The 69,321-nt window shown below is 43.1% G+C and overlaps 2 protein-coding genes across 2 annotated transcripts; both read left to right on the top strand.

The window, feature by feature from the left end:
• The first annotated feature begins 3,144 nt into the window (after positions 1-3,144).
• ARID5A (AT-rich interaction domain 5A) lies at positions 3,145-5,067 on the top strand. Its single transcript, XM_083368158.1, has one exon. It carries the CDS (start codon positions 3,538-3,540, stop codon positions 4,798-4,800), a length of 1,263 nt encoding a protein of 420 aa, XP_083224284.1. The 5' UTR covers positions 3,145-3,537; the 3' UTR covers positions 4,801-5,067.
• A 39,565-nt stretch (positions 5,068-44,632) lies between these two features.
• LOC310643641 (small serum protein 2-like) lies at positions 44,633-52,947 on the top strand. The gene is made up of 4 exons (XM_083368126.1): positions 44,633-44,716; positions 46,007-46,100; positions 46,407-46,536; positions 52,789-52,947. Exons 1-4 carry the CDS (start codon positions 44,714-44,716, stop codon positions 52,895-52,897), a joined length of 336 nt encoding a protein of 111 aa, XP_083224252.1. The 5' UTR covers positions 44,633-44,713; the 3' UTR covers positions 52,898-52,947.
• Positions 52,948-69,321: the final 16,374 nt, after the last annotated feature.

The raw sequence follows: 69,321 nt of genomic DNA on the forward strand, positions 1-69,321 counted from the left end.
AAAAAACTATTATAGAATACATAGTTTGAAGCATTTTGTGGTGGTTTACTAATGCCACATTTAACAAAGTGGTGCAAAATTTATAGTTCATACTGAAACTTTTTTCTCTCTAAAGTTTAATTCATCTAACTATTATAGGAATCTCCAGTCAATTTTGTATAAATACCACTGTATTCCCAATGACTTCTGTTGTATATAATGCAATAAGAGATAGGGGAACTGGGTCTTCTGTCGCAAGCTGGAGGCCACCATCTTGAATTTTTTGACATTAGTGGTAGGCAACCTCGGCTCTTTTATGACTCGTAGACTTCAACTCTATGCTGGCTCAGGAATTCTGGGAGTTGAAGTCCACGAGTCATGAAAGAGCCAAGGTTGCCTACCCTTGATCCAGTGGGTGCTGCTGTGATGCAACCTCCAGCTTCACTCCATAAAAATAGAAACTCCCACACATTTTTTTTTCTGTTTTATTTTTATTTCCAAAAATTAAAATAGTCTGTATGTAATACAGTAAGAAGAAATAAAATGAGGCTTTTGCTTTTGCTGCATGGATGGGAGCAAAATGTTGGACTTTTAGAGAATATTTTCTGGGCACCTTAAAAGTCAAAATAAGAGGTTAATATTTATTTCATTTTCACTAAGTAGGACTGAACTCAAAGGCACAAGATGGATGCCATTCTTCTAGATGTTTAACCCCGTCCATTCACTAAGTCCCTGGTGGTGGACGATGGGACCTCTGGGCAGGGCATTCTGGGCAAGAATGTCCATCAAGGGACAGGGAATTCACTGTCTTTTATCCTTTTTGTGGCCCAGCTGACTCAGCCACCCATCAATCCTTCCTCAATGAATGGGTCTAATATTAGCCCTGTTTCTCACCCCCTATTTTTCCCCATTCTCCTGCTTCTGTGTTTATGTGGGGATTCTCAAAGGACGTCAAAGAAGTCAAGATAGTGTCAAAGCCATGCTGTCAAAGTCCTGCCTTTTCTCCGTATGTGTCACAGGTGGAAAACTGGGCTTGCATTGACGCCATCTTTCCTCTCAAGCCTCCGAGTCCTTCTTTACCTCGTCTTCACCACAAGCTTGGTGGAAACTGGAAAGTTGGAACAGGTAGTCCTCGACTTAGGACCACAATTGAGACCCAGACTTTTTGGTGTTAAGTGAATTTTGCCCCATTTTATAACCCTTCTTGTCACAGTTGTTGAATGAATCATTGTTATTAAGTTAGAGGGAAGTCAAGCTATTCTTGACTTCCCTCTAATTTAAGAAGGGGTCAAGCTATTCTCCAAAGCGCCTGAAGGCAGGACAAGAAGCAACGGATGGAAACTAACCAAAGAGAGAAGCAACCTAGAACTAAGGAGAAATTTCCTGACATTGAGAACAATTCATCAGTGGAACCACCTGCCTCCAGAAGCTGTGAATACTCCAACACTGGAAGTTTTTAAGAAGAGACTGGACAGCCATTTGTCTGAAATGGTATAGGGTTTCCTGCCTGAGCAGGGGGTTGGACTAGATGACCTCCAAGGTCCCTTCCAACTTTATTATTATTATTATTGTTAAGTAACACGGTTGTTAAGTGAATTTGGCTTCCCTTTTGATGTTGCTTGCGAGAAGGTCGCAAAAGGGGATCACGTGACCCCCAGGGACGCTGCAACCGTCATAAATACGAGTCAGTTGCCAGGCGGCCGAATTTTGATCACGTGACCAGGGGCATTGCTGCAACAGTTGCGTGAAAAATGGTCATAAGTCACTTTTTTCAATGCTGTTATAATTTTGAATGGTCACTAAATGAACTGCTGTAAGTCGAGGAGTACCAGTACATATTTTTTGCAGAGTCTGTTGACCCAACTGTAGGGAGGATTTGAGATCTGTGCAAGAAAAATAGGATTTTTTCTCTTTCGTGGACTGATTTCCCCCAACCTGGAGCTCTCCAAGCTGTGCTGGGTTTACCTCCGGCTGGAGTCCCAATGTGTCGGGAAAGTATCCATTTGAGAAAACCTGGTTTATGGTTTGCCATCCCAAAACAGACCTTGGATTTGAATATTTCTTGGGACTAGCTGCCCTCTGGGGTGATTCTTGGTGCTGATGTTCCCTTTCCTTCCCTAGACATCTAATCATAATCCTAATTATAATTATTCACAACATACATTTGTTACTTCCATGGACTCTCAATGGCTTGCACAATATAATACTAATCAAAAGAATTTAAAAAGGTAAATGAAATAAAACACGACAGCCTGTTGGCTTCTCTCTTAGGAATCCTTGCAATTAATCTTCTAAAAAAAAAAACCAATTTGCCAGGTCTGGTGCTTGACAGCCAATGAACTCTGTAATTAAAGACAACTCTCAAGTGAAAAAGAGCCAGAGGATTCCCTAGCTGGATCCTCCCAGAAGTGTTCTAAATCAGCATAAAGGTTACTTAAGGGCAGATGTGGGCAGCCCTTCTCACAATGGGGCTCTTTCGATTCAAGGGCAAACTGCTGATTGGCAAGGTTGCCGTCTTCTGCTGAGGTTTTGGCAGGGCTTCCCTTAAAATGGGGGGCATCCAGTCTCTTGATAGGCATAAGGAGGAAAGTCTTCTTCAAGTTGAGTTCATCTCCTGCTACTTCAGAGTCTCAACCACATAATTTCTTTGTAGCAGAATCGAAATCCTTGCCACCTTCTGCTTTTTTAAAAAAAAAATCCCTGTCTAGCCAAACTATGGAGATCTTCTGGTGGTGTTCCATCTAACTACTAACTAGAGCCATCCCAGGTTCTATTCCAAATCCAGGCAAGGTCAGTCAAAGGCTAATCACATGTGCAAGAAATTAGGAACCAAGGTTGTCCAAATGAGTACAAATTTAATCCATGCTAGCTTACTACATGAATCTGAACTACTAACAGTCAAAGCAAATTGATAGTAGGTAAGAGTCAATGGACTTGGAGGGGGGCTGGACTTATATCTCTTTTGGCCACCAAGGGATTCCAAACTGATGGCGTGCTTGACCCTTCCCTTGGTCTCAGTCTGGTCATCTCCTACACTTACCCTATGGTCTGCAAACATTTTAAAACAACAATACCACTTTCCCTTATTTAAAAAAAAGGCCAACAAATTCTGCAGGAGTGAAAAAATATGTTGCGTTGTTGTTACTGAGAACTAACAGTTCTGTCTTGAAAGAGGAGGTAAGACAGAACCCTGTTTATACCTCAGCTGAACCTCGAGCGATGGAAGACTTTTGCTTATTTGCATTTTGCAGATGTGTAGAAGGACCTTCTGGACTCTTTATCTTATCTCCCTTTGTCAATTAAATAATTTTCCTTTAATTGCAGAGTTTGCCGGAGAAAGTGAGGCCGGATGTTGCTTTGGTCCCCAAACCTCCCAACGGTACTGAGCCGAATCAGTCCCAGGAGCAAACCGAGGGGCGCCTCTCCCTTCCAAACAGCCGAGAGATAGCCGAGACTCAGCCCACCGGCAGCTGCCTTGGGAACTGTCGATCCCACGGTTGCTCTGAAGCCTACACCCGTCTCTTCTCCAGCTTCTACTTCAAGGGGAACAATGGCATCATGTCTCCCTTGGCGAAGAAGAAGCTGCTGGCCCAGGTGAGCCAGGACGAATGTTTGTATGCTCACGAGAAGAAACATCTTAGCCATTGTCCTGAATACAAGAAGATCAGGATCCGGGAAATGTCAGGCTTGGACTCTGAGGTTGGTCGTCCCCAGAAAGAGGTCCCAAAGACAGGAGCAGAGGCGAACGGCTCCAGCAGCCCTCCGGGTCCTGCCCAGGTTGGAAAAGCCAATAAAGGTTTGATGAAGGCTCCTCCAGGGTTCAAGGAGGGAGCAGGGTCCTTGAATGCAGAGGAGGAAAGCTCTGGAGCTCACCTGTCTACTGGGCCACCTGCCTTTCATGGCTATTTCCACACCTCCAGCAGCACCATCTTGAAACCCGTCGGCGGCCTTCGAGGACCGGTGGAATATTATCCCAGCTTGAAGGATCTCCCTGTGACTTCTCCAACCTATTCTAAGCCCGGAAAAGAGGCCCTGGTTGCACCTGGGTTTCAGAACAAGCAGGAGAGCTTGGAAGACCAGCCTGAAGATCTCCGCAGCAAGTCCAGTCAACCGTGGAAAGGGGACCATCAGCACTCTTCTGCCTTCCAGGCAAGTAGCCTCAGCAGCAAGGCCGGCTCTCCCCCATTTCAAGCGGTCAAAGCTTCCTGGGCGCCACCTGTGGTCAACCTGGCAAAGGTCAGTCCACAGGTCTCCAAGAACGGAGGGCTGTCCGTGTCTCCAGGCCAGGCGAGCATCACCGTACAGAAGAAAAGAGCCTCAGAGGAGGACTATTTCCTGCATGGCAAAAAGCTGAAGGCCGTGTCTCCCTTCGTCAAGGAGGTGGACCCAAACAGTGGCCTGGATCGGGGAACATCCCCCAGCGGGCAGCCAGGGATAGCAAAGCCTAAGGCAACGGTGGCAGCGTCCGGGTTCCCAGTAGCTCACATGCCTCAGATCCAGGACATGTACAAGGGCACCATGCTGAGGTTGCCCGTTAACTTTAGCAACAGCCCAGGAGAACACCTCAAGGAACAGGCCCCATCGCTGATCCAGTCTCTCTCCATCAACCCGTTTATTATCCCTGCCTTCCCAACCCCACTATTAACTGCGTCCGTCCAAGCGTCGGATCTGGGCCAGCCTCTGGGCACCAGCCTCATCCACTACCCCACGTCCTACGACAGCGCACTACGCCACAGGCTGTACCCGGTGTCGACGTGGCACACCCAGCCAACCTACGCTTCCGCCCATGTCCCGGCCTACCATCGGAACAACAAACTGTAGCACACACACCCCCATGGACCCTCAGAGACTTGCCACGTTTGCGGAGCCGTGCGAGGGATGTGCAAGCCCCACGTCTGCAGCGTTTCGACATTTTGATTCCTCTGCTTTTTTGAGCTCTTATTTAGGACCTTACAAAACAGGACCATGTGACTTTTTTTTTAACTGGTCAAAAGGATGAACTGTCTTTGTATCTGACATGTATGCAAATAACTTGCGCTTAAAAAAAAACCTTAGAGGGAACAAAGTTCTTATAAACAGAGATTTATATCTGTGCATGGCGTGGGCCTAATTTCCTTCTAATTTGCCCATTCTTCATAAGCTGCTTCAAATGCTGCTGGCATATACAAGGGACTAGTCCTCAAGAGAGTCATATGTGCTATGGTGTAGAGGTGGAATAGGGAAATGAGTAAAACCCGGTTTAATGACCAACACATGACATTCTGGATGTGACCTAAGCCTTTGTAATAAGCTCCAGGTGTTGCTTAACCCCATAGGAAAGAACGAACTTCAGTCTGAAGAGTAGGTTACAGGAACAATCAACATTTTTTTTTAAAAAAAAAGTGGGCACATTTGAATTTTGAGAGCACATTATGGGCATTCTCCAGGCAGAGCTGCCAGTTGCAAAAGGTGGATTGCCAAGCTGTTACCTTTAGGTTCAGCAGCTGGGTTGGGTATCCATCTTTGGGTTGATCAGAAACTCAGCCTGATCCATCTTTTTTTTTTAATCTTTATTGGAATTATGCACACATGGTATATATGTTTATTATAAAAAGGAAAGAGAGCTGATTGCCGATATAATCTTGTATTTCAATATGAAAAAACTATAAAATAACATAAGGGAGTTCATTAACAGTAATTATTGCTTTAATGGTTAAAGCATCAGGCTAGAAATCAGGAGACTGGGAGTTCTAGTCTCTCCTAAGGCATGAAAGCCAGCTGGGTGACTTTGAGCCGGCAACCAGGAGACGGTGAGTTCTAGTCCCGCTTTAAGTGTGATGCCAGCTGGGGAATTTGGGTCCATTCACCAAGAGAGGGTGAGTTCTAGTTCCTCTTTAGGCATAAAGAAGCAGTCTGGCTGAGTTTGCATCCGTCACTCTCTCTTAGCCCAATCCACCTCACAAGATTATTGTTGTGGGCAAATGAGGAGGAAAGAATATTAGGTATGTTTGTGCCTTAGGTTATTTATAAAAATAATAAAGGCAGGATAAAAGTAAACAAATAATAATTTACCTGCGGGCATTCAGTAATGACACAATTGTAGGGAGGCTAAATCTGTTTACCAAACTAGCAGTACTTATCTGAGCAGTAGTAGAATTTTAATTACGAATGAGAGTTTTTGACCAGAATAATTGAAGCTAAGCCAGGAACACTGTGTCGCTGCTGAACTGGCATTGGGAAGTACAGTTTATACAAATGTTAAGGATGGCATAGCAGTAAAGTTTTTCAAAGATGCTGAGTTAATGTTTGGGTAAAAAATGTCACTTCATCCCTGAATGAACACCTAGGGACAAGGATGAACTTCCAGATGTTGACTTCATGCTTGATCTATTACACGGATGGAACAAATCATGTTGTGTGATTGACATGAGTTTCGTAATTTGCACAATAGCATGTGATGTGTGTGATGTCACTTGCCCCCCACTTTTCACCCCCATCAACATTCCAATTCACATGTTGCCTGTAAGAGCAAAAATGATTAGGTGCAACAAGAAGCAAAAAAACCCCATCAAATCACATCTAAGGAAGATTTAACTATGGTACCCTCTGTATTCACTTTAGCGAATTATCTAGCAGGGCCTAGAAGCTTTTCTGGGAAGGAAGGAAGGAAGGAAGGAGGGAGGGAGGGAAGGAAGGAAGGAAGGAAGGAAGGAAGGAAGGAAGGAAGGAAGGAAGGAAGGAAGGAAGGAAGGAAGGAAGGAAAAAAAGACTTTGAAGCAGGAAACAAAATTATGGGCTATATGAAATGTTATAGAGATATCTGTAGGAAGCAAGATGGCTACATGGATTGAACACAATAATGGAGGCCTCCAAGAAATTCTTAAGTCAACATCACTTGGAGAAATTCTGGATGCTGCAGTGCCAACCCTGGGGAGAACGGTGGGAAGTGTAGCTCCTCTGATCCTCGTGCAGGAACATCCAAAAAGTCAACTTGCAATCCTTGCTGTTTTTTTAACATGGCACGCAAAAACAGAAATGGGGCTTTGATCACACACTTGTAGCTGCCGTCTTGCACCCTTTTGGCTAGCCTTCCCCCCCGCCAATTAATGTCACAATTTATGTGGATCTTCAAATCACAATCTTTTTCATAGCTACTTTCTTCTTCTTTTTCCTTTTCTCTAAATGTGATTTATTTGGTTCTTATGCCTCTTTTATACTCATTGGCACGTTCAGTGTGGCTGACCTTCAGTAAAACAGGAAAAATACTAAGAACATTTAAGAGGATGAATGAAAGCTGTTGCAAACATTACTTAGTGATTGAAATCCTGGGAAAATGGTGCATTTTGACTTCTCTTTTGACAGAACCTGTCAAACAAGCTTCCTTTCCATGATCTAGGCCGGGGTAGGCAACCTCGGCTCTTTTATGACTCATGGACTTCAACTCCCAGAATTCCTGAGCCAGAGGTTGCCTACCCCTGATCTAGACTCTAGCATGAACCTTAGGTAATATTTGCCCCAAAGGTAGAAGGAATAAGAGAAGAAACTAATTGGAGGAACTTTTATTTCCTAAACATCCAAAAGGAATATTCTCCAAAATTACTGTACGGATTGCACATTTTCTCCTCAACTGTTTTACCTTTGGAGTGAATGCAAAGGATGACAAGGGTTGAATGAGAAGACATGTCCACCTCCATAACTTTTAAGTTTAAATACAGGTAATTTTAATCAATGAGAAAATAATCCTTGAAATCAGCTTTTATCTGTATTAACCTTTCCATAGACAAACAGTCCTCAACATATGACGACAATTGCGCCCAACAGTTCCATTGCTAAGCGAGACGTTTGTTAAGTGAGTTTTCCCCCATTTTGCGACCTTTCTTGCCACAGTTGCTAAGCGAATCATTGCGGTTGTAAAGTTAGTAACACACTTGCAAAGTGAATCTGGCTTCCCCATTGAGTTTGCTTGTCAGAAGGTGGCAAAATGTGATCACGGGACCCTGAGGCAATGTGACTGTCATAATGACATTTGACGTCAGTTGCCAAGCAACTGAATTGTTATCACATGGGGATACTGCAAGGGTTGTAATGTGAAAATCAGTCATAAGTTTTTTTGTGTGTGTGTAGTAATTTCGAACGGCAACAAAATGAACTGTTGTAGGTCAAGGACTACCTGTAATCGCTTTTATTCACCACACATTTTGCCAAGACTGGGTAAATGCCCAAAAACCATTGTGAAAAAAATTCATTCATTGCCTCTTTAATCAAGTCCTGACCATCCTTTACAACTTTTCATTAGAGTCCAACCAAGTTATTCCTTGAAATTTGAGAAAAGGTGGAAATCCCAGAATGCCAAGTCTTGGGTTGCATGGTGGATGAGGTAAGAGGGTAAGATCCAACTTTACATTCGCTTTCTGGATGGCTGGTGAGATGCGAGACCTAGCATTGTCCAGTTGCAGCAGAATGTTCTTCCAAACTCTGCTTAATCATTAATCATCCTTGAAAGAGTGCAGAGAAGAGCAACAATGACAAATGGTTTGGAGGCTAAGCCTTCAGATGAACAATTGAGGGAACTAGCTGTCTCTAGTCCAGGGGTAGGCAACCTTGGCTCTTTTATGACTCGTGGACTTCAATTCCCAGAATTCCTGAGCCAGCATGGCTCAGGAATTCTGGGAATTGAAGTCCACAAGTCATAAAAGAGCCAAGGTTGCCTACCCCTGGTCTAGTCTAATGAAGAGAAGGACTAAGGGGGACACGATGGCTGTCTTCCAGTACTTGAGGGGCTCTCGTGGAGGTGTGGAGGTTGCCTTATTCTTCAAAGCACCGGAGGGCAGGACAAGGAGTAACGGGTGGAAGATCATTAAAGGGACATCCAACCTTGAAATAAGGAGGAACTTCCGGACAGTGAGAAGAATTAATCAGTAGAACAGCTTGCCTCTAGAAATTGTGGGTTCTTCCCGGGAGGTAAGAAGAGATTGGACAGCATTTGTCTGGAATGGTCTAGGGCAGGGGTCGGCAACCTCCGCTCTTTTATGACTCGTTGGACTTCAACTCCCAGAATTCCTGAGCCAGCATAGCTGGCTCAGGAATTCTGTGAATTGAAGTCCACGAGTCGTAAAAGAGCCGAGGTTGCCGACCCCTGGTCTAGGGTCTCCTGCCTGAGCAGGGGGTTGGACTAGAAGACTTCCAAGGTCCTTTTCAACCCCATTATTCTATGTTCTATTGTTTCAAAGTTTTGACCGTTGCAGTGTACTCATGCCAGGTGCAAGGAAATCCATGGGAATAACACACTCTGCATCCACCTAAATTATAACTTTGAACTTTCCTGCTGGAGCCTCTGTGTTTTGAATGTTTTTATCTCCGTAGCAAAGCTCTATGGTGACATTCCTTGGAATAACGCTTCATTTCTGGATCATAACGAGCCATATTTCATCAGCTATCATGGTACAGGGGAGAAATTTTTCACCTCCATTTTGGTCGTGTGAGAACAATTTCATGACAAATTCAACTCCTTTTATTATGCATAGAAAACAATTTTGAAGAACATCAATAACGCAACCACACGTTCCTGTTCCTGTAAAATACCAAGGCTGACAATAATGTCTTTTTGAACAATTGCCGATTACCATTAATCAGCTCATCAACTCTTCTCATATGAAACTTTCAGTTGTTGTCATCTCCTTTGACCTTGATCAAGCAAACCAGCTTTTCCCGGTTCTCATTCTTTACATTTTTGGGCCCAGCAATGCACAGTAGTCATCTAAACAGCCTGTACTCAGTGGTGAGTTTCAATGGAGAGATTCATTCAGCAGTCAAAACTTCAATCACAGCACATTGCTTAAAGCACAAAGAAAATGAAAGAAGAAAAAAAAGCTCAGTACTGCCATCTAGTGGCAGATTATGACACTGGGGGCCATTACTTTTCATTCAGCTTTCATATTTGTCTTATCTCCTCACACACACACCATCCCCACCTTAGAATAATTTTAGACCTTTGCATAGCTTCACATTACAACCATAAGGTAAGGTAAGGTAAAGGTTCCCCCGCACATGCGTGCTAGTCGTTTCCGACTCTAGGGGCCGGTGCTCATCTCCGTTTCAAAGCCGAAGAGCCAGCGCTTGTCCGAGGACGTCTCCGTGGTCATGTGGCCGGCATGACTAGATGCCAAAGGCGCACGGAACACTGTTACCTTCCCACCGTAGTGGTCCCTATTTTTCTACTTGCATTTTTACGTGCTTTCGAACTGCTAGGTTGGCAGAAGCTGGGACGAGTTACAGGCACTCACTCTGCTACGCGGCACTCGTGATTCGACCCGCCAAACTGCCGACCTTCCGATCAACAGGCTCAGCGTCCTAACCCACTGAGCCACAACCATACAACCATACATCCCAGTAAAGGATGTGTCGGATTCTACAAGGAGTAGACAATGTAGGTATTGCTATCAAAACAGAATACTCAATGGAGCACCTGCTGCAAGTCCATCCTGTTGCAGAGTGAGCTAAGACCGATAGTTGATTGTTAAGAGTCCAGCCCCTAAGATGCTAAGGAGTAAGAAGTTTTCCTTGACTCTTGATAGTGCCACATGTCACTGTCTTCTAGGGAGTTTTGTTTGATTTCCCAGATAAGCCTATAGGCCGGTGTGTTGTGCAATGAACTCACATGGTGTAATAAGATGGAGGGTTTGTGTCACTGTGAGTTGAGGGGTGGGGGCATGAAGGGAGGCTCAGCCAATCTCAATTTATACACGGTTGTACTTTGACAATAAAGGTTCATTCATAGTTGTAAGTCCCCAGGGTGCAACTTTCCTTGAAAACATCTATGGAGAATCTTAGTCATCCAGGTCATGGTTGTTTTTTTTCCCTAAAGGCAACTGGACCATGTTTTTTTTTTCCTTGAGAAAGAAGACATTTCACTTCTCATCCAAGAAGCTTCATCAGTTCTAAAGAACTGAACTCAAGAACTGAAGAAGCTTCTTTTTTTTTTTATTGAAAAGTTTTACAATACAATTTTCCATTAAAAACCCCCATCCCCCTCCACCCTCCCCTCCCTGAAGAAGCTTCTTAGATGAGAAGTGAAATGTTTTCGAGGAAAAAAACAACAACAACCAAGAAAGACCAGTTGCTTTTTGGAAAAGCACCTTTGGGACAAACCATGACCTGGAGGATGGAGAATCTCCGTAGACTATAGAGATTTCCTGGTGAGCTTCCATCCAAGCAGGGCCAGATTACAGCCAACTGATGCCCTAAACCAGTGTTTCCCAACCTTAGGAACTTGAAGATGCGTGGACTTCAACTCCCAGAATTCCCCAGCCAGCATAGCTGGCTGGGGAATTCTGGGAGTTGAAGTCCACGCATCTTCAAGTTCCTAAGGTTGGGAAACGCTGCCCTAAACACAGCCCAGCTACTTCTTCCATTGCTTCACTGACGAGGCACCCATAAAAGCCAGAAATGAAAGTCGAATGTGGTATTAAAAGAGTTAAAGGCATGATAGCTAAGGGGGAAACATGCTGTGATTGCCCCCCTTTCCTTGGGGCCTTTGCTTAATGATTAATCTGGGGCCGCATCTAAATACCCAGAAGACTGAGCTGCGCTAAGATTTTCTGTGATCAGCTAAGGACAACCAAGTGCTGCTTCTAAATTGCACTGGAATTACATCACACTGAAGTCCTTCCTGGATTGTCACCCCCACTCACTGTAGAAAAGATAGCAATTGAAATGATTGATAAGTTAATGAACTCTGGACCTGTTGGATAGTCTTTGATAGGTGAGAATCAGTGAAGGTTTGTAGCCCTGTTACAAGTAAAAAACACACAAAACCATCTGCAGGCAAACAGCCAAGATCAGAGAGCACCAAGGACGCCACATTAGGAGACCTCGGTTTAAACGTCCAGCTGTAGTAGCGAACTCACATTCCCTTGACTTGGATACTGAATTATGGGTAGATCTCGACTTATAACCACAACCGTATCCCACGTTTTTGTTGCTAAGGGAGGCAGTTGTTAAGTGAGTTTTGCCTCATTTTATAACCTTTTGCCACAGTTGTTAAGTGAACCATACGATCCTTCAGCAAATCTGCCTTCCCGCATTGACTTTGCTTGCTGGAAGCCAGCTGGGATGGTTACAAATGGCGACCACACGACCCCGGGACAGTGCAACTGTCATAAATGCATGCCAGTTGCCAAGTGTTCAGATTTTGATCAAGTGACCATGGGGATTTGGCAGCGGTCGTTACGTGTGAAAACCAGTCATGAGTCATTTTCATTGTGGAAACTTCAAACAGTCACTAAGTGAGTGGTTGTACGTTGAGGAATACCTGTAACCCACTTTCTACATCAGCATAGCTGAACAGTAAAATATCCCAATAAACTGGATTCCCTAGTACATTGGATCCTTACCCTAGCACAGATATCCACACATGCACATGCACAAACTCCAAAGTGTGAAAGGAACTGATGGGCTTTTCCCATCTACCTGGCTGAGCCAATCGTGTGAACTCTCATTGGCATTACACTCATCTAGCAAGATTTACCGGCCATCCACCAATACAGAGACCGCGGAAGTTGTCCGGCCATGCCAAACTGGGGAGGTGAAGGTGCAAAAGGGATGAAATGCAGGAAGCAGACTGGCATTTAAAGAGTAAGCCAGTGATTCAAAGATCTCCTATGCAGCGTTTGCAAAGTCCAACACAATCGTTGTCTTTTGTGTAAAGGTCACACTCCCTCCCACTTGGATGCCTTTCGGCCCCCTCACCCCCATCACAGATTTGTCAGCTCAGCTCTTTTGGCACAATGCTCCAGGCACTGCGTCACAGAAAGTGAATTTACTGCTAGGAGAGGACATTATTCTACATCTGTGAAGTCAAGCCCATTTGGCAACTACTACTTCGAATAGAATAGAGCTGAAAGGGACCTTGGAGGTCTTCTAGTCCAGTCCCCACTCAAGTAGGAGAACCTATACTATCTCATCTCCTCCTCCTCCTCATTGGTCTTTTTGTGGACATGCATATGGATCTGTTGACTTATCCGTTGCTCTTTCTAGATGTTCTGAGACAATTTCCAGAGTTCCTCAAAGGTGAAATTGGTTAAGAATGCTGGGTATTTCAAATACTTTTGGAAAGCACCAGAAGTCTGAACTATCCAAACTCTCATCCAGTTAAGACTAGATTTCTCTTCCTCCTGCAGGTTCTGCTATCACCACAAGATGGCAATATTTCCACATACAATTTCCCATTTCTCAGCAGCAGTTTTAGAACATTGCTGCAATTAAACCAGGAAAAAAAAATCTTCTAGGACTACTATATCTGGCCTACAAAAGTCTGGCTGAGCAAGGATAGCAATAAACTGTTATAATGTTCAGTCTCATTCTTCTGCCATCCGGTATTTGTCAGGATCTTTGCAGCCAAGATATGACCGTCTTCTTCTTGAGATGGTGGGGCAGAAAAAAGAAAATAACGTGGGAAGAAAGTTTGTTGAACTTTGCGCTGAGAGTTCAGAGAGGTCAGGCATCAACGTGGATCCATAAGCATCACAGTTACCACATCTGGGCTCCCAAAATCCAAATAACTCCTGGATGGTAGACAACGAATTCTATTGAATGGAAGATTTGGGTCCCCTGTGTCTTTTTAAACTCTTCTTCTCCAGCGGCTTTCCTCTTGTGCTAGGTCTTAACTGATTCTATACAAGCCAGTCTGGGAAGGCTTTAAGGCAGGGAAAGGAAAGGATCAATGTTAATTAAAGCTCAGCTGTGCGCATGTACTGTGTTTCCCCGAAAATAAGACCCGGTCTTAGTGTTTTGTTGGCCTCCAAAAGAGGCACTGGATCTTATTTTCGGTGTGTGTCTTTCCACTCACCTCACAGTGGCGGCACCGACAGCCCTGCCCAGCCAGCTCCCTTCTTTTGCGGCCGAAGGAGCAGCTTCATTCTGCAGCTGAGAATGGAGCTCCGGCCTGCATTTTGCAGCCAGAGGCCTTTCCGGATTCAATCCATAGTGCAGTTCTTGGCTGCAGAAGCCTTCCAGAAAGGCCTCTGATTGTGAAATGGAGGCCGGAGGACGCTGCAGAAGAAGAGCTGGGCTGGCGAGGAGAGGCCTGGATGCCAGGTAAGTGGGTGCAGGGCGTGTGGGGCAGGTCCACCCCCCACCCTAGTTTGATTTTTAGGCATGTGCCTCGCCCCAAAACTAGGGCTTATTTTTAGGGTAGGGCTTATATTAGGCCCATCCCCCCAAACAAGCTAGGGCTTATTTTCGGGTAGGCCTTACTTTCGGGGAAACACGTTTTATATATAAATGTATACTTATAAAATACACGGGACGCGGTGGCTCAGTGGGTTAGAGCACTGAGCTTGTCAATCAGAAGGTCGGCAATTTGGCGGGTCGAATCCCGAGTGCCGCGTAACAGAGTGAGCGCCTGTTACTCGTCCCAGCTTCTGCCAACCTAGCAGTTCGAAAGCACGTAAAAAATGCAAGTAGAAAAATAGGGACCGCTACGGTGGGAAGGTAACAGCGTTCCGTGCACCTTTGACGTCTAGTCATGCCGGCCACATAACCACGGAGACGTCCTCGGACAAGCGCTGGCTCTTCGGCTTTGAAACGGAGATGAGCACCGTCCCCTAGAGTTGGAAACGACTAGCACGCATGTGCGGGGGAACCTTTACCTTTATACTTATACATATAAGTATATGTATTTATTTAAGTATATATTTAAGATAGGATAGGATAGGACAGAACAGAAGCTCGAAGGGACCTTGGAGGTCTTCTAGTCCAGCCTCCGCTCAAGCAGGAGAACCTATACCATCTCAGACAAGTGAGATATATACTTAGACATACATAAGACATACATAAAACACAAAACAAAGGAAACAGAAAAACATATATCCAACAGTAACAAAAACAACAAAAAATGTGTACAAAAATAACCCAAACATTAAACAAATCTAACGTTGAAGATACAAAAAAATCCATCCCTGCTGAATGCTGGAAAGAAAAAATAACAACAAATTCTCCTCCCCTTATATAATGGGTCTACAAATAATTATAATGATAATTATAAATGCATTGTGCGTGAGGAAAATTCTTCCTCAGGTTTCTTGGACTTTCTAAGAAAGCTTGAATTCCATCTTTCTTGTGGTGCAGATAAAACACATGTGTAACCACTCTAATATGCACGTTTTGGCCATCTCCTCTAGCCATTGTTTTCTAATTAGACATTATTACTATTCTGAACTTGGGAGGAAGTTAAAGTTTAGAGACATCTTATAATCAACTCTTGGCAACTCCTAATAAAAGCTATAATGAAACATAGTCACTGTTTATTGTATGTTTATATTGAATTTTCACTGTACAGGTATCTTTGAACAGAATCCCTATTTTTGTTATTGGTTTCTTTCTATGTTTTCCTCTTTTTTTTCTATATTGCTTATTTTATTGCGTTTTTGTTGTGTTCAGCATACAGTTCAGTGTACTGTGCAAATCCAGAAAACGGATTAACTCACAAACCCGGCTAAGCATGTTGTGTGAATGTAGAATAGTAAACCTATTCTATAACTCTCTTCTATGGCAAGGCTGGCTGATGATGTGCCGTTAAGTTAGAATGGGACAACTCGCCATGGCCAACTCACCGTGGGTCAACTCTCTGTAGCCAACTCATCACAGGACAACTGGCTGTGGGACAATTCAACAATACAATTTAAGTATTTAAAATAATTAAAACATTATTTTAATTCCTGTCATTCACATTCTGTCATTCCTTAATGATTCGATTCCACCGTTTCTTTGATATTAAAATAATTCTTGTCCTGCAGTTAGTTGTCCAGCGAGTTGGCCACACTGAGTTAGCCACACCGAGTTGGCTTTGCTGAGTTCTCCTAGACCTCCATTAAGTTGGTGTCAACATTTAGCACCCATATAGGCAGACACTAACATCCCAGAGAAGATCTATCCTCAGTTTAGTCCTGTGGGATTTACAATGATGCACCGGTAGCCGCTGGGGTGTTCTGAATTCAAGAGTGTGGGGTGCCTTATCTTAATGAGGTTCTCCTGAGAATTGGATGGACATACCTGTATTTCAGAGAGCCTTGAAGACTTGGATCTTCACCTGGGCCTTTGGGGAGAGTGATCAAAGTCACTTTCTAGGCCATACTTTGGATTTGCTTTGGTTATTGACTCGTTTTGTGCCATCTTCCATTTTTGTTCTTTGTTTTTATCAATGTCATTTTTATGGTTCACACCTTGTGTTTGCAAACTGGGACTGGGTGATGCAAAAAACCCCTCCACCAAAAACTAATAAAAGTGATTGTTTGAAACCCCCTGGCTTAGCTGCCATCCTGCTTTCTTGTGGTACTTGTACTTCTGCAGACCATAGCCAGGTGTATGGAGGGGTGTGCGTGTATCAAAAAAGTCAAGATGATGATCACAATCATGCAACACAAGCCCTGCCCATTTTTATGTGGGTTACAAACCCCCTCTCTGCAGACCCCTTGTCCTGTTAATTACCACTTTGCTGGAGAATTTAGGAACGATTCATGTCTATTAAGGCAGCCTTTACATGAATTGTGAAGCTTCTGACAGCAGCCCCTCCCCTTCATAAGTTCTCTCGCATCCATGCTGAGTTGGGAAAAAGGATTTTCCTTTCAATGAGAGGAGAATCAAGATAGAAGCATATTCTGAGGAGAAGTGATGGATGGGTCCCTGGATGAATGACCTGCAACATGGATGACTCTGATTGCTCAAAACGTGATTGAATCCTTTGGGATCCAGACCAGCTGGGGTAAAGTCTATCTAAGAATAGTTGCATTCACCCAACATTCTTCCTCCGGTTGCTGAGTTAACCCTTTTTACAGGTTCAGGAAGTACATTGTACCATGAGCAAGCCAAAGAGACTGAGTTTGCAGAACTTACTAAAACATAGAGAACTTACTAAAACATAGAGAAACAGACACACAGAAACAAGCCTAGCAACTAAGGCATCTAACAGCAAGAGCTTTGCAGCTAACTTGCTTATGTGTGTTATGTGAACAGAGCTTAGGAATTTCCTGTCTGATTTAAGTGGGTGTGAGAGCAAGAAGCAAACAGAGTGAATAAATATTTCAATTTTGGAACAAATGCAGGTGAGAATTGGCAAGGTTTGTTTGCTTTTCATAGGAAAATTGACACAAGACAAACTGTTGGATTCCATTCTACGCTGGAGGGGAAAAAAACACCTGTTAGGTTCCAGGTAGCTTAGCATATCATCAGACATAAAGCTTAATTGCAGGTAGAGAGAGAATAACTAATTACAGTTTGAAACATGTGTGCTGGTGGTGCATACCTATTTGAGTGCAGGAGTCTCTTTTTTATACACCTCCCTACTCCAGACCCAGAGACTCCAGGGTGGTTGCATCTTGTAGCCATAGGGGCGCTTTGCACAAGCATGACTTAATAGCTGGAAGGCACATGCTATGGGAAGGTTGCGCACTGGGCCAGGAGGGAACTGCCACTGTATCACGTAAGAGGAACTTTCGCATAACTCATGGTTCTTAGGCTCAGTTCTCTTCAATATCTTCATAAATGACCTAGATGAGGGGATCTGAAGAGAAACTCATCAGATCTGCAGATGATACCAAGCAGGGGGAAATTGCTAACACTGTGAAAGATAGACTCAAGATTCAGAAGGATCTTGGTAGACTTGAGCATTAGGCCCTATTCCACAAGATGCAGTTCAGTGATGAGAAAAGTAAGGTCCTGCATTTAGGTGAAAAACCAAAAGCACAGGTAAATAGGTAGCACCGGACTCAACAGCAGTGACCATGAGAGAGATCTAGATGTCCTGGTAGACGACCACTTAATTATGAGCCAACAATGTGCTGCAGCTGCCAAAGAAGAAAAACCAACAGAGGGATAGCATCAAGATCACAAGAAGCGATAGTATCACTCTAATACAGCACTGGTGAGACCACACTTGGAATACTGCATCCAATTCTGGTGACCACATTACGAAAAAAAAAGTTGAAAGCCAAGAAACAGTGGAGAGAAGAACAACAAAAGATGACAAGGGGTGTGGAGGCCAAACCGTATGATAAATGGCTCCTTTAGCTCTTTGCCCTCACTCCCAGGCCTCTTGGAATTCACACCTTACTTCTGGGAAAATTAATGTTTGTATTTACATTCACTGGAGAGGAAAGATTACAAGGGAGTAAGCAAGCACACTGGTGAACATTGAAAAGAATGCATTTATGCTGGCTATTTGGTTAATGGGCTCCTGAAGTGATCAAAATAACTTGACTTTCTTTTAACCACACCCAGTGGACATGCCTGATTTAAGTGTTTAAGATTTCATAGTGGGTCTGTGTGACAACAGAGATATTGATAAGGCCAGGGTTTTTTTTCCTCATAGAATGCTCAGAACGGCGTTCCTCCACCTTTTTTTTTTGCAAAAAAAAAAAAAGCTTCCTCTATTGGCTTTAGGAGTAGGCAATCTTGGCTCTTTTTTATGACTTGTGGACTTCAACTCCCAGAAATCCTGAGCCAGACACACTGAGGGGAAAGAGAGAGGTTTCCGAGCTGAGCCATGCTGGCTTAGGAATTCTGGGAGTTGAAGTCCTTGAGTCATAAAAGAGCCGAGGTTGCCTACCCTGCACTAGAAGAGGACATTAAAATTATTTACAAGGTTACTTCTTTAGGAACTAAACTTTTAGAATCTAAAACAGCTAATTCACAAAAGCCAACAGGAAAGAACCTCACATTTTTCATCTCCTTCTGTCTTTTGGAAGGTAAAATTAGATAACAAAAGAATCTATTTCCTATGTTAACATCTCTGCAATGAAATCAATAAAGGTAACAGGAAAGAAATGAGAAACGTTTTTCTCAATGTAATATGTCTAATTTAGCTGATGCTAGAAAAAATAGTATATTTTGTACACTCTTGAAAACTATTTTGAATCTATAACCATCTATTACAACTAAACCATTTTAAATTAAACAATTCTTAAGAATGAAATATTCTTAATTTGGACTTTACTTTTACTATTTGGACTGTTGTGTGTTTTGGAAAATAGATTATTTAGAATCTAGTTATGTTGCACTTCAGTCTTTAAATAATTAACCTAGTATATACGTAACAATATATGATGCTTTCCATGGTGAGCTTAACATCAATAACAACATTTATTAAAAAGGCTAAAATAATTTCTGGTGGTATTATCTGTACATTAAAATTTTGTTTAGTCACAATCTTTCACTTTTCACATTCTGGACAAGCAGTGGTCATGTATCCTAGCAAAAGATGTTACATGTGTGCATAAGTGTAGTCAGCAGCATATGCATTTTTAAAAATATCAAACATGCAAATAAACAAAAAATAAGTCCAAAATATCTGTATTACATCCAGAAATGCCAACTTAACAACCAATATTTCTCATCCATAACTATGGCACCCTAAGGATACCTGCATACACGCAAATGCTTCTCTGGGATCAGTAACGCAGCAGGGATTGCTTTTTCCTTCCAGTAACAGATTGCTGGGAAATAGCAAACATGGCCTTAAGAATTCCAATGTTTGTTACAAATTTTTCTGGATGTGGTTGGAAAGAGGCTGTTTGGCGCCGGAGACCACTGCCACAAGGAACACAGCTCTGGGTCGGGGTTCAGAGCAGCTCCGGGTGTGAGGCTCAGCATGGGCCGCGGCATGGCAACTGCGGGGAGGGGAATCCCCATGGCGGCTGTGGGGAGGGGAATCCCCGTGGCATGTGGCTCCGAGCCGCAGGGGCGGGGTTGCAAAGGACAGGCGGCAACTCCGTAGCAAGACACCGGCATCACTCCCAATGACAGCACCTCTGAGTTCCGGCACCTGTTTTGAAAAAAAGCACTGGATAAGGCACCAGCATGTCAAAAGTGGGCAAGAAAAAATGAATTGTCCTAAACCAACAGGGTTATTGAAACTACATGAGATGTGGTGTCTTCGCACTGAGGCCTTCAGTGGAGGATGAAAAATAAGAAGGAAATTGGCTTGTCAAATTTCCTACCCTCCATTAAAGGTACTCACAGTTTACTCCAACCTTCTTTAATTTATTTAGCTATTTCTGACACTTTTATCTCACCTTCATTACAAACAATTACCCACCCAGTTTTTGGTTCTGATACTCCCAGTTTAGTGACTGGCAATGTGAAGGAGCTGCAATCTCAGGCCACATTCAGGGAATGCCTGATGTCGTGTGTCTATCATCATGGCCACCATTTTGACTTTTTTTGACTTTACCCTGCAGATACTGCTGAAAGAAGATAAACTGGAGGGAAAAATTGTATATAAATACCAACATTCCTCTAAGTCAGACATGTCAAACTTGTGATGTCACGCAACATATCGGGACAGTTTTGCCATTGGGGTGGGCGTGGCTTCTGCATGACGCATCCAGCCCGTGGGCCGGCAGTTTGACACCCCTACTCTGCCATTTTGCACATCATATTTCAATGTATAGCAATCACAGAACAAAACCTTCTTGGGATTTAAATATGGTAATAAAATAGTTGGCCTTGCTTGAAATAAACTGAGCATAACTAAAGAGAAAGTAGACTAATGAACAAGTATAAACAGGAGAAAAATTTCATATAATACCAATTGGTATCAATATAAAATTCATTCATTCATTCAACCTTGCTCTTATTATTAAATCTAGACCACATAGAATAATCCTGACTTCCCTTCTCACTTTTAAATGCTGTCCCTGCCCTGAAAGAAGTCTAGAAAATTATCCAAGAAGATTCAGAAGCAAATAGAACTAAACAGTTCATTATGGGCTACAACTGCTCCTCATGTTGTCTCTGTTTTGAGTAGCTGGTTGAGATCTTCAGGATAGAAGAGTGCCTTATATTTACAGATTTACTGAAAGTTGATTTGCATGTGGAAAACATCAAAATAGGACATCTACAATTTCACCACAAATCTTTAATATGTGATAAACTAAAAGCAAGAAATAATTTTCTAAACAGAGAGAGGTCTTTGAACAAAGAAGCCATGCTAAATGTTGACACTATATATGAATGCAGGAGATTTTCAGGGCATGAAATGATTTACTGAGATCCAGGAACTAGATTTGAATATTTATCAAAGTCACAGAATGAGCCAAACCCTTATCACAAAGATCAAATCAGATCCTGGATTTAATCCTTGAGCAGCTTTTCCTCGTTGCATACATTCTGTCAATCCTTGGACCTTGAAAGCAATTTGCATAAATCCAGTTTATGAAAATGTCCACAATTCTGCCCACAGGGAAAATACCCTGCCTTCCCACACGGGTGAGTTGGGTAAATGTAACATATCAGTATCCAGGAAAGGCCGTAGCTGACACACAACACACAACTGGCCACAGCCACCATCTGCACCTTGAGCAGATGTTGCCACTCCAGGAGAGCCCCCAGTTCATCCAAGACCAAAGACCAAAGACCAGTACTAGTCCATCTTGAGAATTTCAGCCTACCTAGACTTACGTTATCGCACAAGATATGGCTTTTAGTGCTGGTATTCACTCTCAATGTTGATAACATCAGTAAGGATGTTAAAGCATAGTGAAAGGTAGCAGGAGGGTCAATCTGATACCTTATCAAAGCATTCCAGAGGAAAAGGCTCTACTGTAGGTCATTGCTTCACCCTTTTTATCTTTCTGTTATCTATCTGCTTCCTATGCAATTGTCAATGTGGAGAGTAGGCTTGCTTGGGACTCTTCTGGCAGGGAGCCAGTGACTCGCTTTTACTATAATAGAAAATACTTGCAGCTTGAACTGGTGTTGTTTATTATCAATGTGGTTTGAGATCAAGGATTTTTGGTCATGCGGTTTAACTGCTAGTTGATGTTCATCAACCCGTTTTCAATTGCCTTCCTGTTTGTCCCACATAGAATAAGCTACAATTTTTGTAATTAATTTTGTATACTGTGTTGCTGTTGTCTTCCTTCTGTATTTAGTCTTTGACTTTAGATAGCTCTTTTTTGAGTGTAAATGTGGGTTTGTGAGCTATCAAACCACATTGATAATAAAAACACCAGTTCAATTGGGAAGGAACAAAAATCATTGGGCATGCCAACACCTGCCAAAAACATGAATTTATTGCAGCCTGGTATTTTACCAAAGGATCAATTAACAAGCATACTGATCTAGATCAGGGATGTCAAACTCTCAATGTCACATGATGTGTTGTGACGTACCGCGACTTTTTTGGCGTTGCTGGCAATTGGGTGGGCACGGTTTTGATATGATGCATTTGGCCCGTGGGCTGGCAGTTTGACACCCCTGATCTAGATCCGGCATATGAATATGTAAGAAACCAGGCCATTCAAACTACCAATCAACCAGAGAACCAATCACCTGCTTAGAATTTAAATATAGCTCCAAAGAAACAACCACTCACACAATCAACTGACCGCATTGGCACACAAGATATTTATAAGCTAAGAAAAATAAGACAAGGAAATCCTGCTAATGATACTTAGTCGTTACCAAGTCCGGTAACGAAACATACAGAAATTAAATTGAAACAAGCTTGGAGAGTAAACCAGTGCCCAAATCACTTTTAGTATTGTAGAAAGATTTTCTGTGGTTCAGGTTTCCAGCTGGGATGCAGACTTTCAGTTCCGACAGAAGAAATGACACGAAATGAAGCAAGCTGCCAGAAAGTAGGTTTATTACAGGAACCGGACAGAGTAATGGTACAGCGATGGTTTCTGGACTAGCTAGTAGTTTCCCAAGCTGAGGGGTCCTGTTCTTATACCCCTCAGGCTATTGAAATTATGATTTGGCTTTTGTAAAGATTTATTGTTCATTTAATTTCATCTTAGTTTGTGTCTGTTTGGACCAGTAGCGACTAATATTGTCCTCAAGAAATAGTTCTTTGTTCATGGAAATGTGTTTCTCTGTCTTGTTTAGTGTTACAATGTTCTTCCTAGTGAGGTTGATGGGTCGAATCCAGGGGTAGGCAACCTTGGCTCTTTTATGGCTCGTGGACTTCAATTCCCAGAATTCCTGAGCCAGCCACGCTGAGGGAAAAGGGAGGGGTTTCTAAGCTGAGCCATGCTGGCTCAGGAATTCTGGGAGTTGAAGTCCACGAGTCATAAAAGAGCCAAGGTTGCCTACCCCTGGTCTAATCGTTTGTCTGAGACACGTGTCTGCAGTTTCAGAATGTTTCTTTTGACTTGGCAGTTTGCCCAGAATTGTTCAAGTGGGGAGAGGAGAAATGAGACACAGAAAAAAAAACTTTTTCTTTGGTCTTTTAAATTTGGTTTGGCTCCTCTCTTAAATAGTGCTTTTTCTGAGGGTGTAAAGTCGCGTGCTTCACAGAGAGACGGACACAGAGCTGGGTAACGTTGCGTTTATTCAGGAACAGAACCAATCTGGGCAAAAGGGGATACCTGGCGTCTATTTGTACCTGCCCAGGTGAATCACATCCAATCAATTCAAACCTGGGCTTCCCGCCAGTGCAGGTGGCCAATAGGTTTGAACCCTGGCTTCCCGCCAGGGCTGACCATGCCTGGGGCTGTCAACAGCTTGAGCCATTCAGGCTTTTCCCGCGTAAACGGTTATAGCCCGGAGCTGTCCAGCCTCCTGCTGTGCTGTTCATTGTGTATGCTGAGTGGCATACACTGCAGAGGGGTTCCCCCATCCTTCCTGTGATGGCAAGTTTATGGGTCTGGGTTTCCTCTGTAATATTTTCTCTTTGAAAATATTTAATTGTAAGATTTCTTTTTCCAAAGGAAATGGCCCACTTGTTTTGAGGTTTGGGATAATTCTGATGTGTCAAGTGTAAAGTGTTTCCCTTGGATGCTAATGGCTAGTCATCTCTCAGTATTTCCAACAAAGTATATTTGTGGTTTCTGTCTCCAAATCCTTTGCTTTCTCGTTAGGTGAGTGTTTTCCTCACAACTGGCAGTTATACTAGCAAGATCCAGAGGAGACATGGAGACTTCTGAAGTTTTCCAGAACATTCTGTTTCCAGAAAACGAGGTTTTGTATATACAATAAAAGTAATATTGTCAGGGAATTGGTCTGTAGGTGTCCAAATGAAGTCAGAGACACTGACAGTGACTTGTAGTTTTATATAAATTATATATTTACAGGTCACACAAAAGAAAAAAGGCGGGAAAATAGGGAAACTCCCCTTCCACACCCATAGCAACCAATCACAGCGCAGGAGCCACCACTCTCCAACCAATCAAAGCACAACCGTGTGTTCTGGCTAATTGCACAACCCCACTGCCCCAGCTACCAAATTTAAATATCAGTATTAACAGTATTACTCACAGTTATGCCTATTTTGCACTCTTTTCCTCATGAAGTAATTTGAAATTCTTAGAAAAAGAATTTAATTTAATAATTTAATAATTTAATTTGTATACCGCCCTTCTCCCGAAGGACTGAGGGCGGTGAACAGGGCAATACACAATAAAAATAGAATACAAAAATTAAAAAGCCATTAAACATTATGCCCATAATGATGATGGGAGAACTTTATTTGGCAGGGTGACGCTTTGCTAGGAAGTGTGATCAGTTTCCCTGAAGAACAACAAGAACATGGTAACTGTGGAAGACAAGCAGGTGCAAGGAAATCTGAGAAATTGTGTTTTTTAAAATTAAGTATTTAATATCTGCTGCGTGGAAGTGCAGAATCTGAGGTCTTTGTTGCATGTGGGATTGTGGCAAGGGGCACCTGCTTCCCAAGGGTCTTTGGTGGCTGAGGAGGCACAGGCACAGGAATTAACGAGCGTTTCTGCCAAGGCTGTGACTGTGGCTTGGTCAGACAATGGGATAAAGGTTTGGACGGAGGGTGTGAAGGTAGTTCTGACACAGAGGATGCTGGTGGCCTGTACTGGGGATGCAGCTGAGAGGCAGGTAGGAAGCGCAATGGTGGCTTCGGTGCAGTGATCAGAGGTTGGGAAGATGGAATAGCTGATGATTTGGGCAAAAGCTTTGCCTTTGGGATAAGATTGTCTGGAACAGGCTTTTGAGGTAGAACGGAATGGACTTTCTTGCTTGGCAGAGATGGAACGTTCTGCTGCCCCAGTGGGTGAAACACTTGCACAGACTCCATCAGTTTACAATCCAGGTTGGTCTTTGGGACTGGCTTTGGGGCTCCTTCCGCTTCTCTTCTGGGGTAGCACTTTCTGCTTTTTGCCCCACACAGGCTCACATTTTTCCTTGCTTCCTGTTTATTTTGGCTTTTAGGCTGATTCTTCTCCAAGCCTGAAGAGGTGTGGACCGTCTGAGAACCTTTGGAAGCAGAAGAGTCACACTGTTCCCCTGGCTGCTGTGGAAGAAACACAACCTTTGGGTCGTCGTGTATAGTCAGAAGTTCAGCAGGCATCTTACCCTGGAGCTGATTTTGTGGGGCTTGCAGAACAGGAGGGAATATTTTTGTTTTAGGAGCATCCGTTGCCACCTTTACAGAGATATTTTTGCAAAGTTTCTTTCTCTGCTGCCTTTTTGCCCTGGTCTTAGATGGCATTGGATGCTGAGTTTTCTCCTCCCCCTTGGATTTTTTTCACTGGAGGCTCTTCTTCAGTCCAAGGGATTTTTCTTTTCCCTTTGCCTTTTGATGAAGTATGGAATTGAGTATCTGGAAGGAATATAAGGAAAAAACTGTTCAGTGTCAGTCCGGAGTCCCTGCTATACATTGAACACATCCTTTAGGCCTGACAAATGAGGTCCTTCATGTTCTTTCCAAGAAGGTAATGATGCATTGCCCTACTCCCGCCCAGTATGAACCCAGCAGAAAGAAAGAAAGAAAGAAAGAAAGAAAGAAAGAAAGAAAGAAAGAAAGAAAGAAAGAAAGAAAGAAAGAAAGAAAGAAAGAAACTATGTTTGGAGGATACTAACCAGGTTGCTCAAACAAAAGTTGTGCTACTTTTAGGCTCCCAGCCTTCTCCAACCTCTGATTTGCGCCAGCTCTGCTATGAGGAAAGGAAAAAAGGACTGTCTTCAACCTGTGCACAACATTCCCAAAGGAACAACTTCATTCCTGGTTCACAGTATTAGAATAGGAAGTCTAAAATCTATAAGCCTGGGAATTTTCAGCAAAATTGGTTCAGCTGAAGAACACCAGGCCAGTAAGGCTCTGGATTGCCGTCTATTATTGTTTGGGGATAATTCTGAATGCATTGTCTTCTCTAAAGCCCAGAGCAACATTTCACACACCTTGAAAGAGCATGATGGCATCTGATGGGTGGCCTCCTGGAGCTTGGCCCACTGAAAGAAAGAAGTCAAGAGGTGACTCTTCAAGCAAACATGCTCTACCGTCTTTCTTCCAGCTATGGCTTCCCTTCTTAAATCTTCACCATCCTTGAAGTCCAGGATGTCATCCAAAGGATAAGAAAGGTCAGTACCTGCAGGTAATACCTGGTATAAAGTATGGTTAGCACTCGCCTTCCAACCAAGGAAGGAGATGAGGAATGTCCTCCAAATCATAGTGTAAAGATGAAGAAGGAGCTGAAGGTGAGCCCACAAACTAATGATGGCTGCTTCTTGGCTGATCCAGGGAGCCTGGAAGATGGAAGGTCTGGGCCTTCTGTGATTCCTCATCTGGGGCCCTGACCTCTGAAAGTCAACAAGAGAAACTGAGCGGACTCTGTACTATCAAAGCTGATCCTGCCTTGGTGGCTCAATCTGCCTGTGACTCCTATCAAGTTGTCCTTCAGAGCTCTATGGAAGTGGATGAAGATGCAGAAGAGGATGGAGATAGCTCTGCATTGAGTCCTGTGCATACCAGGAAGCTGGTCCTGTTTCATAAATTAATTCAAGAAACCTATGTTAAAGCATCTTGATCTTCAAGAAACATCTCTTACCCTAGCTCTAACCTATCTTAAAGACCTCCAGGAGTGGTAGCACAGGTGTCGTACATCTGTGGCTAGGTCTAATCTATGGCATTCTGGGGATGAGAGATCAAGTTCCAAGGTTGCACAAGTAGCCCTCACCTCCTGGAGGTACAACAGTTTGGAGGCTGGTGTTTCCTGGGATCAGCCGAACAGGCAGATGGGGAAGAGGAGGCTGGATCCACAGGTTGCTCAGAACTGGTGTTGCCATTCCAGAGAGGTTAGGAAGATTGCTTCCTAGAGCAGATACAGCTATGAGTATTGGGCAACTGTGAGTCGGAAGGTTCAGATTTTCCGGGGTCTCTGTGTTATGCAGCTGATCTGTAAAACACATATAAAAAGAAGAACAGAAGTCAGAAACCATATTTTCTGTTTCTATCAGAGAACATCTGTGATTCTTTTGGGGATCTAGGTCCTGATCACAAAATGTTAGGGAGGGGCTAAATACCTATTGCTGCCCCAGGCACAAAGCCATTGCCCCAGCACATGTGACCCAGAATGAAAGGGAAAGAAAAATGAGTGGCCAAGAAGGGATCCTTCTTCCTTTTACAATGTCCTTGAGGCAGATAAGGCATCTGAGGGCATCATGGAGTTTAGCCCTCAGTCACACCCTAAGCGGTTTGAGAGATGCACCCCTGCCTACATCCCGCTGACCTTAAGCTCCTTCCAAAGAAAAATAGCTGGGGACACAAAAGTAGGCACCCCCAAGGAGTAGATAGTATTCCCGGTAATGCTTCAAAGAGTACCAAACTGCCTTCTTGGCCATATACAAATAAAGCAAGGCAGTTCAGAAATAGAATTAAATATTTGTTTCTATCAAAAACTAAATTGAAAGGTATTTATTGGAAGTGGATATGAAACTCCGCTGAATATAGTGCAAAATATATGACCTCTCGGCAGCTTTCGATACCATCGACCATGGTATCTTGCTGCGACGCCTCAGGGGACTGGGAGTGGGAGGCACGGTTCTGCGTTGGTTCTCCTCCTTTCTCCAGGGTCGCTCACAGTCGGTGTTGGCAGGGGGACAGAGGTCGACCCCGAGGCCTCTCGCTTGCGGAGTCCCTCAAGGGTCGGTCCTCTCGCCTCTCCTGTTCAACATCTACATGAAACCGCTGGGCGAGATCATTCGCAGCTTTGGAGTAGGGTACCATCAGTATGCTGATGACACCCAGCTTTTCATCTCAACTCCAAACAACATCAGTGATGCCCTCGACGGGATGTCTCGCTGCCTGAAAGCGGTCCGGGAATGGATGGGGAGGAACAGGCTTCAACTGAACCCGGACAAGACTGAATGGCTGTACGTACCGGCAAGCCAGGATACTCAGAACATCCCATCCCTTAACATCGGGGACAAGTTACTACCCCCTGTTGATAGGGCCCGCAACCTGGGTGTCCTCCTTGACTCGCAGCTCTCCCTGGAAGATCACATAGGAGCTGTGACCAAGGGGACCTTCTCCCGGGTTCGACTAGTTTGCCAATTACGGCCTTATCTGGACCTGGATGCCTTACGTACAGTCACCCATGCTCTTGTGACCTCTCGCCTAGACTACTGTAACACTCTCTACTTGGGGCTGCCCTTGAGATCCACTCGGAAGCTTCAACTGGTGCAAAGTGCAGCGGCACGGACACTCTTGGGAGCCTCCCGATACTCCCATATCACACCTCTCCTCCGTGCACTGCACTGGCTTCCAGTTGCCTTCCGTGTGAAGTTCAAGGTGCTAACAATGACTTACAAAGCCCTACATGGCATGGGTCCGGACTACCTACGGGAGCACCTTCTGCCAATGTCAGCACCCCACCGTCCTGTGCGCTCCCACAGAGAGGGCCTCCTCAGGGTGCCACCACTCAAGGAATGTCGGCTGGTGGCCCCCAGGGGGAGGGCATTCTCAGTGGGTGCGCCAGCCCTCTGGAACAGCTTACCAACCGAAATCCGGATGGCCCCCGACCTCCGCACCTTCCGGCGCGAATTAAAAACTTATCTGTTCCAGCAGTCCGGCCTGGCCTGATAGCTCTAATCTGGGGTCCCAGTTTGTATTTTACTATTGTTTGTTTTCACTATTGTTCATTCTGTATGCCTACCTTATTCTGTACACCGCCCCGAGTCCCTCGGGAGAAGGGCGGTTTATAAAAACAAACAAATAAATAAATAAATAAATAAATAAATAAATAAATAAATAAATAAAAAGTCAAGACTTTCCCAAAATTGGATTTAGAGCTGGCGCTCCCTATTGGCTTTCTTCTGACTTACTTTCTTATCATGGTTTCCATTTCCTTCTCTTGTACAGCCCATTCCCAAACCTCCTCCTTTCCCCAGCGCTGCCTCCGTTATGCAATGATTTCCCTCTAACTGGATCTTCTGGGGAAAGGAGAGATTCCTTCAAAGAGCAAGATGGCCCAATTCCTACCTGCCACGATGGGGAGAATACTGTATTTCGAATGATGACAGATACAGATGCTGCCTGCTAACCACTCAGCGTCCGGTAAAAAATGGTCAATAAGGCTGGAATCATTTAAAAGGGTTTACTCCTGTCTCTACGGTAACCCTGGACATTCTGAGATGCCAAGAGAATTTCCAGAGTGGAAGCTGATGATGAAACGTGATTGTCACTGCAGAAGACAAGGAGCGCATCAGTCATGGCTATCAAGAGTTGAGCTTGGGGGAAAGAAATCATCCAGCCCTTCTTCTCACCACTCACCTTCCCTGGTAGACAATCTTCACTTTCCAAGAGGTGGGAAATAGCTTTCATTTGGGCAGCAGATGACTTCTTTATGCCTTCAGCTAACCTGAGGGAGTGAAGGGGCTAAATCCTCAGCCAACCTGCCTTGATCGTTTGGTGCTTGTCACACCGCCCTACATCTCAGGACCATCGCAAGAAAACATGGGTCACAGGGCCACCCCGTGTGCTGTAGATCTTTGGATGTTGGCAGTATCCAAAGCCTTGCGAGATGGCCTTTTATACAGCTGTGCCCAAGAGAGGGACATTGTGTGACTTTTAGACTTATCATTGGACTTTCCAAAAGCAGTGGAGTGACCTCAATCTTTGAGCATGTTCTTTTTTTGTCATTTGCCAGATATTTGGCTGTCTACCTTCTGTCTACACCTGGAATTTGGGTGGAATGTAAGTGGGATTTTCTTTTTGCATCCTGAGGTTTCACTTTCTGGATTGCCCAGAGTCATTGCTGGGAGATGGGCAGCCATACAATTAAGATGGATGGATGGACAGAGAGAGATTGAGAGAAAGAGAATCTACGCTATGTTGCGGCAATGGAGCGGAGAAGATTCCAGGTGCTGGTTATGACCTACAAAGCCCTACATGGCATGGGTCCGGATTACCTACGGCAGCACCTGCTGCCGGCATCAACTTCCCTCCGTCCAGTGCGCTCCCACAGAGTAGGCCTCCTCAGGGTGCCTCCGATCAGAGAATGTCGACTGGCGGCCCCCAGGGGGAGGGCGTTCTCTGTGGAACCGCTTGCCGGTTGAGCTCCGGATGGCCCCCGACCTTCGCTCCTTCCGGCACGATTTAAAAACTTATTTATTTGAACAATCTGGCTTGGTCTGATGGGTTTGGGGTTGGATTTAGTTTTAACACACTTTTATTATTGTATTATATTGGGCATAATTATTTAATTCCTTTTAACTCTTTTTTAACTTTTGTATTTACATTTTGATATTTATTGCCCTGTACACCGCCCTGAGTCCTTCGGGAGAAGGGCGGTATAAAAATTTAATAAATAATAATATGTCTAAAATTAAAATGTGAGAACTTTATTACTTGCGTACAATGAAGCATTACAGTTTAAAGTTTGGGGATCAAAAGATATTGGTGGGTATTCTTTCTCATTTCTGCAGCATAAAATATAAGCTGAATTCCTGGTGCCTGACTAATTGGGAACATCCATGTTGTTTTTTTGGCAAGAGTATAGATGTTCTTCTCTACTGCCCTATTTTGCTTTCTATTTTATTTTCCATCCATCTCAAGAGCATCAAGATGGGAGGGGGTTGGGTTTTTATTACTTTTAAATGTGTTTTAATCTATTTAAGAGTTCTGGGCACTTGTTTAATCTTTTTTAATTTTTGTATTCTGTCTTTTTAACATGTATTGCCCTGTTCACCGCCCTGAGTCCTTCGGGAGAAGGGCGGTATACAAATAAAATTAATAATAATAATAATAATAATAATAATAATAATAATAATAATAATAATAATAATAATAATAATAATAATAATAACAACAACAACAACAACAACAACAACAATAATAATAATAATAATAATAATAATAATAATAATAATAATATCTGCTGTGGATTCTTTGCTGCTCTGAGCTTGGTTGTTTTCTTGCAGACTTTTCATTTCCAGACTAGGTAACACAAACAGTATTATCCATACAGGTATACCCTGAGCTAGAAATACAGGTACGAACATTTATTTAGTGAATTTTCACGAAAACTAATTTATCCAGAAAGGGTACTTACGTTAGAAATTCAAAACTGCGGCCTGTGGAGCATGCAACTTGAATTCAGCGTCTGCTGCTGTGGCGGCCATGTTTAATTCTGTGACTTGCATGGACTGTTTGGCTTATGAAGCAGGCGGCCCTTTTGTCCCTCGTCACATGGGCAAATAGGCACCGACCTTCGTTCATTTCGCCGGGACCTAAAAACCTGGCTCTTTGAGCTATCTGGTCTGGACTGAGGGGTTTAATGTTTTTAAATTGTGAATTAATTTTTGCGGCTAGACCAGGGGTGGGCAACCTTGGCTCTTTTATGACTCGCGGACTTCAACTCCCAGAATTCCTGAGCCAGCATAGCTGGCTCAGGAATTCTGGGAGTTGAAGTCCGCGAGTCATAAAAGAGCCAAGGTTGCCGACCCCTGGGCTAGACTTAATTTAATTTAATTTTAATTTTATATTGGATTGTTTTTAAATTTTGCCTTGTAAACCGCCCTGAGTCCTTTGGGAATAGGGCGGTATATAAACCAAATAAATAAATAAATAAAATAAATAAATTTGGGGGGGGGGGGTTTGGTGCTGGTAGAAATCTGCTGCTTCCTGGGCTTCAGGACTAGAATTGCTTCTCTAAGTATTTTATTATTATTATTATTATCAGATTATTACTCTATAGTGCTTGCAAATTGTTTGCATGCACTTTGAAAACTGCTCTTCTTTTTATGTACTCCCTAAGCATTCTGTAACGTTGTGTTTCCTTGCTTTTATTTTGGAGATTAGCATATATTAATGTAGTTTGTAGGTTTTAAATTTAAATTGCCTCCAGTAGTTGCTGGTGCCTCATTACTGAAAGCTTTTAAGAAAAGACTGGATAGGCATTTATCAGAAATACTCTCTTTATGACAGCAGTGGGATAGACTAAATGATCTCAAGGTGCCTTCCATCTCTGTTACTGTTGCGAGCCGAGAGTTCTGTAAACCCCTCACACATCTCCTTCTGAGTGCCTGGCTGGAGACTCTTAAACTAATTAGTGGCCATTGCAAAAATTTTTTGCAAAAGGGAGAGTTAGGCAGCCTGCTTGCACGCCTGAGCAGAAGGAAACAGCTGATGGGTGGCAGACAATAGGGAAGGCCTCTCAGTTCAGGCAGATATCAATTAATAAAGCGGAGGAAATATTAACTCAGGTCTTTGTTAATGTAACGATCAATTTGATTTAATTAATGAATTTCATTTTAAAAATTTGTAAAATTGAGTCTGATTCATTTGCTGATTTTTTTTTACTTATGAACCTAATGGGCAGGCTCCATTAGGTTTGTACCTCGAGGACTACCTGTATTTCTCTTTTTATCAGATATCTGGTGACACTGAGTAGCAATCAGCCTCCTCCAAACGTGAAGTTTTGTTCAAGTATTCGATCAGGGAATGAGTCTGAGTAAGTGTGGTTCTTGCTCACACTCGCCACCTTCCTTGCCACCCTCCCCTTTGTTTCAGCCTCCTCTGTACTTCCAGGTGAGGCTAACAGTGATTTACTCTTAATGTGGGAATGGAAAAGGGAGGGAGAGAAGAAGGTGTCGTGAGAAGAGAATAGCAAACTCCCCTAGTGACATCTCAATGAGGCTTCTTTGAAAGCAGAGGCCCATCTTCTCTTCTGACTGAATCTTCTGAACTGAAGGGGCGAAGGAGATGGGGGCAGGGTATTGGGCTTCTCCCCAACCTCCATGGAGCCCTTCTGCAAGCTCTACTCTTGAGTAAGGCTACAATAGGAACATGAGGAGGAAGCAGAGTGAATGGCCTAAGATACTTATCACAGCTGGGCAAGCTGAGCGGCCAGGTCCTCTCCCGCTCATCAGATTACCGTCTTTGAGGAGCTCAGAGGTCCCTCCAACTGAGACCTTACTCATAGGTTGCTCTCTTTCACCTCCAGGGGTGTTTCCTCTGTGGAGGCAATGCTGTATGCCTCGTGGAGGGAGAGGAGGGACTGCCTTCAGCTCATCCCAGGGTCAGTTCACTTCTGGGGTCTCCTCTGGCTGAGGGGGGTACCACAGCAGCACATCTAATTAAAAATTCTAGAATAAGATAATGACAAATGACAAATAAAATCTATTTTTGAAATCATAATTTGGTATATACCTTCCTATCAATTGCACATAAACAAGAGCACAGCCTAAGCTATAATGTCATATTCATCCTTAAATTGTGAAAGCTTATAGTTATTAGCTTCTAAAATGCAACAGGGTGATAACTGCATAAGATTTTGTGCATTTATTTTATAACATGTTTATAATGGATTATTCATCATCTTCCAGTGAATTCTAGTGTGGCTGTACAGGATCTAGCTACCTGCACTGTGACTGTGGTCCGCACATCTTTAAGCAACCACTGAAGATAAATAGTATGAGAACAGCCAGGATACTTACTAATTATCGGGAAAATACATTTTGTTCGAATGCCTCTGTGAAAAGAACAGTGGAGAAGGGCGTGTCCAGAGGTTTCCACCTCTCGAGAATCACAGGGACAGAGTCTTTCAGCCAGTGGGATCCCTTTACATCTGTCAACTGTCCAGTTGGCAGATCCAGAAAAAGATACTCCTGGGACATTATTTTACCAAGAGTATAAACTTTACTGAATAAAGCATATTGGCACAGACGAAGCAAAACCAGCTCTGGGTTTCCCGCGCAAAAGCTAGCAGAGTTGATTCCCCCCTTTCCCTGTGGGCCACCCACAATCCATTACATCACTTCTGTTCATTTCGTTACGGGAAACCCGTGAGCCACGCTAGTCCACCTGCCCGATGTGTCCTTGAGTTGGGCACTCTCTCAAGGGAACAGACGATGCTCAGATGCAACTGCCTCCCCACCCTTGCTGTTGTGATTCAGGGTCAGCCTGTGGGTTCGGCAGTTGGGTCGGACGACTCAGAGGAGGAGGAGGGGGGTGTTGAAGAGCTTGCTGAGGGGATTGGACAGCTCTATGAGAGCCCCCAGCCAGGCCCCTCTCATCTGGTCACAATGCAGACCCAGCTGTGTGAGCCTGACAGCGTGGATGAAGATGACCCACAGCTGGCCCTGTTCAATGACGCCCGACGCAGGAGGCAGTCAGTCAGGAGTTTAGTTTTAGTTTTTTAGTTTTATTAAATTTAGTTTTTATTAAATTTAGTTTTATTAAATTTTTATACCGCCCTTCTCCCTAGGGACTCAGGGCGGTGAAACAGAGTAAACAGAGGAAGGCAATGGGGCACCTCGGAAGGAGGCAGAGTGAGGCCACGCCCTGAACTGTATTTAAGGGGAATGCGTGGGAGGGCTGGTTTGCTGAAGGCAACCGTTTGGATAGTTCCTGCTTCTTAGCTCGTGTTTTATGGTTGGTGTCTTGTCTTGCTCTGTTTTATGTGAATAAATTTGGCAGGCTTTATTCCAGCCTCTTGCCGTTTGTAAAGGGGTTGTCCCTGCTTTTGCTGCAGGGCCGGTAGCGGGCTGGTACAGAACACTTGCTTTCCATCCCCCCTCCCCGCTTTCCTTTGTCAGGCTGTGAGCAAAGCAGAATATAGGTGAACATGCGAATCAGTCTCGACAGCATCCAGAACAGCTGAAAGGAGCATGTGAGATTTGTGTGTCCTGTTTGGTAAGGAGTTTCACCTGGAGGGACCCTGGATAAAGGCTTTTTCTTCTCCCCCCCTCCCTGTGGAATATCTTCCCTTCCTTGACAAGAGACTGGCTCCATCCTTGATGTCCTTTTGAAAGTCCCTCAAAGACCTGGTTGTTTCGACAGACTCAGGTGTCTGACAGAAATGGGGATTTCATGAGATGGCTACACTTCCTTGCAAGGACAGAATGAAAGACGGAAACTCTGTGTCGCACAAGGTTCATCTTAAATGGCAAAGAGCCTTTTAAAAAAGCGAACTCACACAATTCCTGCCATGATAGGAGGGTTGGACTAGAAGGCATCCAAGGCCCCTTCCTGCTCTGTGATTCTATCTTTTCTGGAGCGAGGACTTGGCCATTAGAAAAAATGTACTTGTTTCTATATCTTTAGAGAATTCTGCACCATTCTGATTACCAAGCACAAAGCAAGCAACACCTGTAGAAATATAAGGGTTTAGGAAATGAATCCTATGGCTAAAGGTGTGAAAAGGGATATTTTTGTCCTCTACTCATATTGGGGGGGAAATTTCAGCATTTGTTATATCTTGACAGCAGACTGAGAAAGACTATTTTGGTCATTGCGTTCCATTCCCTGCCTGGAGGAGGAAAGGAACCCTCCCGTTTCCTATCTATAATTTCTATAAAAAAATTATGCATGGAAGTACAAACTAGTGTACATTTTAGCATGTGTCTGTGCTTTGACTTCAGTGCTGCTGGTTCAAATGTATTGAAAAGTCCAACCCAGACTGAATCCTGTAACATTATCCTGGGACACATATATTTGCCTTCATTCAGTTTCATAGTAATCGTGTTCCACTGATTACCGTAAATGTTGCTTTTAGTGTAAACTCTGGGCAGAGTAGGAGATCTTGCTGGGCTGCCTGCTTCTTTTCCTAGAACCTGTGCATCATGAGTGTCTCTGTGTGTCTCTCTCTCTGTGTGTCTGTCTGTCTGCCTCTGTGTATTTGTGTGTGTATCTATGGGGCCAAAGTCTGCAGCATATTTGTAACCTTGCACCCATCACTTTGGGACTCCCAGGATGTACATGTCAAGATGGCGATGACTGATTAAACTGCTGGCTGTCTTATCATAATTTTCGTAATTGTGCTATTCTGTTCATCAACTTTATTTGGTTGATCATAGTCGGTGACCATAGAGTTGTTTTCAGCACAATTAACTTGTATTCTCTTCTGTACATGAAATGAATATTGGAGGCTTCTTATCACCCACCCACTCCCTCGTTTTCCATGCAAAGATATATTTCATAATTTGAACAAATTAATGGACCAAACTTTCTGGTCCTCAAGTATATCTGTTGTTCCAATCTACAGATGCATTTTATGTTGTTCCATATGAATAAATATGGGTTGAAGAACGTTGTTGTGTCATCTCCACTTCCACCATTTCCATGACATTAAAAACCAATATCAGGTTGTTAATCAAGGAGAGACAAGAAAAAGAACTAAGATGCTTATTTGAAAGATTTATTCAGTCCTTCATATGTAAGAGATTTAATCAGGTTCCCCTGTGTGAGCAGATCAGAACAGATGCCCAGAAAGACAGCACATTGATGACGGCAGATGTACCATTATCTCGCATCTTAGAGGTGCATCTGAACCTCTACCGAATCTTAAAGAAATAGAAAAGAAGAAGAAGAAAACGCTAAGGTCAGTCCTTGGCATGGGAAAATCTCAAAGCTGAGACATCCAGGAAAATTCACTTTGGATGCCGCTGTGTCTGATTGCAACAAGCATTGTGAGTTTCTCGGAGACCTGCAACCAAGCCCAGCAGGAGAGACGAAAGGAGAGCCCAGTTGTCCCCCAGTCCTGAGCGCCCAGGAGGAAGGAAGGAAAGAGAGAAGTCCTGCTCTTTGCCAGCCTCAGTTTCTCCATTCCTTTTTGCACCTAACAATCCTGCCTCTTCATGACGTATAATACTGCTTGCTCAACCTTGGAAAGGTAAACAAGAGGCGGAACTTCTCAATGGCCTGGAAATTTAATATCATTAGCCGGGGAGAAATAGATCACATGTTGCCCTAGATTAGCTATGGTGGATTATCATGAAATACAGTTCCCATTACGTAGGCAGGAGGTTTCTGGGTATGCATATTGTGCACATGAATATCTGCTATCTCGAGCCACCGAGGGTCACTCGCCAGTGAAATGGCTGACATATAAATTTAATAAACAAATCTCACTAAACATTTCTGGCTTAATGTAAGAGAAATCCTGTGCAAAGTCTTATATCCAACAACTGCCTCCACATAATAGTGCTTGCTCAACATTGGAAAGGTAAACAAGGGCTGAACTTCTCAATAGCCTGGAACTTTAATATCATTAGCCAGAGAGGAACAGATGACATATTGCCCTAGAGTAGCTATGGGGGATTATAACGAGACAGGGTTCCCGTTCACTAAAATACTTAGGCCGACGTTTTCGGTATATGTACATGTGTGCTGTTAAAGATTCTGAGCTTATCAGCTGGAAAGCTGACAGACTGGGTTCAAGACCCAAACGCCACAGGACAGGTGAGCTCATGTTACCTGCCCCAGCTCCTGCCCACCTAGCGGTTCAAAAGCAAGCTAATGCGAGTAAATACATAGGTACCACTTCAGTGTTCCATGCACCTCGGCGTATAGTCCTGATGGCCACATGACCACAGAAGAGTCTTTGGAAAATGTGGACTCCCTCAGCTAAGAAATGGACATGACTGGACATGGGATACCTTTTGTTATGTACTGGGCTTTTTGAGGGAATACCACGTGGGTTGCTGGAGCAGCTAACGGCTCTTCAGCAACCCAGATTACCAGTCACCTGTGCTGCAATTGGCTATCCCCAGGCGGCAATGGTTGATTCAAACCTGTTGGCTGCCACCTAGGGGCTAGACTATATATTGCGGCTGGTTGCATCCATTTCCCTCAGTACAGTCACAGAGTTACCTGTACTCTGCTCGCGTCTTCATTCCTGCGTCAAAGAACCCACTATTTAGCACCTTTATTTTAAACTTCATACGTGTGCATGAATATCTGCTGTCTCAAGCTACCCAAAGTCGCTCGACAATAAATTTAATAAATATAAAAAATATCTCATTGAACATTTCTGGCTTAAACTGAACAGAAATCATGTACAAAGTCATATATTCAACTGCTGCCCGGAAGAGTTTCCTACCTCTGGTAGCAATGCATCCCATCAAGCATCTTTTCCATACAATAAATTATACTTCGTGGCTTGGATTTTCTCTTCAATAGGACCCTCTGGTTTATGTAAGGAAAAAGACACCAATTAAACCTGTGGATTGGGCAACCATTTGTCTGAAATGGTGTAGCGGGGTAGGCAACCATGGCTCTTTTATGACTGGTGGACTTCAGCTCCCAGAAATCCTGAGCCCGCATGGCTCAGCTTGGAAACCTCTCCCTTTCCCCTCAGCATGGCTGGCTCAGGAATTCTGGGAGTTGAAGTCCACCAGTCGTAAAAGAGCCAAGGTTGCCTACCCCTGGTATAGGGTCTGCTGCTTGAGCAGGCGGTTGGACTGGAAGATCCCCGAGGTCCCACCCAACTCTGTTATTGAGAAGACTTTCAAGGCTGCTACAGTGAAGAGAGCTTTGCTTTACTCTCCACAGGACTTGAGGGCAGCCTGAGAAGCAGCAGGTGGAAGCTAGTCGGAGAGAAATCCAGGAGGATTGAAAACACTCCCGAGTGTGTTTCCAGCCATCCGTTCGTGGCATGAGGAGGAAAGGAAGGCTACAGAGGAATATTTTCTGGTATCCTTGACACGTAGCCAGCATGAAAAAGAAGACAATCAAGATGAGGAAAACTCTCTAAGAAAGCAGCAGAAGAAAAAATACAGTAAGTGACCAGAGAAAGCACGTCCAGTCACAAAATTCATTTGCTCAAAGGCTATTTCCTCTGCTTTCTTCCTTTTCTCTCTCTTTTACCCTGTTTCTTTAACTTCTACGTAGCAACTACTCCATGTGGAAAGCAAAATTTCAAACAACAACATGGAAATAATTAAAGCAATTGAGTCTTTTCTCCTGAATGCTCTAGTGGGAAATTTGTGAAGCCGTATATAATACAAATAATTTTAATCCTTCCTTCCTTCCTTCCTTCCTTCCTTCCTTCCTTCCTTCCTTCCTTCCTTCCTTCCTTCCTTCCTTCCTTCCTTCCCTCCCTCCCTCCCTCCCTCCCTCCCTCCCTCCCTCCAAAATAGGACAATAGAACAAAAATGATGTTTGTCCATTTGTGTATCTATTGTTAATTCTGCTAAATATCTAGCAAATAAAATCTGTTTGAGTCCTTGCCCAAAAATTACGTCAGCAATGCCTGGATTTTACACTCATCCCAAATACCCCAAAATGTGATTAATTAGTTTTGCAAATCATTCTTTTTCTACTCTCTCTCTCTTTTGAGGTTCCAAAGGAGCATCAGATGGTATTTGATCCTCCATTAATATTTCTTCATGTATTTATCTTTCCGGCTTTATTTCATCCACACTATGTCCAGAAAGCCACCTCCTATTATTGTTCTTGTTCCTCCAGACATTCTCTTCTTAAGACAGATCAAGCTCTTCCTGCAAAGGAGAGGAAAACAATTTTGCTTACCATCTTGGATTTGGGGAAAAATCAAGGAAACTCTCAGTAGGAGGAATGACAAGGAGTAACAGTTGTCTCTGAGGTCAGCAAGGAATTTGCTCCTCAGATTTATACAGACGTACAAAAAAGCAAAGTAAAAAAGGTACTCCCATGCACTTATTAACCATATTCTGCGTATGTGCTGAAATAGTCCCTGCCAAGCGGAAGAAGACATGCTTCATACTTCATGGTCCCTGTTTTATAGATACAATCAAGGGGAAATATTTCATCAGCTTCAGAACAACATGACAAGGAAAAGACCAAATCATGGAGCGATTGAAAGCCTCCAGCAGAATGTGAGAAGCAAAAATAGTTAGATGTGCATCCTCCTCCCAAGATAGCCCCTGCCATTTTAAGGATTGCAGACCACCTGGCAGTTGGCTGTCCTCCTCAAAGATGTGGGACTTACTCTCCTTCTTTTCAGGAATTCCCAAACTAGAACCAGACATTTTACAGCTTTAAGAATGTCCTTAGGTCCTCTCTTTATACTGTGTTTCACACATGCTTTTTTTGTCTGTCCATTCAAATCTTCAGTAAGGAATTTGACAGAGTAGGCTTTTTTCCCCTGTAGGCTTTTTCTCTCACATGTTCACATGTTTTTGTCCTGCACTAGTCTTTCCCACTTGCTGTCTGGCTCTGCTCAAGAAGAACTGCATATTCTCCCATGGATCTTCTGCAGGAGACCTTTCTGTTGAAGGTTCAAAGAGTGCTTTGCTCCAACTCTTTGATGAGACATGATTCCCACTTTCCAGGAATATCAGTACACCAATGGCAATACCAATAGCAGAGAGATTTATATAGCACTCCATAGTGCTTTACAGCATTCTCTGAGCAGTTTACAATGTCAGCATATGGCCCCCAACAGTTTGGGTCGTTATTTTATCAGCCTCAGAAGTATGAAAGGCTGAGTCAACCTTCAGCCAGGATTGAACTCCTGGCAGTGGACAGAGTGAGCCTGCAATATTGCATTCTAACCACTGCGCCACCAGTGCACCAAGATAGTTGATGGCCCAGAGCAGAAAGAAGCTTCCATAATTCTCTGCTTCCTTCTCATGCAGTTCTTTGTATTGACCACAAATGTTGCTGTAAATTACTTGTAGAATATAAGACAGTTGTTTATTCTCAAGAAATGTGCATCCGATCTCTGTTGCTTGTAAACAGTAGGAATACTAGATGCATGGCTAGATGCATGGCTTTATTCCTGAAGCCTTTGGCTAAAGTCTCCAATCCTATGGCAGGTTCTTTTGTGTCATAAGCTTAAATAGCCTGTTTGTCTGTCTTCTCCAGCTTTTCCCCCTGGTTCTCTGCACAATGTGCAGAGTCCTTTTTTTTTCTGGAGAGTCTTCCATGAGTAACTCTGCATTTGAATCACATAACAATGATGGTTTTCAATCTTTACTTCACACCCTTCCTATACCTAAAGCAACCTGGATTGCAAATCTGAAACATTCAATGCATCCTTAAGAGTTAAGTTGATTTCCTGTGCTTTATCTCAAACACAAGAGAACTTTACCAGTAAAATAATGTTTGGAGCTCTTCTCTGTTTTGTTACGTTACGATTTGCACTTCCTTTCCCCCAATATTGGAATGGCTCATTCTGTCCTAAATGTTGTTCAAACTGGCATTTCCAGTAAATTCACTCTTCAATGTTGTACGGGCTGGCGTTTCAGGTTTTGTTTCCTTATGAGAGTAGGCATGCAATTGACCCATCCTTTAAAATAAGGTTACAGCTTCTCTCTCCATTTGGTTAATTAAAGTCTTGTAAATGGTTTATTACAAAACCGAGATCCTTCGTGTGTCTTATTTTCAGTGAGCAAACTGTAGTCTGATAGCTTTTTATTGGAGTGTAGAAGCAAAGTAAATAACATCGACCCCAGGTGGGTCATGGAGAGTTTGTGCAATAAAGCTGCTCTGCTCAAACTCTTAGTCTTTACTGAGACATTTCCAGGAAGACCAAGATGGTTTCTTCTGAGGTGGTTATTGGCCCAGAGCAGTTAACAGAGTAACAGAGTTGGAAGGGGCTTTGTAGACCATCAACCACCGCCCAATCAGGAGTCCCTACACCATTTCTGACCGATGGCCATCCAGTGTTTTAGCCTCTAGTCCCCTGATCATCTTTGTTGCTCTTCTCCAGACTATTTTGAGTATCTCAACCTCTTTTTTATAGTGTAGTGATCAAAACTGGTTGCAATATTCTAGCTGTGGTCTTACTAAGGCTTTACAGAGCTGTGTTAGTACCTCAGGTGATCTTGATTGCAATGCAATACAAGCATTCCTTGAAACAGTGAAAAGAAACCCGATTGACTGGATAAGAAAGTTATCCGCTTCCAGAACACAGAGAGAAATTCTGACTCAGCAGAGAAACAGAAAGAGGAAAAAAATGTCTTTAAAGGTATTTCCCCCTGAAGTCTGAAGGGACAGCTTGAAAAAGAAAATAATCCACAGATGGAGATCAAGATAGATCTAAGGTCCTGGGAGGCTGCAGTGACGGAGGCTCTGGTATTATCTGTCTGAAACGAAGACTTTTTATAGAGTCTCAATATCTTTTTTATAGTGTGGTGACCAAAGCTGGTTGCAGTATTCTACCTGGGGTCTTACTAAGGCCTTGATGTAGGCTACATGAGAGCCAGATTGATATGGTGGTCAAGGTATCAAGCTAAAAACCAGGAGAGTGTGACCTTTCTAGCCCTGCCTTAGGCACAAAGCTGGAAGTAGCATCTTGCCAAGATAACCGCGTGGATCTCTCCAGGGAGTCACCAGGAGTCAACACTGACTCGAAGTACAAAAACTAAAAACAAGCTCATAGATGGAGAAGTGAATTCACCTCAGGTCCTCAATGCAGGTTTTCAGTCATCCAGGTAGAGTTGTCTGAAAATTGAATCATGGCAACCAGACTTCTTTTTTTCTTTTCTCTTTAAAACAGTTTGTTGCTTATCCCCAAGTAGTTAAAAGATAGAAATAAGCAGATAGAAACTATTTGGATAAGCAGTGAAATGTTTCAAACTGAAAAGACAAGAAGTCTTCATTTCAGACAGATAATTCCAGAGGTTGAGATGTTAGCTTGAACAACATTTCAGAGAGAATGCATCATTCCAACATCTAGGGCAGGGGTAGGCAACCTTGGCTCTTTTATGACTCGTGGACTTCAGCTCCCAGAATTCCTGAGCCAGCTATGGAATTCTGGGAGTTGAAGTCCACGAGTCATAAAAGAGCCAAGGTTGCCTACCCCTGAATTCTAGGGAAAGGATCTATAAATCATACTGTCATGGTTCCGATAGAATAGATGAAACCCATCAAAAGAACTTCAGGGCAAAAATTCTTCCTTAAAGAACATTTTATTCAGGAAACCAAGTATCGGCACCACATAGTTGAACCCGAAACTAGATTCCCTTCTCCCAGATACAGAGTGCAATTCCCACCCCCATGAAGCAGTCATTAATCACCTTCTCCAATTAGCCTGAAACCCAGGCTTTCTCCCCAGCTCCTCAGCCGCCAAAACGTTATCCATTTGTGTCCTTGGCTAGCTGAGCTCAAGCATTCACCCCCAACCCCCAACCCCCTTCTACACCTGATTTCTAAACAGAAGAAAAAAGCATGTTAAAAGCAAAGTGAAAATGGCTGCAATTTCCTTCAATTGTCAGAGCGGGAACATCCAATCTTACAACGTTGACACATACTGTAAATAAAAGTAACAAAGAACGTTCCCAAGCCTTACCTTACAGTAAAGCTCTCTTGGGTTTGAAGTAAAGAAGGAAACAGATAATTATGGGTTGGTTTTTTTTTACTGCTCTGGACTGTTGGTACTCCTGGAAAGTGGAAATCTTGTTTCAAGAAGGACGAAGAGTTGGAGCAAAGCAGCTCTGTGCACCTTCACCAGAAAGATCTCCTGCAGGAGATCCATGGGAGAGTACAATGCTCCCCTTGAGCAAAGCCAGAGAGCGAGTGGGCAGGACCAAAAACACCCAAGATTGTAACCCACGAAGAGCCTGCACCCACGAAAGCCATATAAAGGGAGGACATTCCTAACAATCTAAAAGGCCTGATTCTGGCTTGGGAGTCCCTGGGAAAGAGTGAGAGTAAGTTCCACTCTCCAGAGTGGGATAGTCAATAACCGGGTGGGTTACAATCCTGTATACAGATCGTTCTAGACCAGGGGTAGGCAACCTTGGCTCTTTTATGACTTGTGGACTTCAACTCCCAGAATTCCTGAGCCAGCCATGCTGAGGGGAAAGGGAGAGGTTTCCAAGCTGAGCCATGCTGGCTCAGGAATTCTGGGAGTTGAAGTCCACGAGTCATAAAAGAGCCAAGGTTGCCTGCCCCTTGCTTAGGCCTAGGCCGCTTTATGAATCATGGACTTCAGCTCCTAGAATTCCTGAGCCAGCCACACTGAGGGGAAAGGGAGAGGTTTCCAAGCTGAGCCATGCTGGCTCAGGAATTCTGGGAGTTGAAGTCCATGGTTCATAAAAGAGCCGAGGTTGCCTACCCCTGATCTAGACTTACAACAGTTCATTTAATGACCGTTGAAAATTACAATGACACTGAAAAAAGTGACATGACACTTTTTCATACTTATGACCATTACAACTCCTCGTGATCATAATCTGGACGTTTGGCAACTGGCTCATGACGGTTGCCATGTCCCAGGGTCAGGGGATCCCCTTTTGTGACAAGCAAAGTCAAGGGAGAAGCCAGATTCAATTAACAACCGTGTAACTAACTTGACAAATGCAGTGATTCACTTAACAACTGTGGTAAATGTCGTAAAATGGGACAAAACTCACTTAAGCAAAGTCTCACTTAGCAACAGAAATTTTGGGCTCGATAGTGGTCGTAAGTCAAGGACTACCTGTACTCGACAAGGGCAGGGGGTGTCTTAGAGGAAGCTGAGGAGGAAGCTGCAAATCCGGCTACTTGAAATTTACACATCCTGCTGGCCATCATTTCATTTCATTTTTTTTTACCATGTTGTTCTAAAGCTGACAAAATACTTTCCTTTTATCACATCTACAAAACAAACGCAAACCAGTCATAAAATAAATATTTTCCCTCTGGCAGTGACTACTCTGACAAAACTTTCAGTCAGAATTTCTTTTAAAAAAAATTGCACAAGGGGTGGTCTTGGTTTTCGTATAAATTGGAGGAGCAGATTCCTTGGTGACTTCAGAGAGAGCTGCTGCTTCTTGGCCTTCCTCCCTTCCAAGAGTTTCCTGGGTCTTCCCCAAAGCTGAGATGGTAAGTAAAATGGTTTTTCTTTATTCACATCCAGAGCTAAGATGACACAAGAAGAGAAGGGCTGGAGGAATGAGGCGGCCCCTTTGGGACAGTCACTCTCCTGCAGCTGAACCCAGAGTCGTAGCTGTGGTTATAATAAGGGGAGAAATGTAGATTACTTAGATACGATCAAGACAGAAATACAGAAAGAAATGAAGGTCAAATGCTATAGTGTGCTTCTTTCAAAGCCCAGAAGGGATACAGGACAAAAAGAACTATTCATTAATTGGAAGGAGTGTAAAATCCAGATGTTGCTAGTGTAATTTTTGGGCAGAGTTTATTTCATAGCTGTTTAGTTGGATTAATGATAGATACACAGAGGCAGAAACAAATGCTTTGGTACGGAGGACAGAGCAACTCAGTAATACAGATCCAGCGTTGTCCCTTTCTCCTCCCCCTCCCCCCCCAAAGCATTCCAGGTGGGAGAAAGCATGAAAAAGGAGCAGAAACTGATGTGGGGGGCAAGGCATGTCTCCTTCCATTGCAGTGGGGTCAGTTCCAACAATATCAATGGAGAGTTTTGCCTCTGGAGGGGGAAAGGATTGAAAGACATTCCACGCTGAGAACTTCTAGGGCAATGATGGTGAAACTTTTAGAGACCGAGTGCAGCCCAAAACCCATTTATGTATCGTCAGGTGCCGGGTGGGCATAGCCCATTGGGTGGGTGTGGCCCATTGGGTGGGCGTGGCCCATTGGGTGGGCGTGGCTGCGGTAGTAACGGCAGACTGGGAGGGACTAAAAAGTTCAATCAATCAATTCCAACTTTGCGAGATCTTTTTTTTCCCCACGAGAAGTTGAAATTGATTGATTGATTGAACCTTTTTTTTTGCACACAGCAGTGGAGGCCTAAAGCGAAAAGGTTTTATAAAACCCAGCTGAAGGCCTAGGACTGGGGCAATGGTGCGCGTGCCCACAGAGAGGGCTCTGCGTGCCACCTGTGGCATGCGCGCCATAGGTTCGCCACCACGGTTCTAGGGAGATGAACAAATGTCCGAGATATTCGGGTTCTCTGCATTGTATACAGCTGGCAGAAAGCGGGGAGGGAGATCTTCCAGGTTGATCCTATTGTTCAACAGAGATCCGAATGCACACTTGCATAAGATTGGAAACTTAACCTAGAGGGTTTTCCCCAAAATTCATGAACAAGATTATATTATTGAAGAGGACATTAGAAAGATTTTGAACAGCTAGTTTCTGAAGCAACTGCTAAGTTCTCTGGTGACTTACTTTTTTCTTTTCTTCCTTTCACAGAGAGTCTTCTTCAGCCTGATCATCTTCTCTTTCATGCTGGCTACATGCCAAGGAGCATGCTCTTATGATCTCTTTAAACCTCAGCTTATAGATGGTAACCGAGCTCTTTAGAGATCTGAACATATCATGACTGTACTGCTTGCAAACACCTAGCAATGCCAGGAGAAATGTTGCTGGTTTAATCTCTAAAACCCAGATTTCCGTCTCCTAATTAGACCGGAAAACCCCAACCGTATTAATGCAGAAGTTGTTTGCTCATCAGGGGTCCCTACAGATCTGATCAACAAGTAAAATAAAATGTTTTGTAGCTAATGCAGAGAATCTATAGATTAGTCATATTTGTGTAATAGTAGATTTGAGCACAGCTTCAGGTTCAACAGGACTCTTTTTTTTTCCTTAGGTAAAGAGGTGTGGCCAACCAAATGCGTGGATCCACATGATGGGGAAAAGCATCCCATTGGGTCCAAATGGAATACAGCCGATTGTGTGGAATGCGAGTGCCTCAAAACAGGAATGTCATGCTGCCACAGGTAAGAAATCATGCTACCTTTTGGACCAGCTCATGGGGTTGTGAGTAGGAGACTCTGTCTTGCTGTACTTCTCTGTATGTCATGGACAGTTCCGGTCGGTATTGGTGGGGCAGGAGAGGTCAAACCTTTTCAATGTGGGGTGCCACAGAGCTCAAGTCCTTCACGTCTTCTTTTCACCATCTACATGAAACCTCTGTGGAAGTTCATCCATTTGTATGTGGGGCAGTATCAGTATGCTGATGATATCTAGCTATATACAACCACCCTTAGTTTGACAGGTGATGCTGTGGCTGTGCTGGCCAAGTGCCTGGAGGCCACGAGGAATGGGGAGGAATCAGCTTTGACTCAACCCTGATAAGACAGAGTGGGTTTGGGTTTTTGATTCCCCCACCCACCCAAAGGCCCAGGTAATGTGTCATCTTTGACTCTGGACAGGGTGCAACTTCCCCAGACTGATAGACAATTTGGGGGTCCTTGTAAACTCACAACTTGCTCAATAGCTATTGCACAATTTTGAGTAGTGTGCCAGTTGTGCCCCCCTGGAGGCTTTGTCCATGGCCACTCATGCCTTGGCCACTTCATGTTTCAATTACTGCAATGTACTCTACATGGGGCTGCCCTTGAAGATCACCTGGAAGCTACAAGTGGTCCAGAGTGTGGTGGTGTGTGCCGAGATGAGTACCCCTAGGTTTACCCATATTATTCCTGGGTTACATGAGTTGCACCTGGTCCCAGTTTTTTTTGCAGATGTAATTTAAGGTGCTGCTTATTATTTTCCAAGGCTACATGACACAGAGCCAGATCATCTGTGGGTCTGTCTTTCTCCAAAGACTTCAACTCCCAAGCAGATTAGAGAGCCTGGGCACGCTCCTATTTATTTATTTTGTATGGTATAACAGAATACGGCATCGATGCATAAAAACTCACAAAAGCAGCATATAAAACATCAGAGTAGTGAACCCCTTTGAAAACATACAGTGTGAGTGATGAATAAAATTAAATTATATATGAGCAGTTACTGGGATGGCTAAATTTATGGCCAGACATTTAGGTCATTTAGCCATTGGGCAGCAGCGCCCTCAAGAGGATCTATTTCATGCAGGGATCCAGAGAACCTTCTCCAGATATTCCATCACTATGTGGTCTAGATAAGGGGTCCCCAACCCCTGGGACGTGGATTGATACCGGTCTGTAGCCTGTTAAGAACTGGGCCACACAAGCGAGCAAAGCTTCCTCTGTGCATGCATGAAAGCTAGGAAATATGTTAAATCATCCTCCCCGCCTGGTCCATGGAAAAATTGTCTTCCACAAAACCAGTCCCTGGTGCCAAAAAGGTTGGGGATTGCTGGTGTGGAATTTGCAGGACATTCCCACAGTCACAGTTAAGATTATCAACCAGCCCCCATTTATATGTCCAATATTGGCACTGGTCACAGTTGGTTTGAATCCAGTTGAGCATTCTCTAGATTTTCCTTGGGAGATCAAAGCCAAAGGGGCATTACAGTGGATCAGACACTAAATTAAACAGATCTGGGTTAGACATTACCCACTCCTGATGCCGTGCTTATCTCAGTGTCAAAGCCTTCTCTGATTAATTGTTGTCCAAATTTCCACAGCAGGTTCTGAGATTTGAGTCATAATATTTGGTTGTGACATTCCTTGTGTATGGATAATAATCCGATTGCCTCACATTTCTGCCTTTAAATTTAAAGTTGATTGTCTTCTAAGATGTGAAGTTGGTATGTTAGATAATACTGGTAGCTTTTTTTTTACAGTTCATTACAGTGCCAGATTTTTACTATTTGTGGTTTATTTAAGGTACACATTAATGCTTTGTTAACTGATGGTTTGGAGCCACCCAGAGTTCAGTATAAGATGGGTGGCTATGCACTTATTTTAAATAAGTATTTCAAGTGAATGGGAACTGTATTTCATGATAATCACCCATTGTTACTCTAGGTCACCATGTGATCTGTTCTTTGGCTAATGATATTAAATTCTGAGGCCACTGAGAAGTTCAGTCACTTGTTTATCTTTCCAATGTTGAGCAAGCAGTATTAGGTGGAGATTCAGGATTTTTTTTTATTAAAAAGTTTTACAATACATTTTATCTTTTAACAAACCAAAAAAAGAAAAAAAAAACCTCCCAACCCCCTCCCCTCCCACCCTCTTCCCCCTCCCCAACCCTCCCCAACCCCTCCCTCCTTTTCCCCTCCCCCCCCCCCGGCTTCCCAGAGCAAAATACAGGGTATAAAAATACAAACAATCATAATCTAACTTACACAAACAATCCTAAACTATTTAAACTACCGAACTTTAACTCATATAAAAAAACTCCAAACATATATATATATATATATATATATATATATATATATATATATATATATATATATATATATATATATATATATATATATATATATATATATATATATCATATCAATAATTATACAAATACAAAATAATACTTTCCAATCTAATACCAAAACACAGGGTATAAAAATACAAACAATCATGATCTAACTTACACAAACAATCCTAAACTATTCAAACTATCAAACTTTAACTCATATAGGTAAATTCCAAACATACATATATATATCATATACAAATACAAAATAATACCTTCCAATCTGATACCCAATAAAAACAATCCCAAATAAACCAATTTATATCAATTGTCTAAAACTATTTCTCATTCCAACTAACCTTTAAATTCACATTATCCTAATGTGTTATACAACTTAAAATACCATAGATTACTTTCCAAACTTAAAATTTTTTTATATAATCACATCATTCTTATATTCTTATATTCTATTACCTATTCCAATATTACCCATAAAAATATTACAAGTTAGCTTCAATCACAAAGAAAACAGTTAATATCATTTTTATAAAACTATTCTTCTATCCAACTAAAAGCTTAAAATTTTTCATCCAAATAACAAATCATAACCTACAGAATATCAATAAACACTACTACAAATCTTCCCAGTTAACTTTTCATAATCATCTTAAAACTAAAACAACACAAAATATTACATAATTATTTTATAAGGGTAAAAAATATATCCCCAAATATTTAGTCCTTCTAGCAATTCCAATTCCCATAATCCTTATTACATTATAGTCTCTTACAGTTATGTGACTAAATCTTCAGGCTTGATTCATTCGTCCAGAAGTAACACGCCTCTTCCCATTTCTGGCCTTCTCCAGTGATAATGAAATTTGACCCACTCCTGTATCTTTCACATCTGTCTGCGTTAACCCTTCAGCAACTTGCGGGTTCTCTCTGGAACGTTGAGACTCTCTCTCACCTTTTTTCTTTGTAGATTCCAAAGATGGTATGGGGACTGCTTTTAAAACATTACTGTAGAAATCACGTGCCTGAATCTCCGTGGTAAAACAATACCTCGTACCTTCATAGGTCACCACCATACCCACTGGTATTTGCCATCTAAACTTAATGTCACGTCGTCTCAATTCTTATGTCAAAAAAGCAAATTCCTTCCTTTTCCTTAAAATCTTTGCAGGGATCTCTTTTAAAATCAGAACTTTTTGCTCAGCAATTACAAAATCAATATTGTAGGAGGCCTGGACAACTTCATTTCTAATCTTTGTAAAATAAACCACCACATCTCTGGGTAGTTTCCTTTGTCTTGCGATCCACAAATTAACACGGAAGATTTTATCTATATCTTGCATTATTTCATCTGCTGGTCGCTTCAACACCCCTTCCAAAGCCTCAGAAACCATTTTCTTCAAATTTTCCTTAGGATTTTCTTTCAGACCTCTAATCCTTAAAGCAAATTCCATCTGATAATACTGTGTCGAAATCAAATCATAATCCATTTTCTCTATCACATTTTCAGTTTCTGTCATTTTGGCTTCCAGTCTAATATCATTTTGAGCAAGATCTCCCACTCTTTCATCCAAAATCTCAATGCCTTTAGCCATGCTTAACATTGCAGATGTGATGTCTGCTCTCATTTCTGTTAATTTCTCTGTAAACTTCTCCTCCAACTTTTTCTCCATTATCTCAACAAATTGCTGCATTTGCTTTTCCATAGTCTCTTACAACAGATTCTGCAAATCTTTTGCTGTAAAAGCTGATACAGATTCAGATGCAGAGGACAATGAAGTTTTCACTGCTGCCTCAGGGCAGGAACTTTAGAAGATATAGCTGCCATTTTCACCCTCTATTGTTAACTACGCACTTTCACTTACAGATTCAGCAAAGTCCACTGAGTTAAAGATCAACACATCATCTTCACCAAAATCTCCTGCATCGCTCTGCCTGTGTCCTCGTTCTCAAAAGCTCTTCCTTGCTAGCAGGGATGGTTGCGAACGCCCTGTTGTGCTCCAAAAAACCCGGAGCAGAGGCGCCTTGCAGTCCGGAGCATGCCCAGGCTTCAGGGGGGCTCAATGCTTCCGCCACCAAAACTCTAAGTTCTGGTGGCCCCGGAGAGCTCTACCCCTACCTGGATGCTCACCCCCTCCTCTTCTCCCGAGGTGGGGGCTTCCGAGCTGCCGAACAGCTGATTGACGCTGTTTTCGGCAGCTCTACGGAGCCACGAGGCTGACAGCCAAGAAATGGCTGCCTCCAGCGTTGCCTTGCCATCTGGAAGCCGGTGGAGATTCAGGATTGTTGGGTGCAAAAGGGAGTAGAGAAACTGAGGCTGGCAAGGAGCAGGATTTCTCCTTGTTTCTTTTCCTTTCTCCTGGCCTCCCAGGATTGGCGGACAGATGGACTGTCATTTTGTCCATCCTGTTGGCCCTGTTTGCAGATTTTCAGGAAGCTCATTATCCTTACTGCAATCAACAGGGGCATCCAAAATGAATTTAGTAGGTATGTATTTATTAATTAATATGGACGCGGTGGCTCAGTGGGTTAAGACGCTGAGCTTGTCGATCAGAAGGTCGGCAGTTTGGCGGATCGACTCCCGAGTGCCACGTAACAGAGTGAGCGCCTGTTACTCATCCCAGCTTCTGCCAACCTAGCAGTTCGAAAGCACGTAAAAATGCAAGTAGAAAAATAGGCACCACTACAGTGGGAAGGTAACAGCGTACCATGCCCCTTTGGCGTCTAGTCATGCCAGCCACATGACCACGGAGACGTCCTCGGACAAGCGCTGGCTCTTCGGCTTTGAAACGGAGATGAGCACTGGCCCCTAGAGTCGGAAACGACTAGCACGCATGTGCGGGGGAACCTTTACCTTTTTATTTATTAATTGTGAAGAGCTCGATGGCTCAGCGGTTAAAAACACATACCTGTCAGCTAGGAAGCTGACAACCTGGGTTTGAGACCTGAGTACCACAAGATGGGGTGAGCTCCCGTTATCTGCCCCAGCTCCTACCCACCTAGCAGTTTTAAAGCATGCAAATGCAAGCAGATAAATAGGTACCACTTGGGTGGGAAGTTAACAGTGTTCTGTGCGCCTTGGTGGAAAGTCATGCTGGCCACATGAGCTTGGAAGTGTTTTCAGAAAACTCTGGCTTCCTCGGCTAAGAAAGAGAGATGAGCACCGCTCTCTAGAGACGGACCTGACTGGACAGGGGAAACCTTTACTTTTTACCTTTATTAATTGTACAATGATACTGTTTTAATTGTTGCCTGGGAGCCATCTGTAGTTCAGTATAAGTGAGGCAGTTATATCAATGCTATAAAGAAATAGATATTTCAATAAATGATAACTGTTTCATGATAATCCCTCATAGCTAATCTTGGTCAATATGTGATCTGTTCTTCTCTGGCTAACAATATTAAATTTCTAGACCACTGAGAAGTTCAGTCACTTGTTTACCTTTCCAATGGTGAGCAAGCAGTATTAGGTGGAGATTCAGGATTGTTGGGGGCAGAAGGAAGTAGAGAAACTGAGGCTGGCAAGGAGGAGGATTGCTTCTTGCTTCCTTTCCCTTCTCCTGGCCTCTCAGGCCTGGGGAACAGTTGGATTGTCCTTTTGTCCACCCTGTTGGCCCTGGTTGCAGGTCTCCAATGCTTTTTGCAACAAAACTTCAGGGCATCCAAAATCAATTCTGAGATTTCTCCATGCGAAGGAGGATTTCCAAAGAATTGGGTTTGTAAAATCAAATAAAGCCTTGGCTGCATCAACATTTCTCCCAGGAAGTTTCTCAAGTTTTGTGCAAGGTCTAAGGTGTAAGATGATCCTAGATGACCTTCTCAATTAAAGTCAACTTTGACTGATCATAACCTTCTTCTTCCTTTTCCTTTCCCCCCCTTTGAAGGTATGGTGGTATTGCTGTAAAGGAAGGATGCAAAACGGTGGTAAATCCAGTAACATGTAAGCATGAATTCTATAGGCTTGATGACCCATCAAAGCTCTGTGATGTCTGATCTCTTCACTTGGACAACCTGGAATAAATCTCTTATGTATCAATGAAACTGAATAAATCTCTCACATAAGGATCTTAAAGTTTTTTCTTTCCTCTACTTTTTATTAAATAACTATCATGTTAAACATGAGGTGGGACTGTGATATAAGGCACGCATAGCTGGGGGATATTGCCTGCATCAGTTTGGCACTGTGTAGCAAACAAACACTGCTTGAGCATTAATGTTGCTTGTCAAAAAACCCATAAAGAGCAGGAAAGAACTGAAAGCATTAGAAGTGAGAATTCATTGCCAGTTTTTCGCCTTGACCTTTTTTGAAGTCTGTTCTCTGGTGCTAAGCAGGCTAAGCCTGAATAAGTTTTAGTTTGAGTCTTAGGTAGGAATCTCATGTTCTCTGACCTATTGTGGTCTTCACTCTTGCCATTCTGGCTTCATTGAATTGGTTTGTATTGGAGATGCAGTGGTGAACTTAGAAGATTAATAATTGGGACTAAACAACTCCACTGGTGCAAACTTAAGAGAATGTTGGCGCTGCCACAACTTAAACCTCTAAATAGCAACAATCCTTTGATCCATTTGTTGAGAAAGGTATAGTTTATTAGAGATCACGTGTATTGCAGTAGTGCAAAGCCAGAACTGAAAATCGCAGGCCCAAAACTCAAAGTTCTATTCTTCCCTCCCTCAACTGTATCTCACTACTCCCCTCCGCCCCGGTCTAACCAATCCAATTCAGGCAAGATGTGTTCCTACCGGTCAGTTCAGGCGCAAAGATCAGAGATGTTACAGAGAGGTATATTCAAATGATCAAATCAACTGATTATTACCCTTTCTCTTCTCTCGTGTTGGGATGAACAGCACGACAACAACAACAACAACAAAAGCCTGGAAAAAATATTAAGGGACTATGAGGAGCTAAAAAGGGACGCGGTGGCTCAGTGGATTAGGACGCTGAGCTTGTCGATCAGAAGGTCGGCAATTTGGCGGGTCGAATCCTGAGTGCCGCGTAACAGAGTGAGCGCCTGTTACTTATCCCAGCTTCTGCCAACCTAGCAGTTCGAAAGCACATAAAAATGCAAGTAGAAAAATAGGGACCACTACGGTGGGAAGGTAACAGCGTTCCGTGCGCCTTTGGCATCAAGTCATGCCAGCCACATGACCACGGAGTTGTCCTTGGACAAGTGCTGGCTCTTCGGCTTTGAAATGGAGATGAGCATCAGCCCCTAGAGTTGGAAACGACTAGCACGCATGTGTGGGGGAACCTTTACCTTTACCTTTATGAGGAGCTAGGCAAGAAGGCAAAAGAGTTAGGGGCATCATTTGTACTTCCAATGGAAGGTCAACACCCAATTGGGGAACAGAGGATTCTAGAGCTAAACCACTGGTGCAACGGATGGTGCCGTCGAGATAAACTTGGATTTCCTGAGCATGATTTACATTATCTGCACGCTGGATTTCTGGCAAGAGATGGTCTGCACCTTACTAGGGCTGGGAAGAACATGAGTGAAAGAAATCTGACTCAATTCATCCAAAGGGCTTTAAATTAAAACTGGAGGAGGAAGGAAACCAATTTTTAGGATTAAACCCAAAGCATAAAACTCAAGTTAACCAATCATATAATAAGGAAGGAAGTGATGAGGGGAAAAGGGCACCCACAGGTAAAAAACAGGAGATGCAGCAAGCAAATGCAGGGTCAGCCATGAAGGCTGTACACACTAATGCTCAAAGTATGGGGAATAAACGGGGAGAAGTCGAAGTCCTAGCACCTGAGGCAAGTATGACACTTGCTAGTACTGAAACTTAGTGGGATGGAACACAGTATTTGGAATATGCTAGTAGAAGGATATGATTTGCTCAAAAGAAATGGATCCAAAAAAGAGGAATTGTTTTGTATCTAAAGAATTATGGCAGCTGCATAGAAATATATGATACTAACGATGAAAGTCTTCTTGAGGGTATTGGGTGAATATTAAGAGAAAAAGAAACGGTGAATTCTTTTTTTTCATAATATTTTATTAATTTTCCAATTTTACATTTAAGTATTTAAAAAGCACCGTGGTGGCTGGGTTAATGAATAGTTCAATAACATACAAAAATCTTTAGTACAAATCTCAAGTTACAACATCAAACATTTCCTCTCTTTTTCCCTTAATATCTACTATCTCGTATTTAAGCTAATACACTTATTATATCAACTAAGTAAAAACATCATTATTACATTTATCAATACATTTTTAGCTTATCCATGTCTTAATTTCTTTTACATTCAATCTTTATAGACCAGACATGTCAAACTCACGATGTCACATGACTGAAAACCTGCATTGAGGACCTGAGGTGAATTCACTTCTCTTCATCTATGAGCTTGTTTTTAGTTTTTGTACTTCGAGTCAGTGTTGACTCCTGGTGACTCCCTGGAGAGATCCACGCGGTTATCTTGGCAAGATGCTACTTCCAGCTTTGTGCCTAAGGCAGGGCTAGAAAGGTCACACTCTCCTGGTTTTTAGCTTGATACCTTGACCACCATATCAATCTGGCTCTCATGTAGCCTACATCAAGGCCTTAGTAAGACCCCAGGTAGAATACTGCAACCAGCTTTGGTCACCACACTATAAAAAAGATGTTGAGACTCTATAAAAAGTCTTCGTTTCAGACAGATAATACCAGAGCCTCCGTCACTGCAGCCTCCCAGGACCTTAGATCTATCTTGATCTCCATCTGTGGATTATTTTCTTTTTCAAGCTGTCCCTTCAGACTTCAGGGGGAAATACCTTTAAAGACATTTTTTTTCCTCTTTCTGTTTCTCTGCTGAGTCAGAATTTCTCTCTGTGTTCTGGAAGTGGATAACTTTCTTATCCAGTCAATCGGGTTTCTTTTCACTGTTTCAAGGAATGCTTGTATTGCATTGCAATCAAGATCACCTGAGGTACTAACACTGCTCTGTAAAGCCTTAGTAAGACCACACCTAGAATATTGCAACCAGTTTTGATCACTACACTATAAAAAAGAAATTCTGGAAATTCTCCGGTGCAACAACAATCATTACTGCAGGCGTTGCATTCTCCTGATGTATTGACATCGAAGGATCTTGAAAAACATACCCAGTTAATTTTGGAGTCAATGGGTGTTAAATTTGTACAGATGGAGGAGAAATTGGAGAAATTGGAGCAGAGAATGGAAGAAAGGATGGAGCAGAAACTTAGAGAGATTAAGGTAGACATTTTGTCCTCAGTGCATAAAGTAGCTAAATGTGTGGAGGTGCTGGATGACCAAGTGGAAGACTTGACTCAAAAGAATGCTATATTAGAAGCAAAAGTATTGGAAATTGAAGATTTAAAAGACAAAATGGATAGCGAACAGAGTCTGGCTCAATTTTACCAGATGCAGTTTGCTGTTAGAATTAGAGGCCTAAAAGAGAATATTAAAGAAGATTTAAAGCAGCTGGTTTCTGAGGCTTTTGAGGGGGTATTGAACCATCCAGCATCTGAAATAAAACAAGGCATGGACAAAGTGTTTCGTGTGAATTCGTGGATTGCTAAGCAGAGAAAGTTGCCTAGAGATGTGGTGGTTTATTTTGTAAAAAGGGAAATTAGAGATGAAGTTATACAAGCTGCCTATGATACTAAAGTTGTGATTGCTGGTCAAGAAGTTTTGGTTCTAAAAGAAATTCCTCCAAAGATTTTAAAGAGAAGGAAGGACTTTATATTTCTTGTGCAAGAGCTCAAGCAAAGAGATATAAGGTTCAGATGGGAGATCCCAGTTGGGTTGAGCTTCATGTATGATGGCAAAAGGTACTGTTTGAGTAATGTGAAGCAAGCGCATGATTTTTATAATAATGTCTTGGAAGTAACCCCATCAACACTTCTGGAAGCTGCAGAGGGATCTGGAGAAGGAGAACATCAAGAGGATGAAGATGGACAGATAGACGAGAAGGGTACAGGAGGAGATCAAGCTGCAACTCTTTTGGATGATCCTAGAGAACAGAGGGTGACGCGTGCTGCCTTAAAACGCTCAAAAAAGATAAAAAAATAAGACCAGTAGAAATCTATGGAACTTCCACAATATACTTATAGTCAAGTGGTAGTTGTGTTTTTAAGAGTTTTGGGATGATATGTATGGTAACAGAATTTTTAATTTGGAATTAATGGACAATTTACTACAGAGGAAGAGGAAGAAAGTTTTGTGGGTTAATGCGGGTTAATTTGTGTAAGAACTATCTATTATAGCCTATTTGCTAGAGAGGTTAATAGGGATAGGTGCTTGTGATGTGTAAGTGAGAATATGTCTAGGTAATAGTGAATTGTGGAAGAACATAGATGGGAATGATGCTAGTTTTCTTTTATTTTAGTTCTTTATACATATTTAGTATTGTTAAGGATTGGTTTACTCTATATAAGCTAGAGAGTGATGGATTTTAGAGTTTATAATTGATAGTATATGATTGTTTATGATTGCTTTTTAGATATATACCTTGTATTTTGCTCTGGGAAGACGGGGGGGGAGGGGGGGAGGAGGGGAAGTAGAGGGGGGGAGGCAGGAGAGGGAGGAGGGAGAGGGGGAGGGGGGGAGATAGGGGGGAGGTAGGGAGGGGAGGAGGGAGGGGGAAGGGGGGTTTTTCAAAGGAAAATTGTATTTTAAAACTTTTCAATAAAAAAAAGAGGTTGAGATACTCAAAATAGTCTGGAGAAGAGCAACAAAGATGATCAGGGGACTAGAGGCTAAAACACTGGATGGCCATCGGTCAGAAATGGTGTAGGGACTCCTGACTGGGTGGTGGTTGATGGTCTATAAAGCCCCTTCCAACTCTGTTACTCTGTTAACTGCTCTGGGCCAATAACCACCTCAGAAGAAACCATCTTGGTCTTCCTGGAAATGTCTCAGTAAAGACTAAGAGTTTGAGCAGAGCAGCTTTATTGCACAAACTCTCCATGACCCACCTGGGGTCGATGTTATTTACTTTGCTTCTACATTCCAATAAAAAGCTATCAGACTATAGTTTGCTCACTGAAAATAAGACACACGAAGGATCTCGGTTTTGTAATAAATCATTTACAAGACTTGGAGAGAGAAGCTGTAACTGTCAGGACCCACCCCAAACCACGTTTTAGGAAGACAAAATTCTTGGAGTCAAATCTATTCCAAAAAGAATCTTTACTATGACATGCTTGGTTGTAGGAAACGAGACAGGACTTAATATTATTCCACGAAGTAAACCCTTATAAAGTGTTCCCGGTTTAACCCCCCTTAACCTCATTTGGTCAGTCCCCCATCCTTTATCTCGTATCATCCCTCTCGTGGGAAAAAGGAACTTAGGACCCTTCATGTTTATTGCTCTCTTCCGTGACAAAAGCCAGATGCTAGCCCCCCCTTTTGTTTCCCCAGTTCAAAAGGCTTCTCCTTTCCTTTGAAATGCCTAATACCGGTTCAATACACATCCATTCTCTTCTCTTTGGGAGATGGCAGGATCCATGGAATAATGTTTGAAACATTCCATTTATGAATAGGATATAAATGGATTCTGACAGTAACCCTATTTTAAAGGATGGGTCAATTGCATGCCTACTCTCGTAAGGAAACAAAACCTGAAACGCCAGTCCGTACAACATTGCAGCGTGAATGAACTGGAAATGCCAGTTGGAACAACATTTAGGACAGAATGAGCCATTCCAATATTGGGGGAAAGGAAGTGCAAATCGTAACGTAACAAAACAGAGAAGAGCTCCAAACATTATTTTACTGGTAAAGTTCTGTTGTGTTTGAGACAAAGCACAGGAAATCAACTTAACTATTAAGGATGCATTGAATGTTTCAGATTTGTAATCCAGGTTGCTTTAGGTACAGGAAGGGTGTGAAGTAAAGATTGAAAACCATCATTGTTATGTGATTCAAATGCAGAGTAACTCATGAAAGACTCTCTCCAGAAAGAAAAAAAGGACTCTGCACATTGTACGGAGAACCAGGGGAAAAAGCTGGAGAAGACAGATGAACAGGCTATTTAAGCTTATGACACAAAAGAACCTGCCATAGGATTGGACTCTTTAGCCAAAGGCTTCAGGAATAAAGCCATGCATGAATCGATCAAGTATTCCTGCTGTTTACAAGTAACAGAGATCGGATGCACATTTCTTGAGAAGAAACAACTGTCTTATATTCTAGACATGATTTACAGCAACATTTGTGGTCAATACAAAGAACTGCATGAGAAGGAAGCAGAGAATTATGGAAGCCTCTTACTGCTCTGGGCCATCAGCCATCTTGGTGCATTGGTGGTGCAGTGGTTAGAATGCAATATTGCAGGCTCACTCTGTCCACTGCCAGGAGTTCAATCCTGGCTGAAGGTTGACTCAGCCTTTCATACTTCTGAGTCTGATAAAATGAGGACCCAAATTGTTGGGGGCCATATGCTGGAGGCTTTCAATCGCTCCATGATTTGGTCTTTTCCTTGTCATGTTGTTCTGAAGCTGATGAAATATTTCCCCTTGATTGTATCTATAAAACAGGGACCATGAAGTATGAAGCATGTCTTCTTCCGCTTGGCAGGGACTATTTCGGCACATACGCAGAATATGGTTAATAAGTGCGTGGGAGTACCTTTTTTTTAGTTTGCTTTTTTGTACGTCTGTATAAGGAGCAAATTCCTTGCTGACCTCAGAGACAACTGTTACTCCCTGTCATTCCTCCTACTAAGAGTTTCCTTGATTTTTCCCCAAATCCAAGATGGTAAGCAAAATTGTTTTCCTCTCCTTTGCAGGAAGAGCTTGATCTGTCTTAAGAAGAGAATGTCTGGAGGAACAAGAACAATAATAGGAGGTAGCTTTCTGGACATAGTGTGGATGAAATAAAGCCGGAAAGATAAATACATGAAGAAATATTAATGGAGGATCAAATACCATCTGATGCTCCTTTGGATCCTCAAAAGAGAGAGAGAGTAGAAAAAGAATGATTTGCAAAACTAATTAATCACATTTTGGGGTATTTGGGATGAGTGTAAAATCCAGGCATTGATGATGTAATTTTGGGCAAGGACTCAAACAGATTTTATTTGCTAGATATTTAGCAGAATTAACAATAGATACACAAATGGACAAACATCATTTTTGTTCTATTGTCCTATTTTTGGAGGGAGGGAGGGAGGGAGGGAGGGAAGGAAGGAAGGATTAAAATTATTTGTATTATATACAGCTTCACAAATTTCCCACTAGAGCATTCAGGAGAAAAGACTCAATTGCTTTAATTATTTCCATGTTGTTGTTTGAAATTTTGCTTTCCACATGGAGTAGTTGCTACGTAGAAGTTAAAGAAACAGGGTAAAAGAGAGAGAAAAGGAAGAAAGCAGAGGAAATAGCCTTTGAGCAAATGAATTTTGTGACTGGACGTGCTTTCTCTGGTCACTTACTGTATTTTTTCTTCTGCTGCTTTCTTAGAGAGTTTTCCTCATCTTGACTGTCTTCTTTTTCATGCTGGCTACGTGTCAAGGCGCCCCACAACGTAAACTCCTTGCTATGAAAAATAGCTATGGTAAAGTTCCTTCTTCATCTGGCCAAATATTGTACTTTTACAGAGAGCTTCTGAGGCCTAAGGATACCAGAAAATATTCCTCTGTAGGCTTCCTTTCCTCCTCATGCCACGAACGGATGGCTGGAAACACACTCGGGAGTGTTTCCAATCCTCCTGGATTTCTCTCCGACTAGCTTCCACCTGCTGCTTCTCAGGCTGCCCTCAAGTCCTGTGGAGAGTAAAGCAAAGCTCTCTTCACTGTAGCAGCCTTGAAAGTCTTCTCAATAACAGAGTTGGGTGGGACCTCGGGGATCTTCCAGTCCAACCGCCTGCTCAAGCAGCAGACCCTATACCAGGGGTAGGCAACCTTGGCTCTTTTAGGACTCGTGGACTTCAACTCCCAGAATTCCTGAGCCAGCCATGCTGAGGGGAAAGGGAGAGGTTTCCAAGCTGAGCCATGCAGGCTCAGGATTTCTGGGAGCTGAAGTCCACCAGTCATAAAAGAGCCATGGTTGCCTACCGTGCTACACCATTTCAGACAAATGGTTGCCCAATCCACAGGTTTAATTGGTGTCTTTTTCCTTACATAAACCAGAGGGTCCTATTGAAGAGAAAATCCAAGCCACGAAGTATAATTTATTGTATGGAAAAGATGCTTGATGGGATGCATTGCTACCAGAGGTAGGAAACTCTTCTGGGCAGCAGTTGAATTTGTACTTGATTTGTACATGATTTCTGTTCAGTTTAAGCCAGAAATGTTCAATGAGATATTTTTTATATTTATTAAATTTATTGTCGAGCGACTTTGGGTAGCTTGAGACAGCAGATATTCATGCACACGTATGAAGTTTAAAATAAAGGTGCTAAATAGTGGGTTCTTTGACGCAGGAATGAAGACGTGAACAGAGTACAGGTAACTCTGTGACTGTACTGAGGGAAATGGATGCAACCAGCCGCAATATATAGTCTAGCCCCTAGGTGGCAGCCAACAGGTTTGAATCAACCATTGCCGCCTGGGGATAGCCAATTGCAGCACAGGTGACTGGTAATCTGGGTTGCTGAAGAGCCGTTAGCTGCTCCAGCAACCCACGTGGTATTCCCTCAAAAAGCCCAGTACATAACAAAAGGTATCCCATGTCCAGTCATGTCCATTTCTTAGCTGAGGGAGTCCACATTTTCCAAAGACTCTTCTGTGGTCATGTGGCCATCAGGACTATATGCCGAGGTTCACGGAGCACTGAAGTGGTACCTATGTATCTACTTGCATTGGCTTGCTTTTGAACCGCTAGGTGGGCAGGAGCTGGGGCAGGTAACATGAGCTTACCTGTCCTGTGGCGTTTGGGTCTTGAACCCAGTCTGTCAGCTTTCCAGCTGATAAGATCAGAATCTTTAACAGCACACATGTACATATACCGCGCCGAATGGCGGCGTTTCAGAAGCCGCCCAACCTTGGGAAGCGTTAGAGCGCTCAGAGACAGTGAAAATCAGCTGTCCCATGGCACCGAAGTCTCTCCCTTGGGAGAAGAGGGAGAGACGAGCTTGTCTGGGTAGAGGTAGAGCTCCCCTGTGATTCCCTCAACCAGTTTGGGGGTTAACGGGGTGAGCTCCCTCGGAGCCTAGGCTTTCTCCCCTCCCAGGACGCTTTCGCTCCTTAAGGGAGTGGAACTAGACGCGACAACTACATCTGCTGCTTAGACGGGACTGTGAGTATTTTTTCTTTAAGAAGCAGGCAGAGCTAAACAGGAGGATTTGAATTTTCAAGTTGGATTTTAACTTTAACTCAGACTCATTATCTTCTTCAAGTTTTAAGCTGATGGAAACGGAGTAAACGGAGCACTGAAGTGGTACCTATGTATCTACTTGCATTGGCTTGCTTTTGAACCGCTAGGTGGGCAGGAGCTGGGGCAGGTAACATGAGCTCACCTGTCCTGTGGCGTTTGGGTCTTGAACCCAGTCTGTCAGCTTTCCAGCTGATAAGCTCAGAATCTTTAACAGCACACATGTACATATACCGAAAACGTCGGACTAAGTATTTTAGTGAACGGGAACCCTGTCTCATTATAATCCCCCATAGCTACTCTAGGGCAATATGTGATTTGTTCCTCTCTGGCTAATGATATTAAAGTTCCAGGCTATTGAGAAGTTCAGCCCTTGTTTACCATTCCAATGTTGAGCAAGCACTATTATGTGGAGGCAGTCGTTGGATATAAGACTTTGCACAGGATTTCTCTTACATTAAGCCAGAAATGTTTAGTGAGATTTGTTTATTAAATTTATATGTCAGCCATTTCACTGGCGAGTGACCCTCAGTGGCTCGAGATAGCAGATATTCATGTGCACAATATGCATACCCAGAAACCTCCTGCCTACGTAATGGGAACTGTATTTCATGATAATCCACCATAGCTAATCTAGGGCAACATGTGATCTATTTCTCCCCGGCTAATGATATTAAATTTCCAGGCCATTGAGAAGTTCCGCCTCTTGTTTACCTTTCCAAGGTTGAGCAAGCAGTATTATACGTCATGAAGAGGCAGGATTGTTAGGAATGGAGAAACTGAGGCTGGCAAAGAGCGGGACTTCTCTCTTTCCTTCCTTCCTCCTGGCCGCTCAGGACTGGGGGACAACTGGGCTCTCCTTTCGTCTCTCCTGCTGGGCTAGGTTGCAGGTCTCCGAGAAACTCACAATGCTTGTTGCAATCAGACACAGCGGCATCCAAAGTGAATTTTCCTGGATGTCTCAGCTTTGAGATTTTCTCATGCCAAGGACTGACCTTAGCGTTTTCTTCTTCTTCTTTTCTATTTCTTTAAGATTCGGTAGAGGTTCAGATGCACCTCTAAGATGCGAGATAATGGTACATCTGCCGTCATCAATGTGCTGTCTTTCTGGGCATCTGTTCTGATCTGCTCACACAGGGGAACCTGATTAAATCTCTTACATATGAAGGACTGAATAAATCTTTCAAATAAGCATCTTAGTTCTTTTTCTTGTCTTTCCTTGATTAACAACCTGATATTGGTTTTTAATGTCATGGAAATGGTGGAAGTGGAGATGACACAACAACGTTCTTCAACCCATATTTATTCATATGGAACAACATAAAAATACATCTGTAGATTGCAACAACAGATATACTTGAGGACCAGAGAGTTTGGTCCATTAATTTGTTCAAATTATGAAATATATCTTTGCATGGAAAACGAGGGAGTGGGTGGGTGATAAGAAGCCTCCAATATTCATTTCCTGTACAGAAGAGAATACAAGTCAATTGTGCTGAAAACAATTTGGAGGAAGGCGGCAGCTCTGCAAACGGGCCGCGGCAGCTTTCCAAAGCGCTGCCCTTTTGGAAAGCTGCCACGGCCCATTTACAGAGCTGCTGCCTTTAGAGGAAGGCGGCAGCCCTACAAACAGGTTGCGGCAGCTTTCCAAACGGGCGGCGCCACTGCCCGCTCGGGCGGAGGTGCGTGCGCAGCTCTCCAAAGGTTTGGAGAGCTGCGCGTGCACCTCTTGGAACGGACAGTGGCGCTGCCATTTTGGAAAGCGCCGCAGCCCGTTTGCGGAAGCTTTCCAAAAGGGCGGCACTTTGGAAAGCTGCCGCGGCCTGTTTGCAGGGCTGCCGCCTTTAGAGGAAGATGGCAGCTTTACAAACGGGCTGCGGCAGCTTTACAAACGGGCGGTGCCACTGCCCGTTTGGAGAGGTGCGCATGCACCTCCGCCCCTTCGGAGTGGTGCATGCACCTCTCCAAACGGGCGGCGCCACTCTCTGTTTGGAGAGGTGCATGTGCATCACTGCCCATTCGGAGAGGTGCGCGCGCACCGGATGACTGGGAGCTGCAGGAGCCGCGGGTTGCTGACCTGTGCCTTATACCATCCCAGTTAAATGGTTGTCCAGTCTATTTTTGGAACATATTTGGAACAACATAAAAAGGCATCTAGAGATTGGAACACAGATATATTTGAGGACTAGAGAGTTTGGTTCATTAATTCATTCAAATTACGGGACAAATCTTTGCATGAAAAATCAAGGGGGTCATAAGAAATCTTTAATATTCATTTCCTGCATGGAACAGAATACAGTTCAATTGTGCTGAAAACAACTCTACGGTCACAGACTGTGATCAACCAAATAAAGACGACAGCACAGCACAATTTTGCAGTCACAACACAGATCTGTTTTATTGATCTGAAGATTATCCTGAAAATGGGTAGGGGTGGAAGCTCTCATGTTTTGCTGGAGACTTTGAATCCTTCCATAATTTGGTCTTTTCCTTACCATGCTGTTCCAAAGCTGATCAAATGCTTCCCCTTGATTGCATCGATAAAACAGGGACCACTCAAGTATGAAGCATGCCTTCTCCGTTTGGCAGTGCCTATTTTAGCACAGCTTTGACCCAGAATATGGTTAATAAGTGCACAGGAGGCTGTCTCGTTTTTTAAAACGTCTGTCTTCTACATAAATCTGAGGAGCAGATTCCCTGCTGACCTCAGAGTAACCTGCTACTCCTTGTCATTCCTCCTACTAAGATTTTTCTGAATGTTCCTCAAATCCAGGATGGTAAGTAAAATTGTTTGCTCTCCTTTGCAGCAAGACTTTGATCTGACTTGGACGTAAGATGAGAATGACTGGAAGAATGGGATCAATAATATGAGCGAGGATTCTGGACATTATTTGGATGAAATAAAGCTGTAAATACATGAATAAATATTAATGGAGGATCAAATGCTATCAGATGCTCCTTGAGAACATCAAAAGAGAGGTTTGTCTTGTAGTCAACCCCTCTGCTCCAGGCAGAACTCTTTATACAATCCCAGAGAGATGGCTGTTCAATGTCTTCTCCAGTGATGGAGCACCCACAACTCCAGTAGGGAAGCCATTCCACTGCTTAATAGTCCTTCCTATTGCATATTGTGTTCATTAAGACCAGGGGTAGGCAACCTCGGCTCTTTTATGACTCGTGGACTTCAACTCCCAGAATTCCTGAGCCAGCTTGGCTCAGCTTGGAAACCTCTCCCTTTCCCCTCAGCACGGCTGGCTCAGGAATTCTGGGAGTTGAAGTCCACGAGTCATAAAAGAGCCAAGGTTGCCTACCCCTGGTTAAGACATTGACCAGACTGATATAATATAACTGCTCTTTATTGCTGAAAAAACAGAAGTGCCTGACAACCACTTGACATCTATTTATACAGTGCCGCCACTAGGCGGCGACCAATCATTTTAAAGAACAATTTCTTGTTCAAATTGCAGGCTAGCAGTTTGCTCCAAGACAGTTGGAGACTCTTTTCAAACATACACAACAACTGATTATAACAACCATTAGTGAACTAACCCAATACATTATACTTCCTGTCAGGAAATTGCTTCATGTTTCCAAGTTGGATCTCTCTCTGACTAGCTTCCCCCTGCTGCTACTTATCCTGTCCTCAGCTGCTATGGAGAATGAACCGATGGATGCTTTCTTCCCTGTAGCAGCCATGCAAATCTTCAGACCTGTGAAGGAGGTCTTAAACTAAATTAAAATAGTTTGCAGTAACGGCAGATAATTTACGCCCTTGTCACATTTGTCCAACAGTAGATTTCTCACAGCAGACTCCAACTGTAGCGTCTGGTTTCCTGGCACAGTTTGGCGATTTGGCTGTGGTGCAGTTTTAACTGGAGTCTTTTTCCTTACGTGAACCCAGAGAGGCCAACCACGTGCCTTGATACGCGGGATTGGTCAGTACACCCCTTTGGTTCTCGGTGGGAGACACACGACTGCCACAAATGTGTGTGCCTTTTTGCTGGAATGCAGTGCTACCCAAGGTAGGAAAATGATCCAAGGCAGCCATTGGATACATGGCTTTGCACATCAATTCTCTTAAGTTAAGCCAGGAAATGTTTAGTGAGATGTATTTATTTATTTATTACATTTATATGTCACCCATCTCGCTGATGAGTGACACTGGGTGGCTTGAGAGAAGAGATACTCATGTACACAATATACAGATGCTGGGCGACCTTCCAGATAAGTGATTCGGTGAATGGGAACCTTATTTCATGATACTCCTCCATAGCTAATCTAGATCGCTATGTGATCCGTTCCTTTCCGGCTAATGATATTAAATTTCCAGTTCAGCCAATTGTTTATCTTTCCAATGGTGAGCAAGCAGTATTAGGTGGAGATTCGGGATTGTTGGGGGCAGAAGGGAAACTGAGGCTGGCAAGGAGCAGGATTTCTCCTTGCTTCTCTTCCTTTCTCCTGGCCTCCCAGGATTGGCGGACAGATGGGCTGTCATTTTGTCCATCCAGCTGGGTGTGGTTGCAGATCTCCAAGAAGCCCAGTATGCTTTTTGCAATAACGCACAGGGGGAATTGAAAAATAATTTTCTGGGTTTCTAAATCTTGAGATTTCTCCAGGCCAAGGACTGTCCCTCACCTTCTTTTTTCTGTTTGTTTGCTTTAATAACCAACAGTGGTTCAGATTCTGAAAAAATGCAAGGTTACTCCACCTGTACCTGAGCCTGGATCCTGATCAGCTCACAGAGAGGAATCTGAATAGATCAATTGCCTGTAAATGCACCTGAATAAATCTTTCACATAAGCATCTTAGCCTTTTTCTTGTCTTTTATTAACATTGAATAAGATTTTTTTTAATGTCATGGAAATGCTGGAACAGGAGATGACACAACAATATTCTTCAACTCATATTTATTCATATGGAACAACATAAAAATGTGCCTGGAGATTGGAACAGATAAACTTGAGGACTAGATTTTGGTTCATTAATTTGTTCCAATTATGGAACAAATCTTTTCATGGAAAATAAATGGAGGGGGGGAGGTATAAGAAACCTTCATTTGCTGTACAGAAGAGAATACACAATTCAACTGTGCTGATAACAACTCTACAGTCACCAACTGTGACCAACCAAATAACAGCACAATTGTACAGCACAAGCCAGATCTGAAGATTCTGATGAGACAGCCAACACTTTAAACAGGCATCACCATCTTGACATGTACATCATGGGTGTCCCCAGAGAAGTGGATGAAGATGACCCAGGTGGTGGGTGTGAGGTTACAATTGCCATCCTGCAGATTTTGACACACATGGACACACACAGAGAGAAATATACTCATAGACACTCATGACACATAGACTCTAGGAACAGAATTGGGAAGTTCAGCAAGGAAATTATAGATAGCAAACAGGGAAGGTTTACCTTCTTTCTCCAGGCAGGGAATGAAACGCAATGACCAAAATAGTCTTTCTCAGTCTGCTGTCTGAGATATAACAAATGCTCAAATTTCCCCCCAAATATGAGCAGAGGATAAAAAAATCTGCAGGTGCTTCAAAAAGTGCCGCTTGCTTTTTACTTGGCAATGAAATTGGAAGGGGTCTGGATTCTATAAAAACATAAGAATAAGTACAGGCAGTCCTCAACTTACAACAGTTCATTTAGGGACCATTCAGAGTTACCACGGCACTGAAAAAAGTGACTTATGACCATTTTTTACACTTACAACAGTTCCAGCATCGCTATGTCAATATTCAGATACTTAGCAATTGATTCATATTTAGGATGGCTACAATATCCTGTGGTCATGTGATCACATTTTTTGACCTTTCGACAAACAAAATCAATGGGCAAGCCAGATTCACTTAACAACTTTATTACTAATTTAACAACTGCAGTCATTGCCTGGACAACGGTGGCAAGAAAAGTGGTAAAATGGGGCAAAACTCACTTAACAACGGAATTTTGGGGCTCAGTTGTGGTCATAAGTTGAGGACTAACCTCTCATCCTAGAGAAGAAAGAAAAACGGAGCGTTTCTGCAAGTGGTGGGGGAATAAATCCACCCCTTGCCTTTCAAATTTTGCCACTTCCCCACTTCCCATTTGTCAGCACCTCTCCAGGTGATTTCTGTCTTCTGGCAGGGTGCCAAGTTGCCCAGGGCAACTTGTTCTGCATCCACCTGGCCACACCCACCTGCCGGCAACCACTTGGCCACACCCACAAGGTTGCATCCATTTGGCCATGCCTACCCATCTACCCCAAGTCATCTGTCCCGAATATCCGCCCCAAGCCAGCTGCACCTAATTGCCCGCATCAACCTGGCCATGCCCACCTGGCAGAGCTCAATGACCATGCCTGCCCAAGCACGCCCACCTGGCTGCAGTGAGTTGTCACAAACCCCCAACACTGGGGGCTTTTAAGAAGAGACTGGACAGCCACTGGCGTGAAGTAGTACACGTTCTCCTGTTTGAGCAGCGGTTTGGACTAGATGACCTCCAAGGTGTCTTCCAACTCCAACTTATTCTGTTATTCTGACCATGAAAATGGATAGCTCAGGAGCATCACCATAATAAATGATCTCAGGTATTTATTTAACAGGAGTTTTAACTGGCTTTTAGGATAAAATAAAACCTAGCAAAAGATCCTTTAAAGTGCAAATAATCAGCACATGAATGCAATGAAGTGGACACGGATAATCATTAGAAACCAGAAGGCATGCCAATCACCAGAACAATGCCAAGTCACAAACACTAAAAGACCAAGGTTTAGGTCTCGGTTGGAGGGACCTCTGAAGTCCTCAAAGAAGGTGATCTGATGACCAGGAGAGGTCCTGGCATCTCAGGTCGTCTAGCTTTGATAAGTACCTTAGATAATTAACTCCTGCAATAATTGCCTTCTGCCATTCCGTCTGTTTCGGCTTCACCTCCATTTCCTACTCTTACTTAAGAGTAGAACTTGCACAAGGGCTCCATGGAGGTTGGGGAGAAGCTCAATACCTTGCCCCAATCTCCTTTGCCCCTTCAATTCAGAACATACAGTCAGAAGAGAAGATGGGCCTCTGCTTTCAAAGAAGCCTCATTCAGATGCCAACTAGGCCACTTTGCTCTTCTCTTCTCATAACATCTGCTTCTCTCCCCCTTTTCCTTCCTACATTAAGA

Source organism: Vipera ursinii (genome assembly GCF_947247035.1).
Source record: "Vipera ursinii genome assembly, chromosome: 8".
NCBI lineage: Eukaryota > Metazoa > Chordata > Lepidosauria > Squamata > Viperidae > Vipera > Vipera ursinii.

Excerpts from the sequence above, each read along its gene's own strand:
- ARID5A (XM_083368158.1), top strand. The coding sequence starts at position 3,538 with ATGTCTCCCTTGGCGAAGAAGAAGCTGCTGGCCCAGGTGAGCCAGGAC.
- LOC310643641 (XM_083368126.1), top strand. Across the intron at positions 46,101-46,406 it reads TAAACCTCAGCTTATAGATG|GTAAAGAGGTGTGGCCAACC; the intron begins GTAACCGAGCTC and ends TTTTTTCCTTAG. Across the intron at positions 46,537-52,788 it reads GGAATGTCATGCTGCCACAG|GTATGGTGGTATTGCTGTAA; the intron begins GTAAGAAATCAT and ends CCCCCTTTGAAG.